Source organism: Pipistrellus kuhlii, unplaced genomic scaffold, assembly GCF_014108245.1.
Source record: "Pipistrellus kuhlii isolate mPipKuh1 unplaced genomic scaffold, mPipKuh1.p scaffold_m20_p_10, whole genome shotgun sequence".
Taxonomy (NCBI): domain Eukaryota; kingdom Metazoa; phylum Chordata; class Mammalia; order Chiroptera; family Vespertilionidae; genus Pipistrellus; species Pipistrellus kuhlii.
In genome coordinates this window covers 21,849,025-21,915,035 of record NW_023425405.1, presented here as the reverse complement: position 1 = coordinate 21,915,035, position 66,011 = coordinate 21,849,025, and the positions used below count along the sequence as shown (strand labels likewise).

The window sequence follows — 66,011 nt, the reverse complement described above, 5'->3', positions numbered from 1 at the left end:
AGACCCAAGGTCCCAGCCCATCCTTTTTTTCTTTTTTCTTTTTTTTTTTCAGCGCCTCCTTGAGTGGAGGCCAGGGCTGGCTGGAAGCAAGTATCTAGGATTTATTTATCTTCTATAATTAAAACTTTGTAGCCTTGAGCAGAGGCCACTGCTGGCCAGGGCATGCAGGAAGCTTAGCTTCCTCCATTGCCAGGGGCAACCCAAGTCTCCTGCTTGCTCTAGCTCGAAGGCCTGCTGTCATCTTTGTTGGGTTAATTTGCATACTCACTTCTGAGTGGCTGGGGGACATAGCAGAGCGATGGTTAATTTGCATGTTTCTCTTTTATTAGTGTAGATAATGTTTAACACTTTTTAATTTTTTGACTAATGTGAATATATTATTTACCCAGAAAGAAAGACAGGCATGAAGGTAGGATAGAGAGAGGGCGATAGGAAGAAAAACTAAGACAGGTAGGAAGTTGCCTTTAGGAACTTGTTCTGGCAGAACAGGGAGGGGGTTGCCAGGATACTTATTTATATGATTCATTTCTATTTGCATATTTTTCTTAGATTTAAGGAAAATGTCAGTGATGAAGGCCATGTAGGAACACATGTGATGCAGTTTTAAGATATAATATTTGCCAAGATGCAACTGAGTATTTATTATACATCACTGGGTTCTAAATGCTCGACATTTTCCTAGGGATTAACCAAGGCTTATGTGAAATTCTGTGTGCTAGCTTTCACATTTAAGAAACCAGACTAAAATGTGAGAGCATGCAATTGACATTATTATTGGATAAGCTATGCTTTATTAAAGGAGATAAGCCTGGACAAACCAGGGCATTCTAAATATAATAAATTTAGTTGGACCACCTCACAGTTCATCAGGACATGTCAATGCGACATCATTGCAGCTGGGAGCAGCTGATATAGTCTGTCACTATACCCTTGTATGTACAAAACATATTGGACATGTGGGAAAAAAAGAAAAAAAAAAAGGAAAAGGAAAATAGCTGTATGAGGGCCCATATACATGTTTTCTTAATTTCTCAGGCTCCCTTTCAGGCTTTGATAATTTGTTCCATTCTCTTTTTAATTTTTTTAAATACATTTTTATTGATTTCAGAGAGGAAGGGAGAAGGAAAGATAGAAACATCAATGTTCAGAGATAATCACTGACCGGCTGCCTCCTGTACACTGGGGTTGAACCTGCACCCCAGGTATGTGCTCTGACTGAGAATTGAACTCTGACCTCCTGGTTCATAGGTCGACGCTCAACTACGGAGCCATGCGGGCTGGGTCTATTTCTCTTTTATAAAATAGCTTCATTGATGTATAACTGTCATTCAATCAACTGCACATATTAGCATGTATTAGTAGTTTCTTCTTAGTAAGTTTTGACATATGTATACGCCCGTGAAACTATCACCCCCATCCAGACCGTGAACATATCCGTCGTCCCCCAAACTTTCCTCATGTTCTTTGACAATCTCTCCCTCCCAGTCCTCCATCCATTAACAACCAGTGATCTCTTTTCTATCACTAGAGGCTACTTTGCAGCCATCTTTTGTCACTATGGGATTAGATTTTTAATAGAATAAAAGTCCTCATGTCCCACAATGAATGTTAGAAGTCAGAGCCATTGTTTCCTGGTGTCACAGCTGGGAGACCCAAGTCTTGGAGGTCAGAGAGGCGGAGCTTTATTACGGATAATAAGCTAGGTGAGTTGGCTGGGCCTTTACACCTCTTCATGGGCCAGTCATAGGATGAGCTGTCTTGGCTGAGGTGACTTTTCAGTTGCAGGCGGGGCTGTCTGGGGGCAGCATCCCAAGAGTTGGTGGTTATGTCTGGAGGGGAATCTGTGCAGACATCACGGTGACCCCACTTTAACAATCCTTGTAGTTCTCCCAACCTGGGGAGTTCTTTGGAAATAATATCATTAGAGAAACAAGTTTCAAATGGTGGAAAGGAAAAAATATTTTGAGTTTTTATCTTTTTATTTTTAAGAAAAGACAAAAAAAAATCCTTAAATTCAGGTCCAAATTGATTCATTTATGCATTAATTCATACTTTCACCCACTATGCAGGATTTCTCAACCTCAGCACTGCTGCCATGTCGACCTGGATAATGCTTGGTTTGGGGGCTGTTCTGTGCATGGCAGAGTGTTTATTGGTGTCCCTGGCTTCCAACCTCGACCTGCCAGTATAGCTTTCAACCCAATGTGACAATAAATATACTAAGTGAAAGAAAACAAATGCAAGTAATGCTGTATTATATGATTGCATTCATGCAGGTTAAATTTTCAAAGGAGACAGCAGATCAGCTGTTCGTGAGGGTGAGAGTGGGAGCAGGGATTGACTGAGATGGCCTTAAGGAATCTTTTTGAAGTAATGGAATTGCCAGATGTGTCCTGAGAGGTCAGAATCACCCCTGGCTGAGAACCACCGCACTGGTGTTTATTCAGAGCCCCTTATGTCCCATGTTCTGTCCCGAGGGGATACAATCACTCAGTTTATCGTTGGATGTGGGAATCAAAAGGCAAGAGGTTAGTTGACAAATTCAACATAAAGTGTGTTGTGCGTGTGTATAGGGGTGAGTGGGATGGTGGGACAATGAGAAAGAATCAGAGAACGCTTTCTATTGAAAGTGACCCTGCCAAAACCGGTTTGGCTCAGTGGATAGAGCATCGGCCTGCAGACTGAAAGTGACCCTACATGAAGATTTGAAGGTCCGTGTGAGCTAGGTAGGCGTTTGACCATTGAGAGGCAGAGCAGGTGGATTTCCACCCAGACTTAGCGACACCTGTGAAAGTGCTGTTGCCTGGAGTCCAGAGAAACTGAGGAAGTTCACTTCTGCTGAAAGATTTGGAAGTGAGCAGGGGCAGGAGATAAAGCTCCAGAGGTGGCAGTGAGAAGCCAGGTCACATGACAGGTTTCAACATCTCTATTTGAACGGCCTCAAGCTGAGTATGATATTTTAAAATGCATTTTATAGAAGAGAAGTAATCGCATTGCTTAAGTATTCAGAAGTGCTTCCTGTGGTGTAGAAAAACATACAAGAACTGTTAGTAATTTACTCCTGTTGAATCAAGTAGCCACAAATATTTTTATTACTTAGTAAATACACAGAGAACATTTAGAGCTTACTACCTGTCAGACTCTAAGTGTTTCTAAAAAAAACTAACTCATTTAATCCTCATAACAATCCTGCAAGGTAGATACCCCCCCCCCCTTTTTTTTAGCAGCTTAATGAGGCTTAATTTATGTATCATAAAACTTAACTATTGTTCATGAACCACTCAATAATTTTTATTAAATTTTTAGAGTTGTACCATCAGCACCACAATGCAGTCTTAGAATATTTCCATCACCTCAAAAAATTCCCTGGTGCCAGTTTGCAATCAATTCTACTTTCACCGTAGTCACAGGATACCACTGATTTGCTGTCTGTCTCCATAGATTTGCCTTTTCTGGAAAATTCATAATATGACATATATATATATATAGGATGTCCCCAAAATATATACACACTTCAATAACTGATAATTTAATTTTTAAAATGAATTGTATTCTAATAAACACTCACTTTATAATCATTCAAAGTGCATATACATTTTTTGGGATACTATATATATATATATATATATATATATATATATTATTATATATATATATATATATATGGCCCGATGTCCAAAATTTGTACAAGAGTAGGCCTTCTTTTTCCCAGCTGCCAGCACTGGCTTCCTCCAGCACCTAGGACCCAGGCTCTGATTTCATCCAGAAGGTCTTCTGGTCTAATTAGCATATTACCCTTTTATTATTATAGATTGGCATCTGATTTCTTTCACTTGGCATGATGTTTTTGAGCTTCATTCATGTTGTAGCATGTATATTAGTAGTTTCTTTTTTATTGCTGAGTAGTATTCCATTGTATGGATGTACCATATTTTGTTTACCCACTAAACAGTTGATGGGTGTTTGGACTATTTCCAGTTCTTGGTCATTATGAGCAATGCTATGAATATTTGCATACAAGTCTTGGTGTGGATATACCAGTATATTTTCCCTTCTTTTATGTTAGATAAATGTGAGATATACCAGTATATTTTCCTTTCTTTTAGGTTAGATAAATGTGAGATATTGTTTTCCAAAGTGATTTTTCCAAAATCAGGGCCATGTGATAAGAGTATCTACTCTTATCACATGGCCCAGATTTTGTTGATGGGGAAAACAAGGTCCGGAGGGATGGGGAAAAGGAGGCCTGGAGAGATTTGGAAGCGTGCACACGGTCATAAAGCCTGTGAGTGGTGGAGGTGGGAATGGAACCTCTGCCGCCTGAAGCTGGCCTCTGACATTGACACTGAACTTCGGCAGCCACTTCCTGGGTTGGAAAGTGTCCTCATTTTCAAAGAAGAAACCTTGTCTACTTCTCCTTGCTTGATTTTGGTTTCAAACTGCTGGGGAACACGTTATCCAGCTCCATCCGTGGGAACAGGGCTTGAAAGAATTTCTGTGATGTTCCTTTCCTTCTTTACTCCTAAGGTCACTCCCTAAGCAAATTTCAACCCACTCAAGTATTTTTATTTTCGTGTTCCTTCCGTGAGAAAAATGAACAAACCTTGTGAGTGTTTGCAACTGGGATTTGTAAAGTCTCCTGTGACCAAATCGCCCTTCTTGGACCAGGAACCACCTTCTTAGGACAAAACAACATCCTAGCTGCTGATTCAATGTGTGTGCCCGTGGTTTCCTCTTAATGCAGCAGTGGTTAGTCCACAGTGCACATGCCAGCGATGGCGTGTGGGCTGACTTTCAGGTGTTCAGGGGGCCAGTTGCTTAAAAGACCCTTTTCTCTGCCGGGTAATTTCTTCCTCTGATTTTAAAGGCCAGCACAGTCATCACTCCCTCTTGCTCCTGATGTGACCACCAGCTCTGGCAGACCCTGACTTTCCTGAGGATTAGGAAAGAGCAAGTCTGCCTGCTTTCCAGTAGGCTCTAAATCAGTGAGGAGATGCCTTTTTAGTCTTTTGGGTTAGCCTATACATTAATATGCAATGTTGGTGATTGTTCTTAAGGAGCTATGAACTATTATACCTTGAGAGAAGCCTAATCATAGTTAAGGTCATGGAGAGGTTCTGCTGGGGTCTTTGAGTTCTAGTAATAAATTGTTTGGGAATGAGGCTTTCCTAGGTGCCATTACTCTGGGAATATAATGCCATATTGACCAGGAAGAGGCACAATTGTGATACTAACTCAGGCCCCAAGTATTAAGCCCCTAAATCTGTTCTGTTCCCTAGGACTGAACCCTTTGTGAACCTGCAGGGGGGCTAAGATTTCAGGAGTCTTGTGCTACCCCCATCTCTTATTATGGCCCTTACCACAGTACATTGACATCTTCAGTATCTCCCACTGAAATGTAAATTGCAGGGTGTGTGTGTGTGTGTGTGTGTGTGTGTGTGTGTGTGTTAATCTCAGGTACAGAGAGGGTTGGGTTATTTGTTCCCTTCAATTTATAACTCACTGTTACACATACAATTCCCTACTCTTGCTCTTTCAAATTTTGTTTTTCTCTTCCACTCTTGATTCCCCCACTCATGTTATTATGAACTAGAGACCTGGTGCATGAAAATTTGTGCACTCGGAGGGGCCCTCAGGCTGGCCTGTGCCCTCTTGCAGCCCAGGAGCCCTCAGGGGATGTCCAATTGATGGTTTAGGCCCACTCCCTGCAGCCTAAGCCACAGTTGGACATCCTTAGTGCTGTCACAGAGGTGGGAGCTCTACCATGGCTGCTGTACTTGCAGCGTCAGCCTGGTTTGTTGTTGAGTGGTGCTCCCTCTGTGGGAGCACTCAGACCACTGGGGGCAGCTCTGGCCCCGCTGCTGCCTGTGGCCTCCCTGTGTGGGAGGCTGTGCTGGAGGTGACTGGCAAACTGATGGGGGATGGCACTGGCTGGTGAGCAGCTGGCCCTGCCCCTATTACTCCTTCACTGCTACTGGTTGTCACTGCCCCCTGATCTCCATCCCCTCTCTCTGTCCGCTGGCACCTATCTTGACTGGCCTGGCATCACCTTGCTCCCCGCTGACCAGTCATTCCATTGTTCAGCCAACTTGCATATTATGCTTGTATTATAAAGGTTGGTCTTTGGTTGATTACCTCCCACCCACCATGTTTGGGGCTGGGAAGGGACATGGGAGTTTGGCCAGCCAGAGAGGGATTGCAGGAGAGCTCCAGGGCACGCCCTGCCCATCTTGCTCAGTCCCGATAAGCCAGACCCCAGCAGCAAGCTAGCCTACTAGTCAGAACATCTGCCTCCTGGTGGTCAGTGCACATCATAGCGAGCAGTTGAGTGGCCTTAGCATATCATTAGCATATTTCATTTTGATTGGTTGAATGGGTGACTAGAAGACTGGACACTTAGCATATTAGGATTTTATTATATAGGATAATAACAGTTCTTAGTGAGACTTACTGCCAGGCATTAAGTACTTTATATTAACTCAGCTAATCCTTACAATAACCCCATAGAGTAGTTACTACTATTATCTCCTGATTTTCAGATAAAGGAACTGATTAAACAGAAGGGTTAAGAGATTTTCTCAAGCTTAGCTACTGTGTTATCGCCTGTCCCAGACACATGTGCTGTTGTGGTTGATAACTATCATAGACATGAGTATGACCTCCTGAAATGTACAGTGCTGTTCTGTGTGGGAGGTGTTTTCACGTATGTAAGTTGAGTTTGCAATTCTAGTGCACAGATTCTGACTGTGCTGTGATATTTCTTCTGCACTGGGCACCCATCACAGTCGACTGACCCATTCTCCCTGTTTGTGGTGCCTTCAACTCCCTACCTCCTCAACAGTGCTGCAAGGAGCATCTTTCTCTGTGTCCCTCATGAGCCTGTTCTAGGGTTTCTCTTGGGGACATACCCAGGAGTGGATCTCTGAGTCAAAGCATATGTAAATATTTCATTTTTCCAAGAACTGGCAGATTGTTCTCCAGAATGAGGGAGTAATTTCACAATCATGCTAGCAGTACCAAAAATAGTATCTTATTGTTGTTCTAATGTGTTTGTTTCTATTTACCTCTTCTATTGTTGGCCATTTGAGTTTTCTTTCCTGTTTGTTTGAGCTTTTTGGGATCTTGTTTAATAAGCCACTCTCCACCTTTTAGTCACAAAATTATTCTATATTCTATTAGCTTCATAATTTTACCTTGTACATTTAGATCTCTTATCCATTTAGACTTACCTTTGTATGAAGTAAGAGCAAGAGATTGATCTTTATTTTTTTCCAGTGAGCCTCACTTTTAAATTGATTATCTATCCTTTGCTCACTTATACCTGGTTCACTTTTTATCATATATTAAGTTCCAATGGGTATTTTATGATTATTTTCTTGTTTTATTAGTCTACCTATAATTTAGTATTATGCCTTAATATCTGGCAGATATTAACTATTCAAGAACCTTTATTCTTCTATATAAGTTTTAGAGTAAGTTGTTGAGTTCATTAAAAATTAATATTTTATTTCTAGAAATATCTAGTAGACTTGTTAATAGATGCATTTTGCTCCTATATGATCATTATTTACCTTTATATATAGTCTTCCTACCTGCACAGTATTTCAGACACATAGTGTTTCAGTAAATATTGATAGAACTGAACTGATTTATGGTCTCCTTCCAGTGACAGGTAAGGGAAACAAATGATGTGACAATGGAGGCCACATTTTGAGCTATCTTATCTTCTTTTGAGCCAGAGGAGAGAAATGAAGGCAAAGATCGGGGAGATGACCCCTTCCATAACCAACTGTGGTTTTGGTTTTAATTCTTATAATTACTAAACAATTCTTTTTTAAAAATATATATTTTTTTGTTTTTTTTTTACAGAGAGGAAGAGAGAGGGATAGAGAGTTAGAAACATCGATGAGAGAGAATCATGGATCAGCTGCTTCTTGCACACCCCCTACTTGGGATGTGCCCGCAACCAAGGTACATACCCTTGAACTGAATCGAACCAGGGACCTTTCAGTCCGTAGCCGACGCTCTATACATTGAGCCAAACCGGTTTTGGCACTAAACAACTCTTGATTGAGAATAGCTTCAGCATAGAGTGTTTCTGTTCAGGAAGCATTTTATTGTTGTGCCAATAAACATCAACGCTTTCTGAGCACCTCCTGCCTGGCCTTGCTCAGCTTCTGGAACTTGGTTTTCGAAAACATATCAACATACTTCTCTCCATGGCGGACAATCATCCCACCCATAACTGACAGGTCAGCCAAACTTATAATTTAAATATTTGGTCCTTACCTATATTGTTCAGGACTGTTTTAATTCAGAAAGAATGGCTTCATCTAAAGCAGACACAGTGGTCATTACATGGTCAGTAGCTGGGTTCCTGGAATTTCAAAGGAAAATATGGAGCTTAAACCAAGAGATGAAAGAGGGGGCAAATGTTACAGTTAATATGATCAAATTAGCAATAAATTCAATGAGTTGGAAATAATCTCTGCCAAAAATGGTTTGTGCTACAGAAATGAATAGGCTGTCACCTAGTGGCCTTATGTTGAACAACACTGTTTGATCCTCACTCCTAAGAAATAATAGGAAACACAGTGCTTACAATATGTTAGGCACTATCCTAAGAATTTTGCCTGTTACAACAATAACCCCACTAAGAGCTAGTCCTGGCCTGCGTTGCTCAGTGATTAGAGTGTCAGCCATCGCATTGGAAGATCTCAGATTCAATTACTAGTCAAGGAAGGCAACCAATCTCTCTCTCTCCTCTCTCTCTTTTCTCTCTCTCTCTCTCTCTCTCTCTCTCTCTCTCTCAAATTTAAAATGTATTTATTATTATTATTATTGTTATTGTTGTTGTTAATCCTCACCCAAGGATATTTACCCATTGATTTTTGGGGAGAGTGAAAGAGAGAAACATCAGTGTTAGAGAAACACATCAATTGGTTGCCTCCTGCACAAGCCCTGACCAGGGCCTGGGCCAGAGAGGAGCCTGAAACCAATGTACATGTCCTTGACTGGAATTGGACCAGGACCCTTTGGTCCATAGGCGGATGCTCTATCCATTGAGCAAAACCGGCTAGGGCTTTGTGTCTCTTTCACATCGCTATTTCTCTTTCTCTTCAACTTTCTCTAAACATCAATGGAAAAAATATCCTCATGTGAGAGATTAAAAACACCACACCAAACAACAAAAAAGTCAGAACCACAGAGCTAATTCTGTGATGAATTTATGCTATTTTGCCTGGGAGGAAGAGGGGGCGGTGTGCTGGAGAGAGTGAGGATGTGTCCAACTCTTCCTAACTTCTCATCCAGTGACATCACCTTGGTAGTTTGAATTCCATTATGGTGAGGCTATTTACACATTGTAAACCAAAAAACTTTATACCTCAGGGCTTTTATTTCCCTTTCTTTCCTCTCCCTCGCCAGAAAGCTGGTTTGCCAACACACTGTGGGTAAGAAAGACCAAAAATTCAGAGATATAGCTTTAAGCTCCCTTTAGAATAGCTGGAAAATAGATTTGGAAAGTAATCAAAACCTAATTTTTGGTGAGGGTGGGTGGGTGGGGGGAAAGAGATCAACCAAAGAAGTTGTATGCATATATGCATAACCCATGGGCTCAGACAATAGGGTGGTGAAGGCTTGGGGTGGGGGGCAGTGGCAGGCTAGAAAGGGTCAGTAGGGGGGAAATGAACATATGTAATACTTCCAACAATAAAGATTAAAAAACAACAACACCTCCCTTGTTTTTGAAAAAACAAAACAAAACAAAATAATAATAAGAACTTAAGACTTTTCTTTATGATTTTTTGGATTACAACAGAAACAGGCAATTTATGACTAATGTAGACCCTCTTAAAGAAAGACTTGTTGAAGAGTAATGTGAAATTGCTCAACTTTTTTTTATGAGTAAAGAAAAGAAAACAGTTGCAGCATCTATTTTGCAAGGCACATGAGAAATAGTCAAAGAGACAGATGAGTCAGGAGAAACAAGCAGAACTATTTTTAGAGGAACTTACGCTAAATACAGCAAGACCTACTTAAACATTGTGGAAATGGGCAAAGTATACATGGGAGAACTAAAGTTTAGTATTATGCTAAGCGAAATAAGCCAGTCAGAGAAAGGCAAACATCACATGATCTCATTTACTATATGTGGAATATAATGACTAAAATAAACTGATGAACAAAATATACTCAGATGATGAATTTCAGAAGGAATGGGGAGAGGGGGACAGATTAACTAAAGAATTTATAGATACACTAGAGGCTTAATGCAGGAAAATTCATGCAAGAGTAGGTCTTCCTTCCCCCAAGTCTCTATAGACAGTAAAATTTCAGATCTATGTTGTAGCAATATCTTTACAGGCACAGACCCTAGAGCAAGAGAGACTAAGGAGAAAATAAACAAATGGGACTACATCAAAATGAAAACTACATCTTCACAGCAAAAGAAACCATCAACAAAACAATAAGAAAACCCACTGCATAGGAGAACATACTTGCTAATGTTATATCTGATTAGGGTTTTGTCTCCAACATTTACAGGGAACTTATACAAATTAAGAAAGGAAGATAAACAATCCAATCAAAAAATGGGCAAAGGACCTAAATAGACACTTCTCAAAAGAGGATATTCAGAAAGCCAAGAGACATATGAAAACATGCTCAGAGTCACTAATCATCTGAGAGATGCAAATCAAAATAACAATGAGGTACCACCTCACACCTGTCAGAATGGCTATCAACAAATAAACAAATGACAAGTGCTGGAGAGGATGTGGAAAAAGGAAGCCTTCTTCACTGCTGGTGAGAAAGCGGACTGGTTCAGCCATTGTGGAAAATAGTATGACATTTCCTCAAAAATTTAAAAATAGAGCTGCTATTTGACCCATTAATATCACTTCTAGGACTATATTTCAAGAAAACAGAAACACCAATCAGAAAGGGTATGTGCACCCCTATGTTCATAGGAGCACAATTTACAATAACTAAGATTTGGAAACAGCCTAAATGCCCATCAGCAGATGAATGGATTATAAAACTATGGTACATCTACACAATGGAATACTACACTGCTATAAAAAGAAGGAATTATTACCATTTGCAACAGCATGGATAGAACTGGAGAGCATTATGCTAAGTGAAATAAGCCAGTCAGTGAAAGAAAAATACCAAATGATTCATTCATTTGTGGATAATAAAGCACATTATAACGTGATGAACAAAAAGATAGGGGCAGAGAAGCATTGAACAGACTGTCAAATTACAGTGGGAAGGCTGGGGAGGGTTGTGGGGGGAGATAAAAGATCAACTGAAGGACTTATATGCATGCATATAAGCATAACCAATGGACGCAAGACACTGAGAGAGGAGGGAAAGGGCATGAGCTGGGGGGTAGAGGAGGTGGGGAAGATCAGTGGGGGGAAAAGGAGACATATGTACAACTATTTGTAATACTTTTAAACAATAAAATAAAAATATAAATATAAGGCATCAACATAGCTAACTTTATATATTCCCAAATGTGTAATTTTACTCTATTTGCTCATCTTGTTGATCTTAATCGATTTATTGAGTCTGCTTGGCATTTGCTATGCTGTGCTGTGAATAATGTTCTGGGCTAAGGGTTTCTGGGAATAGAAAGATGAGTTAGAGTCTTCCCATGAATAGGCAATGTTTTTCTTTTGTCAGAAAGCTTCCTCAAGCACCGTAGAGAGCAAACCCTAGGCAGTGTATTCTCTCCATGTGAAGCTTGGACTTCAGGGTTTACTCACTGAGGTTGTCAGGGTGCTGCTTCACTGGATATTGGTGAACTCAACAGCCCAGCAACCCAAAGAATCTAATAGTCACTTATAAAACATTCTATCCAATAACAGAAAAATACACATTTTTTTTCAAGTGCCGGCTAAACATCAACCAAGATAGACCTATTCTAAGCCATAAAAAAAATTTCAAAAAATTTAAAAGGAATAAGAGTTATACAAAATGTGTTCTCTAAGTACAATGGAATCAAATTGCCATTGCTTGGAAATTAAAAAGAAATACATTTAAAAATAATTTATACATCAAAGAAGTTTCAAGGGAAATAAAAAAATACATTGAACTGACTAAAAACGAAAATACAACATGTCAAAGTTCTGAGAGAGAAACATCAATAAAAGCACAGGCTAGAAAAGAAGTCTCAAATGAATAATAGCTGCTCCTAACTCAAGAACCTAGAAAAATAACAAAATAAATTCAAAGCAAGCAGAAGGGAGGAAATAAAGAATAACAGAAAACACTGAAATTTGAAAGAGAAAAAAATATTAGGTAAATCAATAAAACAAAGAGTTTAGTCACCAATAAAGAGAAAGGTGCACACCACCCTAAGCGCAGGAAGAGAGAGGTCAAAGGGCAAGGGGCGGGGCCTCAACGGCTGGTCAACAGCTCTGGGCTACCTGCACCTCCCGGTGGGTGGCAGGTGTTTAACACTTGACGGCCCTCGGCCCTCGGTGCGGTGCGGAGTCCCCACACCCAGAGCTTCACCCGGCCTGGGCACCGGTTCTGTGGCCCGTCGGCACCTCCCCGGGATCCCAGAGGCCAGAGCCCGCTCAGAGCCCTGCTGGAGCCGCCAGATCCCATGAGACGTGGACACCTCCTGCGGGCACCTCCCCAGCGTCCCTGGGTGGTCTGGAATCCGGTGCTCTTTCTCCGTGGCCGACAGCCGCCCCGCCAGGGGCAAAGGTGTCAGAGGAGTGGACACAGAGCCTGACCTGACTGGATATTGCATCCTAGCACCCCTTCCCGGCTGGTAAGTCTTTTCTTCTCTTCTCAGAAACGTGGTCCTGCAATTTCAAACTTTGTAAGGGGGGATGTTTCTTCCCAGGAAAAGGAGTCCTCATACCTATTGTCCAAGATACCCCAGTTCTCTTTAAAAAAAAATGTGAGAAATGTGTGAAAAATAAGAATGTGGCTCAAGGAAAGAGAATCAGAGAAAAATGGAATTAAACAATACGGAAGGGTATTAAAAAAAAAAGTATATATCTTGATTTCAGAGAGGAAGGAAGGAGAGAGAGAAACATCAATTATGCGAGAGAATCATTGATTGGCTGCCTCCTGCATGCCACCTACTGGGGATCGAATCTGAAACCCAGGCATGTGCCCTTGGCCAGAATGGAACCTGGAACCCTTCAGTCTGCAGGCTAATATACTCTATCCACTGAGCCAAGCCTGCTAGGCTGGAAGGGTATTTTTTAAAAACTGTAGGAAAAACTCCAGTAAATCACAGTTCTCATGATGAGAACCGAGGTTTCTGCCAACTGAAGTGTCTATGTCTTGGGCTGCACTCAAAAATTTTGAACAAATTCAACTTATTTCCTAATTTTTCAAGATTCCAATGAAAACATTGAACTTTTGACCTTTTAACACATAGTTACTCCAGAAATGCAATTAATGACAATTTACAATTATTTTCAATTAATTAGGTGATTGCCATGACTTTCTGAATATCTGTTCAACCTTGAGTTGGATAGTTATACCATCAATTTAAAATCAATATTTTGCAAAGCAATTTTCAGATGGTTTAGTTTGGGAGTTGTTTAAATTATCAATGTGTTAATTTTTACTTATTCTACTTTTAAATAGAAAGCATATTCAAATTTTAGTGGCCCTTGCTATAACCATAAGAGTTATAAGTGCAGGTTTAAATAAGATCTGTGATTTCAGAAAATGCCCAGTGCTGACAGGTAATGTAAATATCTGAGAACATATTTATTGTAATTAAGAGCTGACTGTGTTGTATATGTCATTTTCCTTTGTATATATTTGTGTTTGTGTACACTTTGGTATTTTTATTTCTTTTTAAATATATTTTTATTGGTTTCAGAGAGGAAGGGAGAGGGAGAGAGAGATAGAAACATCAATGATGAGTGAGAATCATTGATTGGCTCAGGTTTTGTAACGAGTGATGTTTCAGAGGTGTGCTCTGTGCCTGTCTGTGTTTCTAACTGTGCGTCCTGCCAGAGATGAGAGCAGAAATAGGAAAAGAGAGCAGCTTGTCTCCTTCTCAGTGGAGGTGGGCACGCACTGTATCTCACAGCCCAACTGCAGTGAGCCCTGAAGAGCTGACCGCTCGGATGAGCCCATCAGAGAATAAACCCCCTTTTCTGAGGATTCTGCCCCATTTTCAGTCAGGACTCTGCCCCATTTTCACTCTTTCGAAAGAGAGGGTTCTGCATCTCCCACAGAACTTCCAGAAAGCAGGACCCTGCCAGACCTTCAGGTGCTTTCCTCTTCAGTGGTCCTTGAGTCCAAATGTGGGTGTCTTGTTTTATTTTACCACCAATTCATCCTAGATGAGTTGTAGCCTCTAGGTTTTGTTGACTATCACTCTGTTACTACCAATTTTCATTTGCATATTGGAAAATATTTTCCATTAATGTTAAACATACACTGAGTGGCCAGATTATTAAGACCACTTGATGTTTGTAGGCAAATTAGCCGTACATTGCATCACATGGGATATGGAAGCTGAAGGCCTGTTCGAACACCTTTGCTGTCTGCAGTTACCAAGATAAAATGTCTCAAGTTAGCTCAGGAACACAAGGATTGGACAGTCCAGCATTAGAAAAAGTCATATGGTCCGATGAATCACGTTTCCAGTTGCATCATGCAGGAGGCAGCTGATCAATGATTCTCTCTCATCATTGATGTTTCTTTATTAAAAAAATAAATAAATTATTTTTTACAGAGAGAAAGGAGAGCAATAGAGAATTAGAAATCTCTTTAGGAGAGAAACATTGATCAGCTGCCTTCTGCACACCTCCTACTGGGGATGTGCCTGCAACCAAGGTACATACCTTTGACCGGAATCGAACTTGGGACCTATTAGCCCACAGGCTGATGCTCTGTCCACTGAGCCAAACTGGTTAGGGCTCATCATTGATGTTTCTATCCCTCTCTCCCTCTTCTTTCCTCTCTCTGAAATCAATAAAAACATCCTATATAATAAAAGGGTAATATGCAAATCGAAGTAACAGTGGAACGACTGGGTGCTATGATGTGCACTGACCACCAGGGGGCAGACGCTCAATGCAGGGGCTGCCCTTGGTGGCCAGTGCACTACCTCAGGGGGAGTACTGCTCAGCCAGAAGCCTTGAGCTGGGCAAGTGCAGCAGCAGTGGAGGGAGCAAGCCCTGTGAGAGGGCACAAGCTGTGTTGAGGGACATCCCCCACCTCTAGTATTTAATAACAAAGAACAGATATAGATAAAATAAAGGAAAAATTTAAATCACAAAGGCACCACCAAATTGTCTCCATTGCATTTCCTAGAATTGTAAAAGGAGGTCAATTTTCATTGCAAGATGAGGAGAAAATAGTAGTAGCTACAGTCCTAGAGGAAACGTGATATTTCTTTCCCCCTTGACTCAGAATCTCTGGAAATTATAGAATAGCTGGTGTAAAGGTGGTGAGAAATTTCCTTCCCTTTTGGCACTGCAGTTAAATTCTACCAAACAGGATTTAACAAGTCCCCTTGGGATAGTTTATCCTATTTCTGGCTCCTTCACATGTTCCCCATTACTTTCCATAGCTCCTGCTATCTGGTCTTACTTTATGAGTTGTATTTCTTGTGGTTACTTGATGGAAAAAATTATATAGGTTACATGTTCTGGTCAGGTGTAACTTAGAACTCAGGCAACACTAGAGAGGATGGAAAGAATAGATGAGTTCCATATGTTCTATTTGAAGGTTTAATAGGTGGGGAAATGTTTTTGAAAACATAATAAATCCAAGTGTGTGGTAATTGTAATGTATGAATAAGACCCAGAAATCATTCTAGTACTTCTAAATTGATATTCATGGAGCTCCAGATTGAAGGAATCATCAACATCTTCTTGTCATAAATGTTCCTCTGGAGAAAACCAGAGACAAGTCCTTGGAGAGTCCCTTTTCCCTGGAAGGAAGCAGATGGCAGTGTGCCTGGTGGGTCTTTCTCCCTCTCCTGCACCAAACACTCAGTCTATTGAGAGGTGGTGAAGTTAAGCAGAGAATGAGTCTTCTCTTCTGAGCGGAATCCGTTGCCTCTGTTGGGGCACCTTTTCTCCTAAGAGACAGGATTTGTGAGACAGGATTTCAGTACTAACACACATATGCTGTTCACTTTATTGATGTATTTTTTCTTACTCCAACTAACATTCACCTCATCTTCTCGTTTTTTAGCTGTAAGTCTATGGTAAGTTTTTTAAATATTATCCAGACTTTGTTCACTGTACAGTTTCAGATAGGGTCTAATGAAAAACCACGAATGGAATTGTTATTGTCTGTCAATGCCAGATGTCTGCTATTTATAGACTTACTTATAAATAGGATAATTTAAAAGTTACTGTCTCTTTTAGATACACCTAATATGGATCATTTACTTTCATGCATTCAGTATTGAATTTCATGTTTAAATTATAAAATAAGATAGCTATTTGAGAGATTTGCTTGAAAATCTTTCCATTGTTTCATGAAATTAAGTCATGTTTTTATAAAATAATAGACCTAATTGACCACAAAATGAGTTTGTCACACAAGAGTGCCCTGAAGGTTTATTTTTGAAAGTGAGCTGCTATTTGGTGAGTTATTTAAATATGAGCATTATCATCTTTTGAGTCCTTTTAACAGTCTGGTCATTTTAAGCAAGTTATATACACCAGTAGATAGCAATTGTCTTGTATGTCCTCAACCAACAGCTGTGGTAGGACATTCAATATGTTTATTAAATATCTTTATGTGGATTTTATATTTGTGTTTTAGCTGCTGGCAGATACAAGGAAGATGAGATGATACTCATTGGTCCTTCTAATTTAGTTTATTGTGTGCTTTCATCGATGACATTTTAGAAATAGTGTTGCTGTTTTCATTGGCCTCAAATGTTGTTAGAAAGTTGAAATGAAAATGGTGAACACTTTTTTATACATTTAGGACCAGAGAATCCTATAGTTGGAAGAGACCTCAGCATTCTTCTTGTTCAATTTCTCACATAACATGGAAATTCCATCTTAAATAGATGGTTAATCAGTGTCTGATTTAAAACATTCACTGACATGAAGGTCAGTCCTAATAAAACAGTTTTCTTCAAAGAGGGTATTGCAATTGTTATTAAGTTATTTCTTGGTCTAAGATGAAATCATCTCCCGAAATTTCTACTGTGAATTTTGATTCTTCTTTTGAAGCAGGATAAAACCTTCACTCTTATAAAACATAGCAAATATTAACTTATCAGAAAATTTGAATGGGGAACTGATAGATAAGAACTCAGTTATGAATTTTTCTGGGATTTTTGTTTTAGTGCAATTCAGATGGATTCTGGATTGTAGAAGGATATAGAGTTAGACAAGAAAACAGAAGCCATGGTTTAATAGTTACAAGTCAAACTTCAGAATACCCACTCCTTTAAAAGTGGTAGAAATACTTTAAAAAAATTGATAAGCCATAAAAAAGTTAAGATTCATGATAAATATTTTTCTGTTAGATTTAAGCTATACAATATGTTGAAGGTTCTATGAATATGAGTATATAGTTAGAGCTTTAGCTTTATTCTAGGACAGTGGTCGGCAAACCGTGGCTCGCGAGCCACATGTCTCAATCAGATTGAGGATGTTTTTAGCAAAGGCCAGCTTAGGAGTACCCTAATTAAGTTAATAACAATGTACCTACCTATATAGTTTAAGTTTAAAAAATTTGGCTCTCAAGAGAAATTTCAATCATTGTACTGTTGATATTTGGCTCTGTTGACTAATGAGTTTGCCGACCACTGGTCTATGATATTGATCAGGATTTTTAAAAATCCTGGGCTAGGGCTGGCTTTAGCTCAGCGGTTCCTTCGACTACATAAAAATCCTGGGCTATGACCTATCAAGGTATTCAACCAGCATTTACACTGGTGAAATAGAGTAGGAAATAATGTAGAAAATACCATGTACCTTGCACACTTGCCCATAATAAGGATTCAAGTGCATGAATGCATATATACTGTATATATATAACTCTATATCTAACATATACATCATACACACACATACAGACATAGAATACAAATATCCATATGGAGGATAAGAAGGTGACAGGCAACATCTGATCATGAAACAACATGATCAGAATAGACCATTTGGGCACAAAAGTCAAAAGACAAAGTTCTCTCTTTTACTAGTAAATCCAGATCAAGATGTGACAGTTTGCTTGCCATTTTCTCAACTTAACTCAAGATTATGCTGTCGGTAAAAATTATAAGGCTAACAAGAAATACATATAATGAAGGCACAGATTTATGAGATCACTTGATAGGACTGTCTGGGACATGCTTCTGGTTCGTCTTCCCATCCTCATGTGCAGATAGAGATACCAGTAAAAGACCACAGACCAGATTTTCAGTGTGTCTCTGTGTGCACTGTGTTGTGGGAACACACACAGGCAAACCTCTGATGGGATCACACTGACCCGGAAAGTATCCTCGGCTATGAAGGCAGTTGCAGTGTTACCATATTATGAACAGTGGTGAAAGTTTGAAAATACAGGTAAGATTTACTGAACACTGTATGTAGTAAGAGAATATTAGCATTTAGTTTATCACAGTGAATAAAAATTTCCTTCTGGGTCATTTGCAATGCATACTATTCACGTAGTAAGTGACTAACAGGACAAAGATATCCTTGGAGATATTTTCTGAGGAAAGAAACAATGCACATATCCACCATGTTAGTCACGATAACCCTCCTCTCCCCCGAGCATTCAGCTGTCAGCACTCTTGTCTTTTCCCCAGGGAAATGGGGGGAAACCAGTCTTCAGTCACAGAGTTCCTCCTGCTGGGATTTCCCCTCAGCCCAAGGACTCAGATGCTCCTCTTTGGGCTCTTCTCCCTATTCTACGCCTTCACCCTGCTGGGCAATGGGGTGATTCTGGGCCTCATCTGGCTGGACTCACGACTGCGAACACCCATGTACTTCTTCCTCTCACACCTGGCCATCGTTGACATGTCCTATGCCTGCAACACAGTGCCCCAAATGCTGGTAAACCTCCTGACTCCAGCCAAGTCCATCTCCTTTGTTGGCTGCATGATGCAGACCTTCCTCTTCTTGACCTTTGCTCACACTGAATGTCTTCTCCTGGTGGCAATGTCCTATGATCGGTATGTGGCCATTTGCCACCCACTCCGATATTCTGTCCTCGTGAGCTGGAGAGTCTGCTCCATCCTGGCAGTGACTTCCTGGACTTTAGGAGCCCTCCTGGCCCTAGTACATATAGTGCTACTCTTACCATTGCCCTTCTGTGGACCCCAGAAAGTGAATCACTTTTTCTGTGAAATTCTAGCGGTTCTCAAACTTGCCTGTGCAGACACCCACATGAATGAGATTATGGTTTTGGCTGGGGCAGTGTTTGTGCTGGTGGGACCACTCTCCTCCATTATGATATCCTACATTGAGATTCTACGTGCCATCCTGAAGATTCAGTCAGGGGAGGGTCGCTGGAAAGCCTTCTCCACCTGCTCCTCCCACCTGTGTGTGGTTGGACTCTTTTATGGCACAGCCATTATCATGTATGTCGGGCCCTCACATGGCGACCCCACGGAGCAGAAGAAATATCTCCTCCTCTTTCACAGCCTTTTCAATCCCATGCTTAATCCCCTGATCTACAGTCTGAGGAACAGAGATGTCAAAGCTGCTCTGAAGAGGGTGCTTGAAAAGGAGAGAACTTCATGAAAGCATTATGGAATCAGGATACAAGTGAGCTTAAAGGGACCTGAGGACTCATGTCACCCAGTATCCACACAAGATACACAGGCATGCTGTAGGGCATCCTTTTCATCTTTAAATTTCCCTGTGACTCCCTCCCAAGAAAGCCATTCTGCTTTCCTCCCTCCTCAGTGCTGCACAGAAAGTAAAAACGTCTCCCAACTATCTGCATGCTGCACACACTTTTAATATGGTATGTTAAATATTCTCAGATGAGGGAGTACATTTATATAGTCCATAATCAGGACTTGTAGACAAAAATGTAGAGTAAAACAAGATTTCAGCAGAATATTTAAAATATAGGCATTGAGAGAGATCGATTACCTAGTAGTTATTTAAATATTTTAAACTTGGCAACTGTCATCTTAAAAAGTTAATCTACATTTAAAATATTTGGTTATGTTCCTGCATATTTCCATGATAGTTGGTGATGTTTTCTAAGGCATTACCAACTTAAATTAGGAAGAACATGAGCCATGACTTTAAGGAAAAAGAAGATTAAGGATGTGACTGGAATGGAACTTGAACAAAACCCAGAGGATGTCATGCTAAAAATACATAGGCATATTGGAATTTTCTCAGTGGCTTTCTTTCTCTGCTTCTGGAGTGTACTTGGAGATCCATAGATCATGGAGATGAGAAGTAGAGAAAAGAATGGAAGTAGCTGAGAGTCCTTGGAAAAATTATACATCTCCTCTCATTGCTTTGGTCAATTGTCTTTATGGGAAATGACCAACACTTAGACTAAACATTCTGGCAAATAAGAACAGACTATAATTGTTGGGATGATTAGTTGACCAAATGCTATTAAAGCTATAAATGAACAGAAATGATTTGCTTTTTAAACTAAGAGATTTGAGGTAAGTTAAATAACCATTTTAATCACACATGAAACTCCAACACTTAATTTTGAAGTGATAGAACACAGTAAAGAAATAGTGGGAAAGGATATATAAAGAGACTCAGCCTTCGAATTTTTAAACTGTATCAAAGGGGAATATTTAACTTTCAAAATAATGATGTTTTGTGAAAAGCATTTTTAAAGAGGGAAATGTATTTCTTTCATATAAAGCACCCCTTTTATAAGGAAGTCTGTTGTGTAGACATTACTCTATGATCAAGCAATGATTAAAACCCATGATTTTGAATTCAGATAAAGCTGTGTGTGTGTGTTTGTTTGTTTGTTTGTTTTACAGAGTTCTGCTATTTGCTAGACATACAAACATTTATAATATACTTAAATTCTTTGTAATTTAGATTTATTATGTGTAAAATAAATTCACTAATACTAAGCTCACAGTTTGTTGTGAAGAGGAAATATTCTGCAAAATGCAGAATATTTCCCTAACCCTAACCCTAACCCTAACCCGAATCCATGAGTTATAATAGTAGCTCAATAAATGGTATTTATTCATATTATCCTCTACATACATTCCTCATTTTTAAAGAACAAGTACTGTGACATAAATGAGACAATGTAAAATGAGATTTGCTATCGATACTATACTAGACAAAAGCAGAACTATCACAAAAAATAGCCTTTTATGTTATGCAAATTGCCAATATTTCAAGTAATTTATCAAGTAAATGACTCAAAGAGCCTTTCATTTGTAATATTAATTCTCTAAAGAATAATATTTAAAAGTACATGGATAAATACAATCAAAATTGCAATATATATGTATATTACACACACAAAATATGCATTCTTTTTAATTTTCCTTTTTTTCATTCATTACTATATAAGATTCATTCAGGTTGTTTGAATGAATTCATTAATTTTAATTGTTTTATAGCATTACATTGTATAAACCTATCACAATTTATCGCATTTCTGGTAGTGTATTTCTAGTTCTCTGAGATTTTGACTGTAGTAAATAGTTAGTCCATGAATATTATTGCACATAGGTTTTGGGGAACAGATGAAATCATTTCTGTTGGACATGTTCTCAGGAAAGTTCTGGGTTATGAATGCTCTAGACTTGGATCTGCTTTGGCTTGAACATTTGACAGGCTGCCTATGTCATTATTGTTATCATTTACTTATCACTTACTATGTTCCTCACACTGAGATAATGATGGTAGGACAATGGTGAGCCAAATACAGTCGGCCCTTGATCAACAAGGGTTTGAGCTACATGAGTCCACTGTTATGTAGATTTTTTCAATAAGTACTGTAAAGTGGTTTCTCTTCATGATTTTCTTAATAACATTCTTCTTCTTCTTTTTTTTTAAAATTGATTTTTCACAGAGAGGAAGGAAGAGGGAGAGAGCTAGAAACATCGATGAGAGAGAAACATCGACCAGCTGCCTCCTGCACACCCCCACTGGGGATGTGCCAGCAACCGATATACATGCCCTTGACCGGAATCGAACCTGGGACCTTTCAGACCGCAGACCGACGCTCTACCACTGAGCCAAACCGGTTACATTCTTCTTTAAAAAAAAAAAAAAAAAAAAAAAAAAAAAAATATATATATATATATATATATATATATATATATATATATATTATTGATTTTTTACAGAAAGGCAGAGAGAGGGACAGAGAGTTAGAAACATCGATGAGAGAGAATCATCGATCAGCTTCCTCTTGCACACCCCTCCACTGGGGATGTGCCCGCAACCAAGGTACATGCCCATGACTGGAATCGAACCCGGAACCTTTCAGTCCTCAGGCCAATGCTCTATCCACTGAGCCAAATCAGTTTTGGCTAACATTCTTCTTTTGCTTATTTTATTGTAAGAGTATAGTATATAATACATATAACATAAAAATACGTTAATTGATAAAATTTTTACTTTTCCATCTTAAGCTAAGTTCTCTCTACCACTTGCTTTTGGCAACTTCAGTAGTTTCAGTAGCCTGGGTTCTTCCAATAAAACCTGATGTAAAAGCCTGTATACCAACATTTAATTATAAATGAGAAAAAGAGGAGTGAGACAAAAGCATAGGGAAAGTGAGTTCCATAGTAGCCAACCCCTCCTATTCACATCTTTGTGTGATCACCTCCTCTTGACTTTCTGTGTTTTTGCAACTGATTTGAAAAATGAACATCAATTTCTCTAAAAAGTTCTAAAGTTGACAAATTAATTAATATAGCTTATAATGAGTCATTTTAATATCATAGTTAAATAGCCAAGTATATTTTATTAAACAAAAAACTGAGCAGCTAGAGGCAAATTTATTTAATCATTCCAAATTCTGCTTTTGACCGCCTCCGCTATAGGTGGGTGGTAAGGAGTGAGGGTCCCAGGCCTCTAGTACAATAATAATAAAAATAACTGACTTCTCAGTTGGAATTATGGAGGTCAGAGGATAATGACTAATATCTGTAAAGTGTTGAAAAGAATAACTCAATCAAGAATTTTATATACAGAAAAATATGCTTCTAAAATTAAGATTAAATGTACATCTTCCCAGACAGAAACAAAAATAAAAAATAAAACAAGTAAGCAAACAAACGAACCAAACCAAACCTGAATCTTTCTTGACAGCAGGTCTATTCTGCAAGACACTAAAGGATGTTTCTTTTTCTAGCTAAAGGAATGACTCTTGTTGGTAATGGGTAATAAATTTTCTCCCCTGAGTTTGAAAAATATTTATCTTTGGTTTTCAGAAATGTCACTATAATATGATTAAGTATTGTTTTATACCAACTTATTCTACTTGTGATATGCTAAGATTTCTGTATTTATGGGAGCGTATCCTTTACTATATTTGGGAAATTTTCAGAAATAATTTCTTCAAAATTTGCTTTGTCTCTATTTTATTTTTCTTCTCAAGTATATGCTAGAATACTTCTTAGCACTTCCTAAGATATCTTTCTGACTCAACTGCATGTTTCATTTTATGCCTTTTTTGATAGGTTTCTATTAAACTTCATTCAAGTTCATTGGTCTTGCTCTTTGTTGGAGGTCATCTGTTATATTTATCTGATCTTTTCTTAATATAAAATATTATATCTTGCTATTTCAGAATGAATAATTTGATGTTTTGTAATACTTCACTGAAATATTACATTTTTTTCATTCTTTATATCTTTGTTTCCCTTTATTAACATAAATCATACTTATTTGAAGCCCTTATTTGTAACTTCCATTACTTGTGTTATATCTGGGAATTCTGCTGTTGACTCCTATGTTATATTTAGATAAAGATTATGAAGGTTTTGTGCACTTTAAACAGAACCTCATCAGCCCCAAAGATTTAAAAACATTTTATATGCTGATAGCACATGAATTAATATCTCATGCCAGGCCTCTTCCCAAAATGCAGTATTCCAGGTAAATGTTTATTACTGCACATCAATGTGAAACAGCAGTGCCCATTGACTTCAGATCTCAATACAGCAAACTCAGTGTCCTTGAAATCACTTAAAAGGCTCCAATTATAAGAGAACTAGAGGTCCAGTGCACGACACTTGTGCATTGTGGGGGAGTTCCTAAGCCCGGCCTGTGCTCTCTTGCAGTCTAGGAGCCCTCGGGGGATGTCCAGCTGATGGCTTAGGCCTGGCCATCAGGCGTATGCCTGGCTCAGGATTTCTGGCTGAGCAGTGCTCCCTCTATGGGAGCACACTGACCACCAGGGGGCAGCTCCTGCATTGAGCATCTGCCCCCTGGTGGTCAGTGCACGTCATAGAGTCTGGTCATTCTGCCGTTTGGTCAATTTGCATATTAGCCCTTTATTATCTTATTTAATAAAAGAGTAACATGCAAATTAACCATCACCCCACCACACCCACAAGCCATGCCCACCAGCCAATCAGGAGCGAATATGCAAATAAACTCAACCAAAATGGCTACGGCCACAGGAAGGAGGCTTGGGTTTCCTTGCCCTTGCCAGCCTAGGCCTCCGCTCATTGCTACAACATTTCAATGATAGAAAATACATAAATCCAAACAGAAATGGTGGCAGCCACAGAGCTGTAAAGAGCAGAAGGCTAGGGTTGCCCCCGGCAATGGAAGAAGCCAAGCTTTCCTCACACCCTGGCTGGCCCAGGCCTCCGCTTAAGGCTACAAAGTCTCAATTATAGAAGATAAATAAATCCCAGATACCAGGGCTTCTGCTTGGGTCACCAGGGGGCATGGCCAGCCTGCAAACCACCACAGGCCCCTCGCCCAGGCTATCCCATGTTCCAAGGGAACCCCCACCCTGATCCTGGACATCCTTCAGGGCAAAGTAGCCGACCCCCACTCATGCATCAGACCTCTATCCTATCTAATAAAAGAGTAATATACAGATTGACCATCCCTCCAACACACAAAATGGCTGCCCCCATGTGGACATAAGAGGGCTGCCACAGATGGCCAGCAGGGGAGGGCAGTTGGGAGGGACCAGGCCTGCAAGGGAGGGCAGTTGGAGGCAATCAAACCTTCAGGGGAGGGTAGTTAGGTGTGACTAAGTCGGCATAGGAGGGAAGTTAGGGGTGACCAAGCCTGCAGGGGAGGGCAGTTAGGGGCAAACAGGCTGGCAGGGGAGTGGTTAGGGGGTGATCAGGCTGGCAGGCAGAAGTGGTTAGGGGCAATCAGGAAGGCAGGCAGGTGAGCAGTTGGGAGCCAGCAGTCCTGGATTGTGAGAGGGATGTCCGACTGCCGTTTAGGCCCAATCCTGGTCAGACATCCCTCAAGGGGTCCCAGATTTAAGAGGGTGCAGGCTGTGCTGAGGAACACCTCCCTACCCTGGTGCACAAATTTCGTGCACCAGGCCTGTGGTATAAGATAAGCTTCAATATCTATAAGTTTCCAAGTAAAAGTGAATATTTGTAATGGAAAATTTTGAGAATTTATTTCACAACACTTTTCAGCAGGCAAAGACTGTTTACTGCATAGGGAGAAAACAGTCCTTTGAGGCACTTGCCTTAACAAGCTCCAGGGGGGCCACACACATCATATCATGAAACTTTTAAACCATTCTCAAGGGGGTATGGAGGCAGGCACAGCCTCAAGATAACCATTCAGAAGTCCAAATATGAGGTAATTGTACTGTGGTATAACCTATAACATATTACTTAAACCTGTTAAATTTTCATGACAAGGTCCTTCTGAGTCGGGTAACTTGCCATTTTTCCTGAGTTCTCGCTTTTCTGCATAAACACCACACACACACACACACACACACACACACACACACATTCACATTCACACACACACTCATTCACACACACACACTCATTCACACTCAGATACAGAGCTGTAAGTCAAGAGCAGCGGGGCAAGTTTGTCCTACTCTGGGAAGACCTAGAATGGTGGGAAGAAGCGTTGTAATTTGTTCCCTGGACTCCACAGGTATATGTGTGGGAATGGGTTGGCTTTGGGTGATGCACCCTTGCAACCTGTTCTCGAGGTCAGGACAGAAAAGTAGTCACTGGACCGACTTCAGGCAGTAGGCACTTCAGCTCCAGCCTTTCCTCTCTCTCAGTTTTCCTGTACTCTCAAACCCAATTCGAGGGAAATACGATCAAGACTATCCTCCTTTGTACAAATTATTGTTTGTAAGCTGCTTAATGATTTACAGAAGAGCAGGACATAAGGCTGGCAGAAATCCTTAGGTTTAGGAAGAAGAAAAAGCTATCTTTCAGAAGACCCTTTCCTTGCACTGTGCTGGGTGCTCAGAGTAACATCTGATACCCAGGCTGTCAAACAGACTTCTCACTCCTCTTAGATCCCTCTCTGGTCATACTTATAGGGAGGGGCTGCTTCCACTAGACGTCCCTGTCTCATGGTATCAGCCTGAAAGGGGCACAAAAGCCACCTAATACTGTTGCCCCCTTTTACAATGAAAGGTGAAGCTAGAGGTGTTACACAGTTTTCTTTCTTTTCTTCCTATGCTAGGAACCATTTTCTCCCACTTCCTAGAAATATCCTACAGCCAGGAAAGGGAGAACATGGGGGCTTCTTTTCTTTGCTGCCCCCTATGGAGGAGTTAGGGCAGGGCAGGAGAAATCCTATAGGGATGTGATAAAAATTCCATTTTTTTTTTCTTGTTTCAGTGAAGGTGGTAGAGGAGTCAGATTAGCTTTTTCTGATTCAGTATTCCAGGTACACTGCCCAGGGATGGTCGGCCCGATTCCAGGGAGAACCTGTGTCAGATCCCAGGATGGGATCATGTGGCTACCATTGTCACTCACATATTTGGTTTTTAAAATTTCACCTTTAACCTGTGTGTGTGTGTGTGTGTGTGTGTGTGTGTGTGTGTGTGTGTGTGTGAGAGAGAGAGAGAGAGAGAGAGAGAGAGAGAGAGAGAGAGAGAGAGAGAAAGAGAGAGATTCATGGTCAGAGCACATGCTGAGATTGCAAGTTTGATTCCTCGTGGTTGGGGTGAATGCGGTAAGCAATGATGTTTCTTTCTCTCTTCCTTTCTCACTCTCTAAAATAATAAAAACATCTTAAAAATACTTACAAATATTATAATTTTTACTGCTCAAACATACCTTCCTCTATTTACTTATTATTTTCAAAAGGTTTAATTTTATCCTTTTAAAATACCATAATAATTATTTTATAGCCCATATGTATAAGATTTGCCAAATATTTTCTAAATTATGTTTTTATATTGTTTTCATATATTGACTTACTGTGGGCTCATTTTTATTCTTATTGAAGAATATACTTTATTATTATACTAGGGATCTCTAGGTCCTCAATACCTTCTTATTTGCATACTTAATAATGCTGTACTTTGCCCTAATCATTCAGGATTATTCTCGACAACATAAAAATTTAGAATAGCATTCTACTCCTCAGAAAATTAAAGATAGTAGCTTATTGTTTTCAGTCCCTTTCTTGCTGTTGAGAAGTCACTTTCAGTTGAATTGTTGTTCCTATAAATATAATTGTATTTTACCTTTGATAACTTTTACTATTTCCTCTTTTTTTGCAAAATTAAAAAAATATATTTTCATTGATTTCAGAGAGGAAGGGAGAGGGAGAGAGAGATGGAACCATCAAGGATGAAAGAGTATCATTGATTGGCTCCCTCCTGCACACCCCACATTAGTGATCGAGCTTGAAACCCTGGGTAGGAATTGAACCGTGACCTCTTGGTTCATAAGTTGGTGCTCAACCACTGAGCCATGCAGGCTGGGCTACTATTTCCTCTTAATCCTGGAAAAAGTAAATTATATAAAATAGTTGAACAAAGACTGTTTAAGAGTCAAATGAAATTATAGCTCCTATCAAATATCATAAACCTGATGAAATAATAAAGGAACTACAAAGAAGAAAACAAAACAATAGATGTAAAAAGAATTCACTTAAAAATCTTGAAAAGCAAAAAATAGTCATTAATATTTTTTTTAAAAAATGAGGCAGATAGGATAAATTTCAACTTGTTGTCAGTCATAGAAGAACTGTATAATTAGAATATAGTTATGAAATGTCTAGAACAGTGTGAAGACAGCAAAAGAGAAAAATATCCAAAAGGATAATTAATTAAGAGACATCAGATAGGTTGACTAACTGCATCATTGATTGAATAGGCATTCCAGAAAGTGTAGACACAGTGAAATTTAGAAAATGGAAGAAAGACAGTAGTTAAAGAGATAGGGGGGATAAATGGTGATGGAGGGGAATTGAGGTGGTGAACACACAGTACAATATACAGATAATGTATATGGAATTGTATACCTGACACCTGTATAACCTTATTAATCAATGTTACCCCATAAACATGTCAATAAAAACATATAAAAGAATTTACAATCATTGAGAATTTATTTTTTATTTATCCTACTAGAGGCTGGATGCATAGGATAGAATTCGTGTAAGAATAGGCCTTCCTTTTCCCGGTTGCTGGCATCAGCTCCCTCTGGCACCCAGGACCTGGGCTTCCCTAGCAGCCCTGGCTTCCTCCGGTAAGTCGTCTGGTCTAATTACCATATATGCTTTTATTATTCTGGATTCTTTTCTCATAGTATATATTTTTATTTAAAAATTTATGTCCTCTTTAGTTATGAAAAATTCTTCATTTTGCTTGAGGGTACTTTTATATTTTTTATTGCACTCATTAAATGGAATTGCTTTTTTTGCAAGTTAAGGACTTAGGTCTATTTTTAATTTTGGAATATTTTTGGCTAAATCTCTTTAAATAATGTTTCTTTACTATTATTATTTTGCTTTAGAAATTTTATAATATCTAAGTTTAGCCCCTCAGTCTATTATCTGTGTCTCTAAACTTTACTTTCAAAAGTGTATTCCTTTGTCTGCCTGCATTAAAATCTGGGTGAACTTAAATGTGACTTTCCAGTATATTACCTCTCTCTTTAATGTTAGATGTAGAAATTATTCCCTTTATTGATTTAAAAAAAATTTGTGGCTATATTTTCAACGGTTGGTAGTTAATCTGTTTTTATATACTGTTTATGTTTTCATGGCTACATTGTTTATTTTTCTTAATGTAATAAGCATTTTAGTCACTCTACCTTTTAAAATCTATTGAACCATCCTATATTTTATGCATTTAATTGCATCTTGAATAAATTAAAGTTTCTAATTGTTTACTTTGTTTTTCCTCTTTAACATAAAATTTCTGTGTTTTCAAATTTTCTTTTACTTGATTTTAATTTGCTTTTTCAGCCTTTTCTCTTTCCTTGTCTTGTGATTTGAGTTTTTGTTGTTCCTCACTTGGGTCCGCAATTCCTAGTGTAGAATCAGGTCCTATGAAAGTGTCTCAGGCTTTGGTGATTTAATGAGAGAGCAGTAAGCATATAGACTTTTTTATAGTCATCTTACCCAGAAGCCCAGTAGCTGTTCTATACCCCTTCTATGGCCCCAGCCCAAGGGCTTAGTTTCAAGGAACCATATTTGTACCCCGCCTCCCAAAACTTGCTTTGATTCCATCCAAACTGAGTTCCAGGTAGGACTCTATGTTTTCATCCTGGGAACATGTTATCATATTCCTGATTTATTTCTGGTATGTGAAATAATTGTCTCATTTCAAATTCTGGCTTTCTATTAGAGTTTGCAGTTTATATTTTGATCTGTAATTTTCATGTCTTTCAAGTAGAAGAGAACTAAAGAACTCATCTTGAGCATAGCTCTTTAAACTAAATATACAACCCAATAGTGTAAGTGCAATGATAAAATTAAGTGCCACTAAGCTTCAATTTCTGGGAGAAAACAGATATTAGTGTTAAATGATTTGCCTCTTCATAAAATTCAGGTGATTATTGCTTATAATACTTCGCATGGAGTATCAAAGTTTTTATTTTTTTAAAGGAAATCCGAAACCCTACTTTTCATGTGAAATCTCCCAATTTTTAATATTCGTCAATATCAAAAGTTTTCAAATATCTCTAAATGCCACATTTACAGATGAGCATCACAGGACTGTGGGCTGGATTGAAATACTGATTTATGGCTTCTGGCATAGATTCTCTCTGTATGAGCATACCATGTTTTTTCTTTTCCACTTCTCAGCTCTGAAGTTTCTGTCCTAAGTGCAGCGTTGTATTTGCCTGTCAGAAGAACATGGGGAGCAACCAGACATGGGTCACAGAAGTTATCCTGCTGGGCTTCCAGGTGGACCCAGAACTTGAAGTTCTCCTCTTTGGGTTCTTTTTGCTCTTCTACAGCCTCACCCTGATGGGAAATGGGGTGATCCTGGGGCTCATCTGCCTGGACTCCAGACTGCACACCCCCATGTACTTCTTCCTCTCAAATCTGGCCATCATTGACATGTCCTATGCCTCCAGCACTGTTCCCAAGATGCTGGCAAATCTTGTGATGCAGAAGAAAACCATCTCTTTTGCTCCATGCATTCTCCAGACCTTCCTGTACTTGGCATTTGCTGTCACAGAGTGTATGAGTTTGGTGGTGATGTCCTATGATCGGTACGTGGCCATCTGCCACCCCCTCCATTACTCTGTCATCATGAGCTGGAGAGCATGCATAGGGCTGGCTGCCGCTTCCTGGACATTCAGCTTCCTCTTGGCTCTGGTCCACATTACTCTCATTCTGAGGCTGCCCTTTTGTGGGCCACAAAAGATCAACCACTTTTTCTGTCAAATCATGTCAGTACTCAAATTGGCTTGTGCCGACACTAGGCTCAATCAGATTGTCCTGTTTGTGGGCTCTGTGTTTGTCTTAGTGGGGCCCCTCAGCTTGGTGCTGGTGTCCTACACACGCATCCTCTTCGCTATCCTCAGGATCCAGTCTGGGGAGGGCCGCCGAAAGGCCTTCTCCACCTGCTCCTCCCACCTCTGCGTGGTTGGGCTCTTCTTTGGCAGTGCCATCATCATGTACCTGGCCCCCAAATCCAGCCACTCTCAAGAACAAAGGAAGATTCTATCATTGTTTTACAGCCTTTTCAACCCTTTGCTGAATCCCCTGATCTACAGCCTGAGGAACACAGAGGTGAAGGCAGCCCTGAGGAGACTGGGGAAGAGGAGATAACTGTGAGGGATGGCTTGGCGTATTCTGAGGGTGTAAGCTCATCCTTCTGATTCTGGGACCTTGAATGCCCTTTTGAGCCTTTTAATTTACTAATCAACCTGGAACTCTTTGTTTTTGGGCTTCTTATAAAATGAGAAAATAGCCCAAACCGGTTTGGCTCACTGGATAGAGCATCGGCCTGCAGACTGAAGGGTCCCGGGTTCGATTCTGGTCAAGGGCATGTACTTTGTTTGCGGGCACATCCCCAGTGGGGGGTGTGCAGGAGGCAGCTAATCGATGTTTCTCTCTCATCGATGTTTCTAACTTTCTATCCCTCTCCCTTACTCTCTGTAAAAAATCAATAAAAATATATTAAAAAAAATAAAATGAGAAAATAAATGCTCTTTCTATTTAAGCCATTGACACCAAACCTGATATAAAGTGTGAAACAGAAAATCACAGTCTAATCCTATTCATGAAATAGATGCAAATATTTTAAAGTCTTAGTAAAATAAAATAACTCTGCATTTTGATACAGTTTTTATGCCCCCAAAAGCAAGAATTATATATAAAAACAAACAATAGGAAAATAACTTGTCACATTAACAAATTAAAGGATACATGTCAGTAGATCTAAGAAAATATTTGACAAAAATTAACTTTAATTATGTTAAGACTCTTTTTTGTTGTTGTATTTCCTCACCTGAGGATATTTTTCCATTGATATTTAGAGAGAGTGGAAGGGAGGAGGAGAGATAGAGATAGAGAGACATTGATGTGAGAGACACACACCCAACTGGTGGTGGAGAACCTGCAGCTTAACTGGAATTGAACCTGGGACTCTTCTGTTGGCTGGCCAGTGCTCTAGCCACTGAGCGAAACCAGCTAGGTCTGATAACACTTTTACATGCGAATATAACAGTAAGCATTTTTAAAGATGACCTATCAAGAAAGAAAAAAATAAAGAAAACCGACACAGCAGACATCATATTTAATGATGAAATTCTAATATCCTTTCCTTTAAGATAAAGAATGAGATAAGCACTAGCTGGTTTGGATCAGTGGATAGAGCGTGGGTGGATTGAAGGGTCCTGGGTTCACACCTCCCTTGCAGGCTCCATCCCCTGCCCTGGCCCTGGTCAGGACTGGTGCAGGAGGCAACCAATTGATGTGTCTATCTTACATCGATATTTCTCTTTCTTTGTCTCTTCTCTGCCTTTCCTCTCTTTCTCTAAAAATCAACAGAAAAATATTCTTGGGTGAGGATAAACAACAACAACAAAAAAAAAACCAAAAAAAAAGAGAGATAAAGATGTACAACATTGCTTTGTTTTCAATGTTTACTAGAGATCTTAACTAATACAGTTAGACAAAAAGAAGAAATTCAGGCACGCGTTTGTGCACACACAGGCACATTTGGGAAAGAATAAAAGCACATCGTGGTTATATGCAAATGACATGATTATATATGTTAGAAACCAAAGAAAACTTTTGATATATTATTATAATTGTAAGGAAGTTTAACAACGTAGTTTATTACAAAATCAATATGAACATCAATTATACTTTTATATAACAATAACAAATAATTAAAAATGAAAATTTATAAAATGCAGCCATAAACAGCAGGACTTAATTTTTCAATGCTTATGAATAAATGTAACAAAGGATGTATAAAATACTGTAAAGAGACAATTAGAAAAATGTATTGAGTCACCATAGTAACTAAGAACAAAGATATTCAATGTGAGATATGCCAATTTTTTAATTGGGAAACATAATATTACAAACAGTCTCCTTAAATTGATTGACATGTTTAATGTAATTTTAATAAATTTTCAACAATATCCCAGCAGCATGTGTGGGTTTGAGCAGAACTTGAAAGGGCCAAGGCTAGCCCAAACACTTAAAAAAGGTAAAATATAAGGTGGAAGGATTTGATTCCCAGATAACAAGATGTACTATAAGGTGCCAATCAAGGGAAGTAGGGTAATCACCTAGGTATTGACCAACAAACAAACTGAACAGAATACAAAGCATAGCAGTAAATTCATGTTTTCATGTCACTTGCTAGACGGGTGTGGCAGGGCAAGGAAGGGCTTTGCTGGAAATGGTGCTGGCACAGTTGAGTAGCCACATATATACGCCCACATGGGAAAAACAAGTCCTAGTGTATTAAAAACCCAAGTATCAGAGGCAAAACTATAAAGGTTTTAGAACAGTGGTTCTCAACCTTTCTAATGCCGCGACCCCTTAATACAGTTCCTCATGTTGTGGTGACCCCCCAACTATAAAATTATTTTTGTTGCTACTTCATAACTGTAATTTTGCTACTATTAATGAATTGTAATGTAAATATCTATGTTTTCTGATGGTCTTAGGTTCACAGGTTGAGAACCGCTAGCAGGGTCACCTAAGAGAAATTATTTAAGCACTGCCTTGAAGGGTGTTTAAATAAATGCATTTAATCTGCCAGAGAAGGGAGTCCCATTTTGGTAGAAGGGCTGAAGAGGGCTCTGTGAGTGCTTTGAGAATAGGCATTATGTCTGAAGTCAAATGGGTGACACAAGGATAAAACTGACTTGAAACAAAGATTGAGAATTTCAGGAGTGGGAGAAGGAGTGGAATGAAGTGGAGAGAGTGTGCTGGAGAATAATAAGAAAGTAAGAAGAGTAAGATTATTTTAAGAAAAGAACCCCAATTTGTCTCCTCTTAAATATATTTTTTCTGTTCTCCACTAGATAAAATGATTGCCCCAAACTGTGTTCTTTCTATCACAGTTTTAGAAGTAAGATTTTTTTAGAGAATTCAACTAAGAAATTAGAAAACACTTAGGAAATTAGAAAGGACAGGACTTTATAATTATCAAACACACACACACACACACACACATATTCATTTTTCATTTTAACTGTGGGTTTTTAACCCTGGATAAATAAAAATGTGGCTCAGAAATCTGGAGATATTTGAAATGGAGGGCAAACTGAATAAAATAGGGAGAGGTATATCTCAACTGCCAAGTCAAAAATATATGTGAGGAATGTGCAGTGATTATTTGGCAACCACGCTTTCTCCATTGGGAGATAACAATTTCTTTGAGATGAAGTCTTAATGGAAAAACAAAACAAACAAAACAAAAAAAAAAACAATTGAAACCTGTAAAGAATTTTAGTGAGTTTATTTGAGCCAAACTGTCAACATATGCCGGGAAGCAGAACCTCAACGGATTGAGATAATGTTCCGAAGAATGGCAGGTTACATTTCTATATTTATACATTGCCATCAAAGGATAGGGACGTAGGGGAGTTACATGAAATTCATTGGTGATAGGTTAGGGAGGTGGGACAGAGCGAAGCAGGGAAACCTCTGGGATAGGGTAAAAGGTGAAATGATGGACATGAGCTTCTTTTACAGAGATGGGTACAGGACACTTTAACATAATTAACAGTTGAAAATTAGCTGGATAACAATAACAATGAGGGAATGTCTCGAGGCCATTTGTTGTGCCCTGAGGGGTCCGGAGTAAAAAGGAAGTTACAAGTTGCCCAGACATCTCACAGATAAGTTATCTTAGAGGCAGGAAGGAAGGTGGGCTCAGTAAAGATCGAAGTTGATCTTTGTCAGGTGAAATATCTGGGACATGACTACCCACTATAACCTGTTTGTAGTTAGATATTAAATTTTCAAACCATCTTTTGTGGTTATTTTAGGTCTCTGAGTTTGCAAGACTGCCACGCAGGCCTTCCCTGAGCTTGTCAGGTTAGCATGTGGCTCTTTTCTTTCTCAATAAGTTCTGTGAGGCTCCTACCTTGAGAGATCAAGAAATCATAGCCCTTCTGCCCAGCCCCACTCCTAGAAGAGAGACAATTCCTTGGGCACAAAACCACTCTAATGTGGTGGTTTCACACCAGAAAGGCTAGTCAAGGAGATCCAGGCTAGGCCTTGGCACCCCACTCCTTGCTGAGAGCCCAGTTCCTACAATGGAGATACCATTCAGGGAGCAGTTTGCCATGGTCCCCACAGGGAGCTAAACACAGTGGCCCAGAGAATTTGACTGGAGGTAAAGTAGCCATCCTTCAAATAGATGGTAATCTCTCCTACTGGAGCTGACTTCATTTGCAACAGATTGGAGAAATTCAAGCCTAAAGGGCTCTCTCAAAAACAGCCAGAAGTTCTGGTGAAAGACATCTGGGAAGAGATTGATAGATCCATTGGAGATACTGTACAGGCTAAACTGTTGGCTGGCTAATTTTCAGGCAAGAGCTGGAGAAAGAAGTAGCTGAGAGGCACCCTTGGGGGGTCAGAAGGAATCTCAAATACTAACTAACCAGCGGATCCCAAATTTGATTTGATCTTTTTCTTTTGCAGTATATGTCCTGGATCATTACTGAAAACAATAGGCTGATCAGCCCTAAGTTAGTGTGGAGTTTAACAGCTGGGCATGGTCAGTGACTAGGCAAAGAGAACCTGTCAAAACCACCCTCATCCCAGTATGAATGTAGGTGTACCCAAGATTGCACTTCACGAGAAGCAGCACCCTCGGATGTGATCACTGAAGTACAGTGCAGGGGAGAATACACTCCACTAAAATAACGCAGACTATTAATAAACAAATAAATAAGTAACCAAGAAGTTAACAATAGAAAGCTCCAGAAGAGATGTGAGGAAGGTACGGACCCAGGGTTTTATCTAAAACTTTCCAGTGTTTGGTTCAACAGAGGACACCTGGCTTTTATTCTTCTGCATTCTGTCTGTTGCAACATTTCATGTCATGTTGCTCTGAGCTCCACTGTGCTTTCAGGAGAGAGTGAGGATGAAAAAGGCAAAAAGTGTCTAAATGTTATTGTGAAAGTAGCTTTGACCTCATAGACCCTTAGAAAGGTTCTCAAAGATTCCCAGTGGTCCCTGGAGCACATTCAGAGAATTCATAACAGGGTGCTTAAGCTTCAATCTCCACATCTGTAAAGTGAAAATTATAATCAGATGGAACTATGCTGTCAATATGTGGTATTTAGCAACTTTTCTGAAACATAAGAAGTACTCAATCATTGTTGCTGATGGATATTATAATCCTTCCTCCTTTGTACCTGTCAACCCTGACTACAGTGAGAGAGAGCCCTGCTTGGGGGAATTGTTCTCTCTTAGGGTTGCCCTAACTAGTTTCATGGGAACCCACATCTCAACCACCTAAAAGTCCTGGCCTCTTGTGTACCTTCATGGGGATTGTAGAGAAGCATGCATTCATAAAGCTAATGATCATGAGTTTGGGTACTATAATTTGTGGTACCTGTCTCAGGTTTAAAACCCTTGAGATATCTGAAAGTTTATGTAGCAACAGAACGCTGCTAGTATTTTTCCTAGTCTTTTTGTTCCCTAGTATTTTTCCTCTGAGGACAATCAGACCCAATCTCTGCTCTCCTCCAGAGAGAAAATTCAGATATTTTCTATTTTCCCTCCGAGAGAAGATAACTAGGTAGGACAACTTATGATCCTTCTGGGAATTCGAACTCTCAAAAGAAACTAAAGAATGTTTTTAATTCATCTGATTCTAAAGTTAAAGCTGTGCACTTGAGCTTCTCTGAGAAACCTTCACCAAGACGCCTGGATCCTCCTGTACTTGAATTCAAACTCCCACAAGCTTCTGAGGCAGCAGGACACTACACCCAGTTTAGAGGTACATCTCTTAGCTCTGGGGGTTTATTCCAGATCAGAGAGATGCTCGTGAGAAAACCCAGTGCTAGGATCTCCCTGTGCAGAAGTGGAGAATTCATGCTGGGATGTAGGTTTCAGTGCAGGTAGCTGGTGTAGGCAAGGACAGCCACAAAAACCACTTGGCTGTGTGGACAGGAATGACATTGCTGGGTGATCTTTCCTCCTGACTTGTATTGTGCCTTGCAGGTATATATAGATAATGTATAATAGGTACCTGGATTTCTTCTTTGTTCATCTTAAGGAACTTCTGCCTACTGTGCTGTGGATAGGGGCCTTGACCTCCTGATGTGCCTGTGTGATGTTGATCACAACCAGCACAGCGTGTCTGGGAGAGGCTGTGTATCCAGGCATTGTCTCTGAGTGATGGTCTGACATAGCCAGATTTAATGAGGTTGTGTATTACCTCGCCTAATAATGTCCAGGGAAAGTTCTCTCAGTGGAAAAGAATATCCTATAAGAGTTTCAGTAAGTCACTTCTTTACTGAAACAGTGTAAGGTATACCGTATTTTTCGGACCATAAGACGCTCCGGACCATAAGACGTACCAGTTTTTAGAGAAGGGAAATGAAGAAAAAAAGATTCTGAAACAAATAGTGTCCTAAAATATTTTATGTGCATTAAAACCCAACATCACAGTCATAAACACATGTAATCCACCCTGTAAAGTAAACAGCAGCATTTAGAACCATTTTAGAGCTGGGCAAGCACACAGAGACCACACAGAGCCGGGCAAGTAAAAAAACTTTTTTTTAAAAAAGTATATGTGTAGGCTATATTTGGACCATAAGACGCAGGGACTTTTTCCCCCCACTTATGGTCCGAAAAATACGGTAAGTTTGCAACCTATTATTTCCTTTCCTGACCTTCCCATGTTATCAGCATATCAGGATGTTTATCAGATTGGAAGCCACAGTATTTTATGTAAATACTAGAGGCCTGATGCACAAATTTGTGCATTGGTGGGGTCCCTCAGCCTGGCCTGTGGGGACTGGGCCAAAACTGGCTCTCAAAGTTCTGGCTTGCAAGGGATCCCACTGGTGCACAATTGGGGATAGGGAAGGATAGTGGGAGGAACCAAAAGAGGACTCCAGGGAGTGTCTGGCCCCTCTTGCCCAGTCTCAATCATCTGAATCCCAGCAGCAAGCTAACCTACTGTTTGGCGTGCCTGTCCCTGGTGGTCAGTGTGTGTCATAGTGACTGGTCGAATGGTTGAGTAGATGGTCAGACACTTAGCATATTGGGCTTTTATATATATATAGATCTTTCCTATCATAAAAGAGAATAGGTTGAGTGCCCAGACTCCTGACGAGAGTTGGAGCAATAGAATAAAGCTCCACAGATCAAGAAAACACTTGGAGTTACAGGACTGCCCAGATGAGGAACTGCTCATACTGATCACACAAACCTTTTGTTATTTGAGCTTCAAGTGTTTTATTCACTCTACTGGGAAGGTGGAGTTTTATGCCTCCCATGGCTTTTTCTTCTCTATTTATGCAACATGTTTAAGTGATATGGTATTCTTTCTATAAAAATTTTGTTTAACTTGTAATTCCTGCATAGGCAGAAACCTGCCCCTCTTATTAATATATAGTAAAGAGTCATATAATTACCATTCACCTAGAAAACAGGAGTTCCTCTCAAGCCAGAAATTGGAATCAAAGAGTAAATACTAGATTAGACACTACATGAGAAATCCGTATCTCTGTTTATAATAATGTGGATGTAAACTTGACTACTGAAATTAGGATAATTTCTTTCACATGGACCCATATGGAACCTGGGGAATAAGAGACACAAACTAATGTCACATACTAACTAGTAAAATTGTGCCATTTTCTTCAAATTAGAGGGTAGATATCTTAGGTAGCAGGAAGAATAAGAATAAGAATAAGAATAAGAATAAGAGTAAGAATAAGAATAAGAATAAGAATAAGAATAAGAATAAGAATAAGAGAGATTTTTCAGCCTGGTAACCAAATAGCTACATACATTATAAGGCAGGTTGTACTTAAGCTTTGTGAAGTATTAATTTCCATTTATCATTTTTTCTATTTTTTCAGTTTTTGGCATCAATCTGAGATAAGAATGAAGCTTAGGAAGTTGATAATGAGCAGGCTTTCACCTAGCATTAAAAGAGGATCAACGTTCCTTTAGCAGCCAGCATGGTAGGAACAGCCATAAAAGTGGGACAACCACATAGGAAGGTGAGTTTAGGATTTAGGAAAAAATAACTGTTAAGTTAGACACCCTTCCACTGGATGCTTTCTGACAGAGCTATCTTTAGACATCTGGGATTTTGTTAGATACTGAAGATAGAGAAATATATACATTATATGACTGATTTGACTGAGCATTTTCAAATCTCAGAATTTACTATAAGGATTCATGAAAAAAACAAAAAACAAAAATAAAATAGTGTGCAGCTATTCAAAGCATGCTTCATAGAAATACTTTGACATGAGGAAATAGTTCCTGGTGTGTTTCTAAATGAAAGAAGTAGATAAATACTTTTTGATATGTATATATTTAAATTCATGATATATATGAAAATAAATGCACAGTAAAAAGGTAAAACTGTATATATAAATTATTAACAATGATTATTTTTGGCTATTTTCAGGGTATTATCTTCTTAGTCTTCAACAGGATTTCATAATGTTTTTCTAAGAAGCTTTTGAAAGTTGATGTCAAACTCTCAGACCAGGTAAGAACCCTTTATTCAATACAATGAACCATATTTTTAAAACATTAATCTCTAAAGTTAAAATGTTCAAGAGGCTAATTTTCTAAATATGAATTAAACAAAAGAATAATGCAACCTTGATAATTAATGTGTTAGTTACAACTATATATTTTGCCTAAAAATAAACGACTAAATAAAATGAAGATTATTTTCTTTAATGTTAATAATGTTAATTTAGAGAAATAGATTGGACTTCATTAAAGGGAAGTCAGTTAAGCTGCTTTGAATTTTTATAAATATAAGAATCTGTTATCCCAGTAGCAACTTGTATTCCTTATCAAATTATATGATTGTTTTTTAAAAGAGGACACCAGAAATATGGCAGAAATCATAATAAAAGTATAAATGATTAAAATCTAGATATTGTTTTATAAATATGACTCTTCAGTGAAGTAATCAGATTTTTTACTGAAGATCTCTCTTTGGAGAAATGGCTGTGTCTGAGGCTGAGGAGGGCAATGTATAAGAAAAGTGTAAACCATCATATCAGAAGTAAGGGAGTACTTAAAATTATGGAAACATGTTAACAGGACAAAAGGGCAAGCTTGGAGGGTTTATATCTAGAATAATTAAGCATGAATAAATAATAATAATAATAATAATAATAATAACAATCCCTTGATACAAATTCATGAGTCCATTCTGATAGAAAGATAACAGATACAGATGCAGAAGGATAAATAGATAATTGATAGATAGGTAAATAGATGACGGAGCCTTTCCTTAAAGGGAAATTGACAACCAATAAATATAACAACAATAATGGAGTAAGAACACCATGTTTGCAATAATTATTACTAATAACTGAGCCAGGCAAGATAATCAACAGGCACTGAAATTAGTGATTAGAAAGCTTTATGAAGAACAGAATATTTTATAGTAATTTTAATGGATGCTCCAGAAATTACATCAGTGAAAAAAAATAATGGTTTTGTAATGGAGATATTTGGGAGGCACCATCTTCACCAACTGATGCAAGTTAGCATCACCAATAATAGAACAAATGAACATTAAGCACTTACTCATGGAATACAATGGAGAATGCTTATTTTTCCTGAAGAAAGTGAATAATCTGAATAAAAATGAGAAGCTTCATACAATTTCAATTTGGGGAACATCCTACTAAAGAACTTCTCTATATTCATCCAAAATTCAGTGGTCATGAAGGGCAAAGACAGACTATTATTTCAGATGAAAGGAAATTAAAGATAAATGACATTAAGTTTAATATGTAATTTTGGATTGGGTCTTGAATGGGGGAGTAGAGAGAGAATATTATAGTTTAATGATTTGCATCAACATTATATTGCCTGATTTTTATAATTATATTGTAATTATATTTGTGAATGTCTGTTCTTGGTGAAAAAAATGGGCATTATGTCTACACTTTAATCTCAACTGGTTCAGACCAAGTAATAACCCTATGTAATAATATAGAGAAAAAGAGAATGATAAAGCAAATATTAAAGAAATATTAAAATTTGTTGAATCTGGGTATCTGGGTATAGTGGAGTTCTTTGTTCAATCTGGGTATCTGCATATATTGGATTTTTTTTTTTGCGTAATTCTTGACCTTTTTCTGTAAGTTTAAATTTATTTCATATTAAAAGTTAAAAATAGTTAACCAATTTTGAGGGTAGGAGAAGCTTTTTAATAGGGACAAGTATATAACTATTCTATGAGCTCATTTTGAGATAAATAACTCCAATTTTTGTTGATTATCCAGCTTTGACCTTTTATCACATTTAAATCCCTGAACAGCTGTCTTTATGGAATGGGGGACAACCAGTCCTGGGTCACAGAGTTCATCCTGGTGGGATTCCAGCTCAGTGCAGAGGTGGAAATATTCCTCTTCTGGATCTTCTCCCTGTTCTATACCTTCAGTCTGTTAGCAAATGGCATGATCTTTGTACTCATCTGTCTGGACCAGAGACTACACACCCCCATGTACTTCTTTCTCTCACACTTGGCCATCATTGACATATCCTATGCTTCCAACAATGTCCCCAAGATGCTGGCAAACTTAGTGAACCAGAAGAGAACCATCTCCTTTGTCCCATGCATTGTGCAGACATTTTTGTATTTGGGTCTTGCTGCTACAGAATGCCTGATTTTGGTGGCGATGTCCTATGATCGGTTTGTGGCCATTTGCCACCCCCTCCAGTACACTGTCATTATGAGTTGGAGAGCTTGCACAGCCCTGGTCATCACTTCCTGGTCATGTGGATTTGTCCTGGCTTTGATCCATGCGATTCTCCTTGTAAGGTTGCTCTTCTGTGGGCCCCTGGAAATAAACCACCTCTTCTGTGAGATCCTGTCTGTCCTCAAGCTGGCTTGTGCTGATACATGGATCAACAAAGTGGTCATCTTCTCTGCTTCTGTCTTTGTCTTAGTCGGGCCGCTCTGCTTGATGCTAGTTTCCTATATACGCATCATCTGGGCCATCCTAAATATCCAGTCAAAGGAGGGACGCAAAAAAGCCTTCTCCACCTGCTCCTCCCACCTCTGTGTGGTTGGACTCTTCTTTGGCATAGCCATGGTGGTTTATATGGTCCCGGAATCCAGTCAACGAGAAGAGAAGGAGAAAATACTGTCCTTGTTTCACAGTCTCTTTAACCCAATGCTAAACCCCCTCATCTACAGCCTGAGGAACACTCAGGTGAAGGATGCCTTGTATAGAGCACTGCAGATGAGGTCCATGTGAAGGGTAGATAGATGTTCAGATGTCTTATGAAATATGTGGTTTGGTGAAGGAAACACTCGGAAAAATTTCCCAATTAGAAGTTTGATATTAAAATAGTAATTATTCAAATTCTAGCTCTGAAAGTAGGATAAAACTCCACAGAAGAGCATATCTCCTAAGGTTGAAATGGGACAACTAAATTATCAGAATATCTGGTCTTTCTTTAAAAAAAAATAACAAATTCTATTCATTTTTTAAGGCCAGAAATATTATATGGAGAATAAATTAACTATGAGAAAGTTATTTCAATACATTTCTCTGGCTTATGTGTTTAGATATATGTGACCTCTTGTCATTTCATTAGAACAAAGGGGTCGGGAAATGTGCCCACTAGTATTTTTGAATGTTTCGTTAGTATTTCTTAGTATATACCAGTCTGAGAATTTGCATTAACCTAAGCCTTATAGTCTTTAAAGGGAATAGACAGTAATTCCCAGCAGTTTTAAAATTATTGAATTCATTAAATACTTATAAGCATTAAAAATGTATGAATTAAAATAAAATCAATTATCTTGGGAGATTTAATTCACAATTATCTGGGAATGTATTATCTGTTCAGTTGAAACCTTATTGTTAGGTATGTGTGATACAATGGCATTATATTTATGCAACATGTTTAAGTGATATGGTATTTTTTTGTATAAAAATATTGTTTAGCTTGTATTTCCTGCATAGTTAGAAACCTTTCCCTATTATTATATAACTAGAGGCCTGTTGCACAAAATTCATGCACAGGGTGGGAGGGGGAGTGTGTATCCCTTATCCCAGCTTGCACCCTCTCCAATCTGGGACACCTCAAGGGATGTCCAACTGCCTGGTGGGATTGGGCCTAAACAGGCAGTAGGACATCTCACAATCCAGGACTGCTGGCTCCCAACCACTCACTTGCCTGACTGCTTGATTGCCCCTAACCACTTCTGCCTTCTAGCCTTATCACCCCTAACCACTCCACTGCCAGCCTGATTGACACCTAACTTCTCCCCTGCCTGCCCAATTGCCCCTAACTGCCTTCCTCTGCCAGCCTGGTTGTCCCCAACTGCCCTCTCCTGCAGGCCTGGTCATCCCTAACTGTCCTTTCATGCAGGGCTGATCACCACCAACTGCCCTTCCCTGCTGGCCTGGTCACCTCTAACTGCTCTCCCTTGCCAGTCTGGTTGCCCCTAATTGCCCTCCCCTGCAGGCCTGGTCCTCCCCAAATGCCCTCCCTTGCAGGTCTGGTCATCCACAACTGCCTTCCTCTGCTGGCCTGGTAACCCCTATCTGCCCTCCAATGCAGACCTTATCACCTCCAACTGCCCTTCCTTGCAGGCCTGGTCTCCCCCAACTTCCCTCCCCTGCTGGCCTGATCGCCTACAACTGCCCTTCTCTGCCAGCCATCTTGTGGTGGCCATCTTTGACCACATGGGGACAGCAATCTTGTGTGTTGCAGTGATGGTCAATTTGCATTTTACCTCTTTATTATAAAGGAGGATTATACATGCCATTCACCTAGAAAACAGAAATTTCTCTCAATCCAGAAAATAGAATTGAGAAGAAAACACTAGATTAGATACTACATGAGAAGTCTGTATCTCTGTTCTTAATAATGTGGATGTAAACTGTCTAGGAAAGAATTCTGACAGTTTACATCCACATTATTAAGGAAGGAATTCTGATGGTTTCTTTCACATGAAACCATGTAGAACCTGCCGAGTAAGAAACACAAACTAATGTCACATGAAGTTGTGTTAATTCCTTCAAATTAGAGAGTAGATAGCTTGGGTAGCAGGTAGAATAAGAATAAGATTGACAGGGTTTTTCAGCCTGGTAACCAAATAGTCTACCCTCTTGAATTTTTCAGAAAGTTTGAGGAGGATAAGTGTTAATTCTTCTTAATTACTGTATATGTAGGCAGCAAAACTTACTGAATATCCTAACTAATAAAGAGGGAATGTACTAATAAACCCTCATGCTGTCACAAAGATGGCAGTGCCCACAGCCAATAAGGAGGGAATATGCTAATTGACTCCACACTTTCAAAGATGGTGGTGCCAACAGCCACAAGATGGCAGTGACAGTCCCCTCAGTCCCCAGCTGCCCAGAGTCAGCCTGAGACACAGGCAAGCCTGGGATGGTGGCTGCCCAGCCGCCAAGGGCTGCCCAAGGCTCAGGTAACCAGGGCCAGCCAAGGCTTGCACTTCTGGCAGTGGCAGCAGCAGAGATGTAATGAGGGTGTCCCCTTCCCCTGATCACTGGGTTGGCTCCTGCCCCTGAGGGCTCCAGGACTGTGAGAGGGGGCAGGCTGGCTGTGTTGAGGGATCCCCTGCTCCAGTGCATGAATTTTCATGCACCAGGCCTCTAGTAATCATATAATGAGCTTGTATAATAGCTAACATTTTGATTAATCACCCAGTGCTATGCACTATATATTGATAGTACTTTACATGGAACAGCTCAGTCATAATAACAAAGACATAAAGGAAGTCCCATTGTCAATCTATTTTATATATGTACACACCGGACAGTCAGACTCTTACCTCATCAGCCTGGCTCCAGAGCCTTTTGTGCTTTACCCCCACAACATAATACTTCGGTCTGTGTGCTATCAGAAAAAGAACAAAGCTAAGTTATCTCAAGGAAGAAAGCGCTAAGTGAAGGAGGGTTTCCTCAGAGCATTAGGTGTGGCAAAGAGACCTGATCTGTTTTCTGTAAGGCCTGGCAAATCAGATGTTATTGAGAGACTGGTTGCCCTTGACAGAGTTGCACAGTTATGGAAGCCCTTTTAAATGCAATCAGATTTGTAGAAATCCAGGAATTCAGGACTGTCTCTCAGTTCTGTCTGCGCCATTGTTCCCACAGGGTCACTGCCTTCATCACTGATGCTTCCCTGAGATCCATATTTGCAGAAGTTTAAAGTGCTCTCACCTGTGTCTTCACATTTCCATCTCAGGTTACTTTATTTTCTTGTATACTAGCTTTTCAACAATGCAGTCTTTCTGAAAATTTCTTACACAAATCACTGCAATGCAGGTTTAAGATCTTAATTTAGTTAAGGTGATGATATTCTCTCTACAGTTATAATATGGTTCATAGCTTCAATCTTATCCAAGCATAGCCTATAGAAACACTGTATTAAATTATATGAATTATTCATGGATTTTGAATTCATGGCAATTTTCAAGTGATTAAATTCTAACTGTGAACTTTTTTTTTCTAGTACAGTAGAATTCATTGAGTAGAAACTGATTATAGAAGATGCTTTATATATAGAGAAGCATGAATTCATAAAACTTGAATCATCTTAAGAATTTTTATATCTCTTTCAGGTTTATGACCCTTTAAAAACTTTCATGGATACAGTGTAATGCAGTATGTGACCTGTGAGAAGGAGGGGGAGAGAGGGAGAGAGAATGAATTACAAATCACTTTCTTCCATTTAACAAACACTTGTTGGGTGCCTGTTTCATAAAATACATGGCATGTATATAACATATTGCCCACTCACGGGACTATTTTAGTCAGTTAGAATAAGTGACAATTGGTATCAAACCCCACCTCATCTTTGAGTGTATCTTGTGGATTACATAGATCTTTTAAAAATATATATATATATTTTATTGATATTTTACAGAGAGGAAGAGAGAGGGATAGAGAGAAACATCGATGAGAGAGAATCATTGATCAGCTTCCTCTTGCACACTCCCTATTGGGGATGCGCCCGCAACCAAGGTACATGCCCTTGACTGGAATCGAACTCAGGACCTTTCAGTCCTCAGGCTGACGCTCTATCCACTGATCCGAACCAGTTTTGGCAGATCTTGATAGTCTTTTATTATTCAAGTCTAGACAATTAATTCTTCTTAATTACTATGTATGTAGTACATTGACTAAAAGACCTCCTCATGTTAAACCTCTCTAATTGCCTACACTGGAAAAAGACCTTTTCCAAAAGAACTTTTGAGGTGATGGAGATTATGGTGATATTTTTATGAGTGGATATTTATCTCCAAATTCCTCATGTGGTATACCTTAAATATGTACAGTTTTTTTTTTATACATCTCATACCTCAATAAAGCTATTTTTTTTTAAAAAGAAAAATACCAGATACAAAATTCTGCCCCAATGGAATCCTTCATTGTTCCTCGGGGAGCCAGGTTGGGCGAGGAGGAGATGTTGGAGGGAGGCTGCAGGGTCCTGTAGAGACACGACCTCCAAGTGGCTAGTCTGAGTTTTTTCCGAGGCATTTTCTTGGGCTTTGGAATCAAAGGCAAGCAAATTTTTCTCACTGCATTTATGAGTAGAATTGTAAAAGTTATATTTACTAAGCAGTGAGATGAGACAAAAACCATGCTGGGGTCACATGGGATGGTCAGTCTTCTCAGAGTTGAATTGCCACCCTTCCCTACTAAACGTTTCTGTCACTCATGGCTCCAGCTGCATTCAGGGCCACCAGAAATAATTTATTATCCGGCATCTGATTTGAATAAACCACAGATTTATTTTTAGTCTCTGAAGGCTCTAGTCAGGAGATGCAAACAGCAGCTTTCCCTAGGTAGGACTGGCTGTAATGGGACCCCTTCTCTTTTGCATCCTCAGGTTCTGATGGGGATCTCTAAGGATGGCCAGTGGAACAAATCTTCTTTCAGTCTCCTCACTGGTCCAGTGATAGTGGAGAGAAAGGATTGTGTCCTGAATTCCCCTCTTCTTACTAGGAGATAAAGCAAGAACATCAGGATTAAAAATATATATATATTTTTAAATTTTATCTTACTGATTTTAGACAGAGAGGAGAGGAGAGAAGGGAAAGAGAAAGAGAAAAACATCAATATGAGAATCATCAATTGGCTTCATGCCTTGGCTGGGATTCCAACCCACAATCCAAGAATGTGTCCTGAATGGGAATCGAACTGGTGACCTTTTGGTGCATGGTACAACACTCAACCAATTGATCCACATAGGCCAGGTCAGGATTTTTTTGGAGAGGAGTTTTATAATAATTGTGAACATTTGAGGAACATCCCTGACCCCACAATACATTGACTTCCACAATATATTTCCCACATTGAGTTGCTCCTCCTCAGGCTCTGCGCTCTTGGAGGGTGACATTTTTTATGTGTTAACCTCTGAGTCCTAAGCATCATATGCTCACCACACCTTTGTTGAATGAATCAACAACACACTCATCTTTGTGCACACACACATGCTTTCCTTTGGCTCTCAAACAACCCCATATTATAATCATCTCTTTTCCAGATGGGGAAACTGAGGCTGAGAGAGGGTTAGCAATTTTCCAGAGTGGGGACTCAACTCTAGATCTTTGACACCAAAGCCTGGTTCTTGCCACGCAGCACACTGACTCTAGGCGTTTCCCATCACCACATAACATACCAGCCAGTTAGCCACCTGAAAGAGCCAGAAGTCATAAACATCGCCCCACTGGACCCACCCAGGAAGAGAAGCTGCCTGGTGTTCAGTCCCACAGCAGGGGTTTGGAGGAGCGTGAGCATTTCAGGCCCGGAGACCTCACCTTCAGAACATTCCCAAGGACCTCGTTCACCAATTTTTACTCCTTATCAACTAGTTTCAGGGTGGTAGCTTTTAAAGCTTCATATAAAAACACATTTAGTGCCCCATGTCTGCCCTTAATAGTTCGCACTGGGGCAGAGGGAAATAGGGCACTAGTTGTTTTGTTTGTTTTGTTACAAAGAACTAAAGGGTCCTGTTCCAGGGATTGCAAAGGGATAAATGAAAGCTGGAGAAACTGAGAGTGGCAAAAATATTTGGAAAGTTGCAATGTTCAAAACATGGCAAAGTTGTCCTGAAGTGTCTCTGGTTCACAGTTAAGGTAACGCAGGTTTGGTTGTGGGTCTTAGGGCCTCCTTAGGCTGGAGAGTGTGCTGAGTGCAGGGTCAGCAAATGCCTATTTTTATAGAGCGCATAGCTAAAAATGCTTTATGCATGTTTAAATGGCTGAAAAAGTCAAAAGACTATTTCATGACAAGTAAAATTATATGAAGTTCACGTTTCAGTGTCTGTAAATAAAAGTTAACCACTTCTCTCAATGTTAGCTTTGCAGACACAGGGCACTCTGCCACATGGCACCCTGCACAGTGAAGGGTCCCCCAGAACTGATCCTCAGAAAGCTTGGGGAGACTGTTTAGCTGCTTGCAGGGACGATCCCAAGGCCTGGCATGAGCTTCTGTGCAGCCCTTCTCCCACCTGAAATTGGCCAAGTTTGTCTTCAGCCCTCAGCACCTTTCCACTTTCCATCCCAGACCCTCTTGGTGTGGTCCGGCACCCACAGCTTCTGTGTGGAATGCTGCTGTTTCCTACCTGGACCTGTGGGCCACATTCTAGGCTCCAAAATGCTCCCAACAGTAACTTTAAAAAATATTTTTAAATTAATTTCTTTATTGATTAAGGAATTGCATATTTGTTCTCAACCCCCCATTCCAATCCCCCTCCACCACACTCATGCCCCCACCACCCTATTGCCCTTGACCACTGGTTAGGCTCATATGTGTGCACATAAGTCCTTTGGTTGATTTCTCCCTTTTATCCTCACCCTCCCTTTGAGGTCCAACAGTCTGACCCATGGCTCTTCATCTCTGGGTCTGTTCTTATTCATCACCATTTCCCCTAGATGAGTGAGATCATGTCCTACTGGAAATATACTTATAAGAATAAAAAATGAGACAAGCAGTAATGATTATGCTGAAAGGCATATGAATCAGTCTGTAGTGAGCTTCTTTCTGGGCCACCAGTTCTTTTGAGACCCAATTTCAATGTCAAACAGTTCCTTATGTGTACATGTCAGCAATGATATTTCAGTTCTGGATGATGCACCAACAGTAACTTCTAACCGTGTAACATGTTACCTCACCCCTACACCAAGACCCTGGAGATGAACATTTTCTTCCATTTTCTACCTCTTATACAAAGGCCCAGTCTTGAGAAGGAGTCCAGAGGACTCCCCGATCCTTCAAACAGCGAGGTTGGCTCCCCAGCTGTTTAATCCTTCCTGCTTCTCCCACAAACCAGCCTTTCTGATGTCAGAAATTTCCACTTCTTCCCCCACTCCTCTCAGGATTCCCCTTCTCTCCAGAGGGAGGAGGGAAACGGGAGTGGGATGGGAGGCTTCCTCTCCAGCATCTCTCTCTCCCTTCCCTTCCTGCCATGATTGCTTCTGCTTTCTGCAGTTCCCCCCTTCCCCCCAACTCAAGTCTTGATTGATTGAACTTATAGTTTCTTTTCCTTTCTTCAGTAGATATTTTTTTGTTATAGGACCTCAAAACAAAGAATTTCTGAGACTAAAAAAAGAGAATTCCTGCATAAAAGCAGGAGCCAGGGCGGAATTTAGCAGGCACTGAATTATTAGAAGGGGAAGATTGTGTTGGGCTGTAGGACAACCTGGTGGCTCTCCAATCCCTCTCCTTAGCTCTGCCTTGGCCACTGGACTTGTCTTCATTGTCGAGGATGCCACCAGGTTTGAGGCTCCAGCCTTGTACTGGGCCTTCCTGGTTGGGATCCCCTGGCAAGCAAATCCCCTTAGCTGTTCACATGTCCAGTGTTACTTTGTGGGTAAAGGAATCCTTCACACCATAACTTTCAACCTTTCTCAGGATGGGGTGTCACATACAGTTTGCAAAACAGATCCTTTAGGATTCATATTTCTGTCTAAAGCCAGCCAATTTGAAGGCATGGTATACCGGCTTGCTCCTGAAGTTTAGGTGGATTTTACAGGGGGAAAAAGGAAGAAAAAACAGAGGGAAAGAAGGGGAGGGGGGAGGGAAGGAGAAAGCAGGCACATAAGGAAGGAAGGAAGAAAGGAAAGATGAAAGAAAGGAAAGAAGGAATGAACGAAGGAAAGAAGAAAGGATTTGGAGAGAACTTCATTTTATTGATGATACTGCAACATAAAGCATTGATAAGATGTCACATCCTTGAAGCTCTCATTAGATCTCTGCTGTCCCTGGCTCTTGCAATTAATGAGGGAATATTTTTTCACAATAAGCATGTAGAGGGATTATGCAGTATTTATCTTGGCATGCTTCATATTAAAGATGTGGTGACTTTTAAATCAATCTTCTGTTTTTCTCTGTAATTCATTAGAGCACACTTGGTGAGCATGTATGCATATATTATTTGGAAAAAAACCCTATTTTTAGGAATGGGAATGAAACCTCAAAATCTAATTTGTCTTATTATAACAACTCTACCAACTTCAGTAGCATAAATAAGTATCACTCAGGAAAGCTATCAAAATAGTGTGTTTTCATAAATATTTTTCTTTCCAGTTAAATAAGTCCTAAGACTCTCTGAAATATGTATTTAAGAGTAGGAGTTTGGGTGTTAGTCTATGCCAAGGACCTTACATTTTCATTTAGGAGCTACTTAAGCTTGGCACAATCAATAGCATTCTTTTTACATTTTCCTCAGTAGTTCTGATTTTAAAAACAGCCAAGTACAAGAAAATCCCAAATCCTACCCTTATTGCAAGGTACCTGGTGGTAGGTGTCTTATTTTGTGAACAGCCCTTGGAGGCCATGCTGAAGGCTGACAGTGAAGAGTCCTGTTCCCAGACAGCCCCTCCCAGGGAACCTGGCCTTGCCCCACCAGCTACTTAAGATGACCCAGAACCAGTAAAGCCAGAGGCATGGGTGTTGCCTGTGTGTCACAGAGTCAGGAGCAAAGCAAAATAGACTTTCCTTAACTCTGGCTTCTTTCTATGTTCTTTCTGCTTCCCGTACAATTCACCTTTTTTTCTTCATTCTTCCTTTCCTCTCTTCTCACATTGTCCTCTATTATCTGGAAAAATAAAGTATTGGTTTGACCACCCACATATCTACCTGCCACCCTGTATATCACCTTTATCTCTAAACAACCGCTTGAGATTATTTTCATCACCTTTATTGGAAACTCCTATAACCTGAATGTCAGTTATCTCTCTCCTAATAGTACCCATGCCCTCTTTTTAGTCAAGTCCCAAGTCTTTTACTTCACTCTTCATTGTCCTTGAAACTTCTACAGCACTTGATACTTTTGGCTGGCCTTTCTTCCCTGGAACCCCATTCTCTGGAGGTGTTCTGATTTCCTCTTCCATGGAGTACTTACTATGCTTGTCATTTGCCCTCCTCTTTCTTAACTGTGCGTTAGTAAAGTGCCTCAAGCAGGGTGACCAGACAAATATAACCTTGAGAATGAAAGGGTGCTCAGTGATAATAGGCACCAACAAAGATCATCCCAAGCAGTCACCCTCTTCTTAAGGCTCAAGGGAGGAGGAAGCTGAGAGGAACTCAGGGCAGGATCCGAATGAGCTCAGATCAAGGAGCTTTCACAAGTTTGTCTTAGAATTGTGTAGCCACTTCTGAGGCTTCAGAGTTAAAAATTGAGCTTCACACATATGAGAGCATTCATTTACCTAGGAGGAGTGTCAGAGCAGGATTAGGGAAGAAAAAGGGTGAGGAAGAGTGGTGTAGGTGAGGAAAGGGCAGAGCTGGTTGGAGCAGGTCCTGTGGGTTCCAGTCACAGTGTCTGTCCTTACAGGTGAAGGTGAACTCGGTGCTGAAGCTGCTTCCAAGCTCTTCTCAGCCCAGGATTGCACAAGGTCAGCAGCAGCGAGTGGCCAGCAGGGTAGGCGGCCATGATGAGTTTGCATAAAACATCCCCAAAACTGTAGGCATCAAAGACATTGGACATGGAAAGAAATAGAGCAATTGCATTGAAAATGTAGAGAATGAGAAAGTAGCTGATAGCCCTGATGGCCCCCAAGTGGGCCTCCATGCTGGGGTCCCTGGAGCCAGTGGCATTGCTTTCCATTTGCAGGGTGTGCCTCTTGAGAGAGGTGATCAGCAGGGTGGCCGCCAGGATGAACATGATGAGAGGAATGAAGATCCCCAGGTTATAGAGAAGAACCAGGTTGATCATGTTGGTCTCAGCAAAGTACATCTTCTCCGTGGTGTTGCTGGACGGGATAGGAATGGAACTGTTCACATACACATTGAAGACGTCTTTAGATAAGAGGAAGCTGAAGCACAAGGAGATGAGAAGTGACAATCTCAGAAGCCAGGGCATCAGCACTGTGATTTTCCTCTTCATCTTGAAGAACAAAGGGTGCGTAAAGTTTGCAATTTTTAGACAGTAGAGGATGGTGAGCCATGCAGCGAGCCAGAGGTTGGAATAGTTCAGAAACAGGACGATGACTTTGAAAGGTGTGTACATCCTGTTTTGGTTGTAAGTGGCCCAGAATAGTAGGCTGAGCACATTCTCCAGCATCATCCAAACCTGAAGCAAGAGCCTGGAGAAGTTCAGCATCAGCACAATGTAGTCCCCCATGGGGAGTCTTTTGTGTCTGGCCCACTCAGCCCCGCGGACGGCCGTGATGAAGCCGTTCCCAACGATGCCGGCGAGGCACTCGATTCCGGAGACCACCAAGATGAAGACCACTTTGAACCTGGATATGTCATTATCCGTGTAATCCATGTTCACCGTCATCATTCCCTTTGGCCCTGACTTTCAGGTTTTCTTGACCAGAACTGGTACCTGCTCCACGATCTTCTGACCCTCACTCAATGTGATTGTAATTTTTTTTCTCAGTTAATAGTTCTTTCTAATTTTTCTTCATTTGCTTGTCACATGACTGCAGGTTAGAGGCATGACATGCAAATGATGAGAGGCTCTGGTTACTGGCTGTGTCCATTTTTCATAACAATCCATTTGTCTTGGGCTTTCAAGCCTCACTGGAAAGACTGAGACAGGCTTCTGGCCCCACTACCTTCGAACCTTATTTACTTTAAGCTCATGTTCACCTGACAGGGCAAAGAGTCCCAGGTGAGGAGCCTTAGTGCTCCCTTGGCCTTTTTACTTGTCTCATAAGACATGTTTATTACCTGCCAAAACTGGATGGCATTTGGGCTCATTAGAGCCAAGAAAGACTCCTGACACATTTTCATTGTTGGTGTGTATGTCACCAACTATAATTTACTAGTATCCACATCACATCACATCACATCACATCACATCACACCACATCACATCACATCACATCACATCACATCACTATTTGAACTCAGAATCAGGTGGAGGCAGCCTGGGCAGGCTTCAGAGTGTTCTGAACATGGTATTGAAGTTGGGAAATGTGATAAAATACTGTAACATGAAATTTGATTCCCTGAATTACCCTGGCTATGAAACAGGGTGAACTCGACGCTTAAAAAATATATAGGTACCCAAGACTCATTCCTGAGGTAGTAAATCAGAATCTGAGCCAGAGCCCAGGCATGCTGCATTTTTACGTAGCCAGGATTGAGAGCAAGTCTCAGCTAGGGTTCAATGAGTCCTGGCCACACCTATTCTGCAGTGAAGTTTTACCTTCTACTGTCAAATGTTGGGTAGCATTAGTCCACTAGTGCTTATTATATTTTTTATTTGGGCAGCATTTAATTTAGAAGATTACATATATACAGGAAAAAAAAATATGTCTTCTTTTGGAAATGAGAAGATTTGGCCACATGGGGTCTACTGGGTGAAGCGGTTGCAGTGGGATGGTGACTGCCCATCTAAACCCAGACGTGTATGCAAGCACTTTCTGGTTTGTCACGGTGTCTGCACATTCCTGTGTCTTCTTGTCCCTGTGCCTTGTGCCAGTGTGAGTGCCCTATTATAGTTTTTGTTTTTATAACATAAATAGAAAGATGATAAAAATAGATTTTCCCACCCCACATTCATTTTCTTTCAAACAAGGAAGTCAGATTTATTTTAAATTTATTGTCTAAAGTTTTACATATGCGGATTTATTTTTATTATAAAGTTGTCTTCTATTATTTAATAATACTAATATAAAAATAGCACCAGACAAAGCAAAATCAAGAAAACATTGTATAGAGAAAGGAAAGTTCATGTGGACTCGAAGACTTGACATTTGATGACAGTTCTCATCTTCAGTAACTTCTCTTATTTCTGACGCTATAAAATTATTTATTTATTTATTGTTAATCTTCACCCAAGGGTATTTCCCCATTGACTTTTTAAAATTCTTTATTGTTTAAAGTATTACATAAGTCTCCTTTTTTACCCATTGACCTCTCCCCAGCCGCCCCACCCGTCAGCACATGCCCTCATCCCCCTACTGTCTGTGTCCATTGGTTATGCTCATATGCATGCATGCAAGTCCTTTGGATCGTCTCTTGAGAGTGGAAGGGAGGGTGAGAGACAGTGAGAGAAACATCGCTATGAGAGACACACCGATTTGTTGCCTCTTAAACACATCCCTACCAGGGCTGGGGATTGAGCCAGCAACCATGGTATGTGCCTTTGACCAGAATCGAACCTGAGACCCTTCGGGTTCGTGGGCTGACACTCTATGAGCAAAGCTGGCTAGGGCTAAACTGTTTCGTATTTAAGTGAGAAAAATTTCTGCCTGGGATGTCCAATTCATCACAAGTCATAAAAGAGTGTCTATTGAATGTAGGGGAAATTGTGTCCTGGAGAGATATACGGTAAACACGTTCAAATAGAAGTGTGATCAGAAATACTGTCGCTCGGTGTCCTGGAAATATGGGTAGAAAATGAAAGATACATTGTGTGAAAAGTTTTCAACACTGAGACATTTGCTACTGCAGCTGATGAGGGTACGATTTAGTAATATTTAGATGTAAGCCCTATAGTCACTGTGACTTTGAGAATCTTTATATGGCTGAAAATATTTTAGGCAGTGTGCCCACCACAGGCACACACCAGGAAGCAATTGCGAAATTAATGTTTGTAATAGAGGAAAGGTTTGGACCATCTAATAGAGAATGATGCTCCTGAGAGAATGCTAATATTGGACTTGCGATAAAACAAGTTCCACGAGTTATCTAAGGACACAGACCGCACATCCACTCATCTGCACCACTCAGCAGGAATTGCTTTCCTGCTAGACGTTAAAAATGGAACGCATCTTGGACACAGAGTCACCACCTGTAAGCTGGCTCTCCCCCTTAAACCAGATACAATACAGCATTCACTTACTGCACACAGGTCGGGGCTTAGTCACAGCTGAAAGCTAAGGAGAGCTGCCGAACTGTTGAAGGGAACTCATTTTCATCACCCCAGGAAAAACTCTCTGCTTATGCAAAAGCGGCAAAGATTGGTACCACGCAGTTGGCCTTTTGAGTGGACACTGGATAGTTCCCTGAAAAGGTGCCCACAAGTAGTTATAAAACGTTATAGAGAAAGTTATCTATTTGGTTCTCCTTTCTGTTTAGAATTGGTTTCTAGAAATCGAACATGTTGGAAATTTCATGGTAATGAAAACTGACTTCCCAGACAGCTTATTGATTTCCACCTCTGTGAAGACAACCTCCCACTGCTCAGGGCTGCATTATCAATTCTACCTACAGCGAGACATGTGGTCCACGGTGTGATTCAGGACAGAGCACTTAGTACAGGGACATTGGGATGCCAGAGAGTTGTGCAAGGACTTTTGAAAATCTTTAAAAATCATGTTGAAAATGCCTGTGCTTTTGAACAGCTACTTTCCATGATTAAACTAAGGAAAACTAAATATCATTCCTAGTCAAAGGCTCCCTGTCAAGGCTGAATTCTGAGTTCAAGCAAACTTGCCACAAGATTAAATTTTTCTCTCTCCTTATGTTACTTTATTTCCCTCCGCCCCCCCATCATCATTTATACCCTCTATGCCCTTTCCCAACCCTACTCCCCTCTCCCTGCAGTCATCACACTGTTGTCCATGAGTTCTCTCTGTTTTTCTTTTTCCTCTTTCCCTCCCTCTATCTCCTCCAACACCCCCATCAACCAAAAGAGCTGTCTGCCTGCTTTCTATGAGTCTGTCTCTATCCTTTTTTTTTTTTTTTTTAAATATATTTTATTGATTTTGTACAGAGAGGAAGGGAGAGAGACAGAGAGCCAGAAACATCGGTGAGAGAGAGTCATCAATCAGCTGCCTCTTGCACACCCCTACTGGGGATATGCCCGCAACCAAGGTACATGCCCTTGACCGGAATCGAACCCGGGTCCCTTCAGTCCCCAAGCTGACGCTCTATCCATTGAGCCAAACCGGTTTTGGTGAGTCTGTCTCTATTCTGCTTATTAGTTCCGTTTGTTCATTATATTCCTCATATAAGTGAGATCCCATAGTACTTGTCTTTCTCCAACTGGCTTATTTTGCTTAGCATAATGTTCTCAGGACCATCTATGCTACAGCAAAGGGTAAATTTTCTTCCTTTTTATAGCTGAGTACCATTTCATTGTTGACACAATATTTAACAATGATATTTGTTTTTAACAATGTTGTTACCAAAGAAAAAGGTGCAGATTTCTGGTTACAAGAAAAAAAAAATTTAAAAATTGTAAAAGAAAATGTTAAAAGTAAAATATTTTAATTTTTATCTTTTCCCCCCCAATTTTGAAGTCAAGATACAATCTACAAGCACCAATATCATACACACTATGCATTATATAGTGCGATGGCAAACAAGTTCAGAAAAATAAAGTTTGATTATTTTCCTGCCACATTAATCCACAGACATTTGTGTCCCTGGCTTCTGTAGACTCTGGAGTTTTTATTTTTCAATGACTCTTTAATCTCTTTAATGCGTGTTATATGTCTTGTGTGGACAATGTGATGGACCCAAAGCTTAGCTGTCTGTTTCACCACCAGATGGCGCCTGAGTCCTTCTTGAAAAAATCGAGCAATTATTCAATGTCCACCAGTGGGTGGGCATGCCTGTTCTTTCTAAGTATGAGCTTGGGGAAAACCTTTGAAAACCTCTATTTTAGGCAGTTGGCTAGGAGTTTCACCTGCCCACTTTTATTTATTTATTTATTTATTTATTTATTTATTTATTTATTTATTTTAAATATATTTTTATTGATTTTTTACAGAGAGGAAGAGAGAGGGACAGAGAGCTAGAAACATCAATGAGAGAGAATCATCGATCAGCCATCTCTTGCACACCCCCTACTGAGGATGTGCCTGCAACCAAGGTACATGCCTTTGACCGGAATCGAACCCAGGACCTTTCAGTCTGCAGGCCGCTCTATCCACTGAGCCAAACCGGTTTCGGGCCACCTGTCCACTTTTAGGGAGAGGTCTGAATCTTCATACTCATGGTCAGAGTCATTCCAGACAGTTTTCATGAGAATTTTTTCTTGTTTTGGTAGAGTATTATTAACAGTTAGGTTAATATTTATTTTTGAAAGATAAATTGCAAATAAAAACTATATTACTTAAATAGAATAATTTGAGTTCACTACAGAGCCTTTTCTAAAGAATCTGAAACATCAGAATAATAGGATCCTAATACCGAGGTGACTTGAGAGCTCACCATCAGCAAATAAGGCCTTGGAATCTGCAGAGAGCTAGCTGCCTAAGGCCACACACCTGTGAGGCCATTATGGGAACATCAATAATCCATCTTGGATAGTCCTTTTAACTTGCTTGGGATTTCTATTCAAGTTCTCTGCCGGCTCTCTTTACTTCCATCACCACGTCTCCTCTGCTTCCAACCCTCCCGCCTCCTTCAGACCCTTGTGATTGCATTGAATCCACTTGGATAATCCAGGCTCATCTTCCCATTGAAAAGCCTAAACTGCATCACATGTGCAAAGTCCCTTTTACCTAGGAAGGTGATGTGTTCACAGGTTCCCCACATTGGGATGAGGAGAACATCCTTCCGCCCACCACAATCAGTATCTGGGCACGTGCCGTGCTGAGGGCACTGAGCAGCCAGATGCACCAGCACTGGTCAAGTCATAGCCTGTGCTTTCTACTTCCTTCTCCCCCTGCCTCCTCCCAGTACCTGGAAGCAGCTGAGGAAGAGGGAAAGGAGGCTGAGAAAAACAGAGCTCACCCACCCAACCTTCCCCATCGCTGGAAGCGGGTGGAGCTGAAGGGCTCAGTTCCAGCTGGAGAGAGGACAGACCTTGAAATTAGATGGTAGGTAATGGTTTTGATCACAACAGGACTGAACTTTTCCTTTTTACTAGTAACTGAAAAGTATGCTGTGTTAACTCCTAACACATTTGAAAAGTCACGCTCTATCTGGAGGGTTGCTTATGGCTGGTGAAAGGAACTCCTCAGTAGGGAGACTGAAGGCAATGTTGGGGAGAAAGCCATCCACGTGGTTCCTCATAGGATCAAACTCATTGAATGAACCTGGTACAAGTAAATCCTATTCACTGCATGAACTGGAAATACCCTTTCCCTAGATGGGTTAGGTGGCTGAGTGTTGAGCCTACTGTACCAGGAGGCCATGAGCTGGGGGGCCTTGGATGCCCATGGCTTTCCAATGAACACTGGATGATTCTTCTCTCATTTAGAAATTTTTTGGGAAAAAGTAGAGAAAGGAGAGAAGAGAGTGGGGAGAATGTGGAAAGGCCTGGACTGATAACTATGGATACGCCCCTTGGGACCAACTGGTGGACAACATTTCAAATCTGTGCTGGCAGGAAGAGTGGGGCGCGGGGCCAACACAGGAGGGAGGCTCAGCGGTGTCTAAGAAGCTCTGAATCACACTTCCAGTACTTCCCATCATGTGAATGTCTGGCCTGCCTGAACCCTCAAACCAGGAAACTTCCATGGGCTTCCTGAGGACACCAATTAGACGTCTAAACCCAAGTTTCTCCCCGATGGCTGGGCGAGCCTGCTTCCTTCACTCCTGGGACCAGGAACACCGAGAGCAGGCCCCGCACAAGCCAGAAAATGGTGAGTGGCAATCATTAGGCCAAAACCAAAATTACTACCTACCATTTTTATTACATGTGATGTGTAATTATAATGTCCATGTAACAATAATGACAAACATGTTCTATTAACAGTTCTCCAAAGTCAGACCTAATGGTTTGGGCGAGGAAAAACTTTTGGAGGGAGAATTTGGAGCACTGAAAATGGATGTGTGTTTTGTGCAGGTAGTGAGACGTTGGTATGTGTGTTTGAACAGAGAGGGAGAGTCAAGATAAGGTGCAGCAGATACTGAGCATAATGCAAAGAAACAAGATGGATGTTTTGTGCCTCCCTCTTCAATATAGGGCCTGGGAAAAATAGAGCAGAAGAGGGCCCAGTTTTCAACAGAGCCCCAGGTTGTGAGAAAGGAACCCGACTCCAGCGTGACATGGGAAGGGGCAGGGAGCAGGGAGGGCCATTAAACAGAGTTCACCTTTCCCTAGGTTCTAAATAGGAATGAACTTGACAAGCCAAGTGGAAGTGGGATATTGTTGATGTAGTCCCGATTTCCAGAGCTTTGTCCTTTCCCTCCCTTTCCTCCACTGGAGCTTCCAGCCTGTGCCCAGGGACTGGTTTGAATGAGCCACTGCCTTATTTGCAGCCATCCGGGATCTGGGGTGTAGACGCAAATGTTAGTTTTCTCTGGTAAGTGTCAGTGGCAATTGGATTGGTTTCTGATTTGCATTCCCAAGGCCTCAGGGCTCTCAGGAAACCACATCTCACAGGCAGTCTGGTGGGGATTATTTTTAATCTTGGCTATAAATGCCAGTCCATCATATTTCTTAAAACTGGAAGAGCTTCCATTCACAAGGCAGAAGATAGCAAAATTCTGGAACCAAAAAGGAGATAAGGAGAAGGGACTCTGGGGATCAAGTGTGAGATGTGGGGCAGAGACAGGTTTGGCAGCTGCTGGCCCTTTGGGGCACTTGAGAAACTTGAATGGAGGAATTTGTTCTGAAAGAGCATGCAGTGTGGGAGACCTATCTTGGACATTTTAAGCATTCTGCAGTTTTCTTTCCAAGTCCGTCTCTTTATAAATTGTCCTTATTTCCGATGTAAGTGGTGACTTCTCAACTATTCTCATTACTTCTGAGCCTCTTGTCTCTCACTGGTCTGGGCCTTGCCTGCAGAGGATGTACTCCAAGTTCTAGGCCAGGTTTAGAATTGGTTTGTGTGCAGATAGATGCACACTCCGTAAGGATATTTTGAAATCTCAGATGAACTCCCACATAAAGTGGAATGAATTTTTAAATTTGCACACTGAGTTAGTGAAAAATCAACTTATATTTAAAAAGTAATTTATTAATTTTTGCCCCCAAGTTTTAATTTTAAAAAATTAAAAAATGATTGCTTTAATATAAGCATAGGGTCCCCTCAATTCCCCTGATAGGTGAAAACATAATTCTGGGTAAACTCACTCATTTCATGTTACACTCACCCCACTCAAGATATTCTCTCCTGCTTTGAGCCTGGCTGCTAGTTAAAGGCGGAAGGAAGGTGGTTTGGGCTGGTCTCCAGGCCAGGTGTCCAGTCACCAGCCACATCTTTCCCATCTGCAGAATCATTGTGTGCAACCTCACTCCCTCTCGCTTTGACACCTACCTTCACGTGGCTCCCTGTCTCCTCCCTGGTCTGCCCTGCTCTGGCTCACTCCCCTGGTGTTGGCTGCTCCATCTTTGTGCTACAGAATCTCATTCATTACGTGGTGGTTGGAGTAATGTCCGTACTGTGGCACAGGTGCACGTCTTCCTTGGGAGTTGACCACCATGTCTTCTTAGCTACTTGGCAGACAAGTTAGAGTGGGCGAGGGTGGCCTAAAATTGGCTTTCATATGTACTTCTTCAGGTTACACTGGTTAATTAAAGAGGTTTCAGGTGTACAATTCTATAATATATCATCTGTATATTGTAGTATGTGTTCACTACCCAGTCAAGTCTCCTTTTGTCACCATTTATCCCCCCTTTACCCTCTTCTACCTGCTCCTACTCCCCTTTCCCTCTGGTAATCACCATGCTGTTGTCTGTGTCTATGTAGTTTTGTTGTTGTGTTTTTTATTTTATTTTATTATTATTTTTTTCTTAATCCCTCCACCTATTTCACTAATCCTCATCCCTCCCACAGCTATTAGTCTGTTCTCTATATCTATGAGTTTGTTTCTGTTTTGCTTGTTTATTTTTTCATTAGATTCCACATAAAAGTGAAATCATATAGTATTTGTCTTTTTCCAACTAACTTATATCACTTAGCATAATGCTCTCCAAGTCGATCCATGCTGTTGTAAAGAATAAGATTTCCTTTTTTTTATGGCTGAATAGTATTGCATTGTATAAATGTACCATAGTTTTTTTATTCTCTCATCTACTGATGGACACTTGGGCTGCTTCCAAATCTTGGCAATTGTAAATAGCGCTGTGATGAACATAGGGTTCATTCTATAGAATCAGTGTTTAAGGTTTATTTGGATATATCCCCAGTTCAAAAATTTCCTTAGTTATTTCCTGTAGAAAATTGGTTTGGGGCAGTTTTTATGACCCCAATTAAGACTGATTGAAACATACTTAGAGGTCCTTGGATAATAATAAAAAATTATGTTTAGCTGAAACCGGTTTGGCTCAGTGGATATAATGGCATTGGATAATATTTAGGGACAACATTAATTAATAGGATGAAAGTTAACATCTTTTTCTTTTTCCTGAATTTCTATTTCCTCTATAAACAATAGTGTTTCCTCCTATTAGGTTGAGATAGATGTATTTTATTACACAAGAAATTATTCATCTATGTTTATTTTATAAATAATTTTTAAATAGGTAGTAATAGATGTTAAATTTTCCTCATTTTAAAAAAAGCATTTCTGAAAATTATTATCATTTTTCTCCTTTGTATTGTCAATATGGTAAATTACATTGACATATATTTTAATATTAAGCTGTTTTCTAGAGACAGCTATCTTATCTAGGTTTTCAAACACCTACATAGATTTGAACAAAATAAGTTCTTATGAGTACTGCTATATGGTAGTTTATGGTAATTTTTTAATTATTTTTTTATTTTGTGTATTTTGGTGCCTTTTTTATTTCTCAATAATATAAGCAAAGAATACTAATTTTATTTATTTATTAGACTCATTTTAATTCTCCCTTTTCTGATCTTTAATTTATGACATAAATATATATAATGAATTGTGTTTTTCTTATTTTATTAGATTTATTTCATAATTATTCTTCTAATTTCTTGGTTTAGGCTTATACGTTTTTAAAGTATTTTTCTTTAAATCTTAACTTACACAGCCTCTTCTTGGCTAGATTGATTTAATACAACAACCACATGTCTGTTTATTTTCTGTGTTTTCCCACTAGAGTAATAGATCTGTGATGACAGCAGCCCAATTTATTTTGCTGCATCCTGGATATCTAGCCTATAGACTAGTGCCTGTCATATAGTTGGTATTCAGCCAATAATGGTGAAATTAATATATAAATCATCCTCTAATTATATACATCACATAATGAAAATAAATGATTGATTAATTGAATAGAGGAAGGGAAGGGAGAAAAAACAGACCTATAAATGGTTCCCAGAATTCTAGCTTCATCAATAGAAAATATTGCAGTGCTACTTAATATTATTAGGTCTAGTAATAATTAATGTCGTTTTCTAATACTTTTTTAAATCGAATTTATTTAAACAATACAACAAAATTTAATCAACAATATAGTTGCCGTTGTTTTCTACTACTTGTGCCCAATGCTCAGGAAGCATTTTCATCCCTCTGTTGTAAAATTCTTGTGATTTTGATGCAAAAAATTTGGTCAATGCATTTTTGAGGCATTCTTCATTATTAAATTTTTTTCCAAGAAGAAAGTTTTGCAAAGAACGAAATAAATGGTAATCGGAAGGGGCAATATCAGGAGAATATGCAGGTTGAGGGAGAACTTCCCATTCCAACTGGCGCAGTTTTTCAGCAGTGATTCTTGCAGTATGCGGTCGTGCGTTATCGTGGTGAAGAAATACGCCCTTCCGATTAATCAGCGCGGGTTCTTTTTCTCTTAAAGCTTGGGCTAACCTTTCCAATTGGGCACTATACACTGCACTTGTAATGGTTTGGTTCGATGGTAAAAGTTCATAATGAAGAATTCCACCAAACACACAGCATCACTTTTTTCGCATGCAAGTCAGGTTTTGGCGTGGGATGTGGAGCCTCATTTTTGTCCAACCATTGAGGCCGCCTTTTCAAATTAACATACAGCACCCATTTTTCATCTCCGGTAACAATTTGCTCTAAAAACGGCAAACGGTTTTGACGAGAGAGGAGCGAACTGCAAATTGTGACTCTTTGATTATGGTTGTTGTCGGTCAACTCATGAGGAACCCATTTTCCAAACTTTTGGACTTTGCCAAGTGCACGCAATTGATTGGAAATTGTTTTTTGTGAACAATTTAAAGTTGTCGCAAGCTCTTGTTGGGTAATTTGAGGATTTTGCACCAAAAGAGCTTGAAGAGCTTCTTGATCAAAATTGGACACACGGCCTCGACCACTCTTGTCATCTAATGAAAAATTTCCCTCGCGAAATTTCTCAAACCAACGCTGGCATTTTCTGGCGCTAACTGCATCTTGACCAAGAGCACTACAGATGTTTTTTGCAGCCTCACTTGCTTTTCTTCCTAACTGGAACTCGTAAAGCATGCAGTGCTGAATATGCTCTTCATCCGCCATCTTCTTAGCCCTAGTTTTGCAACAAAAACCAAACCAAACACAAACTTTTTCAAGCAAAACTTGTTAATTGCACTTCACACGTTCTGTAGATACCACATGTTTGAAGGTTATGTCAATACAAGTCAACGCCAAACAAGATTTTAAATGAATGTTTAAAAACGACATTAATTATTACTAGATAGTAAGTTGGAGAAAACTGAAGAAGTGTGTTTGGGGAGAAAAAGTAAGAATCCAGTTTTGTGAATGTGATAGTTTTTGTTGTTGTTAAATATATTTTTATTGATTTCAGAGAGGAAAGGTGAGGGAGAGAAAGATAGAAACATAAATGATGAGGGAGAATCATTTATTGGCTGCCTCCTGTATACATTCCTCGGGATTGAGCCTGAATCCCTGGGGCATTTTCCCTGACTGGGAATTGAACAGTGACCTCCTAGTTCATAGGCTGATGCTCAACCACTGGAGCAATGCCAGCTGGGCTGAATATGATAATTTTGAGATACTTCTCCACTAAGGGTTTCTATAAAACTATATTGTTTGTATATTCTAAAATTTTTTAAAAATTAATTTCAAAATTCTGCAATCAGCTTCTAGTGCTCACATTCAAGGACCATCAGATATTTGAGAAAAGACATAATCATGAAAGAAAGAAAATGAAAACACATACAAAAATGGAACTTGTAGGAAGGAGAAATAATAGAGGGAGGATTGTCATAGTATTTCTATGAAATTTAGGAATGTAGGAGAAAATTGATGGTTTAATAGATTTGCTAATGGGAAGGTGAGGGAATGTCCTAATTTTTATCAAAGAATGTAAGGGCAACTTCATCGGTGAAAAATGAAGCAGGGAGAAGAGGGATTGGAGGTTTCAAGACTGAGGAAAAGATAAGAGATAGTAATTTTGGGTATTTAAGTGAATGATTTACCAGAGAAATATGGGCTAAAAATGTTCAATGATGTTACTTATTTAAGGATGAAGAGCATGAATCTAGGAACACAAGTTCATCCGGTTATAAAATATTCTCAAGTAACACTAGGCTGTTTAGAGGGAAATGTGGAGTATTAAAAATGTTGAGTTCATCTTGCCGAAACCGGTGTGGCTCAGTGCATAGAGCGTTGGCCTGAGGACTGAAAGGTCCCAGGTTTGATTCTGGTCAAGGGCATGTACCTTGGTTGAGGGCACATCCCCAGTGGGGGTTGTGCAGGAGGCAGCTGGATCGATGATTCTCTCTCATCGATGTTTCTAACTCTCTATCCCTCTCTCTTCCTCTCTGTAAAAAATCAATAAAATATATATTTTTAAAAAATGTTGAGTTCATCTAGATATGGGCATGAAGAGAGAGGGCCAGGAAATTGGAGTATTTTCTAACTCATTTGTATATAATTTTGTTAGGGAAATTTCAAACATACCCTGAAATAGTGAGACTAGTACAAAGAACCCCATGCACCTGAGATTTTGTTTGACATGATTTCAGTCACAATCAACATTTGACTATTCTTAACCTCTCTCCTCTTCATTCCTTTGCCCTGTGCCAAATTATCTTAGAGTAAATCTCAGACATAATCTCACTCCACCTGTAATTACCCAAAGTATTTTTAAGGATCTGGGCACAATACTTAACTTGTAATACAACCTGGGTATGAAGGGAAGCAAAGAGAATAACAGAATATAAATGTCTATGGATCAAAAGCCCATGACCTTTCCATAGCAGCCCTGGAGGAAAGGGATAAAATGGAAGAAAGGAGATAGAATTTTAACCCATGAGTTGGGAGATTTGCATTTTTTATTAAAACACACATAATGGGAGAATCAGTCAGCTAATTATGCTACATAGCCTGTACCTCAAACTTTGCTACTTACCTAGTTCTCTGTCTTGTAAAAACATCAATATAAACCACATCGAAAGGTATAAACATGTCAAATGGCTATATTGTACACCCGAAACTAATATAACCAATAAAAGATTGCATACCAACTACACTTTAAAATATAAAAATTAATGCATACATGTAAATTAATGCATACATGTTCTGGATAGTTCAAACAATGCAGAAAGGTAGAAAATGTGGTGTAAATGTTTCATTTATCTCCAAATACCCATTTTTGGTACATCCTTCCAGAACTTTATAGACACACATATATACACAAGAAATATATGTATATTCCATAAAAGGACATAAATGGAATTATAAAATATCTCCTTACTTTTTGTACTCAACAATATTTTGAAAATATTTTCATTTCAGTATACATGCATCTGTCTCTGAA

General features: G+C 39.8%; 4 protein-coding genes across 4 annotated transcripts; 3 read left to right on the top strand and 1 right to left on the bottom strand.

The window, feature by feature from the left end:
* The first annotated feature begins 18,785 nt into the window (after positions 1 to 18,785).
* LOC118711170 (olfactory receptor 13-like) lies at positions 18,786 to 19,718 on the top strand. The gene has a single exon (XM_036424175.1). The coding sequence runs from the start codon at positions 18,786 to 18,788 to the stop codon at positions 19,716 to 19,718; it is 933 nt and encodes a 310-aa protein (XP_036280068.1).
* A 10,503-nt stretch (positions 19,719 to 30,221) lies between these two features.
* On the top strand, positions 30,222 to 31,184 carry LOC118711178 (olfactory receptor 2A12). The gene has a single exon (XM_036424187.2). The coding sequence runs from the start codon at positions 30,222 to 30,224 to the stop codon at positions 31,143 to 31,145; it is 924 nt and encodes a 307-aa protein (XP_036280080.1). The 3' UTR covers positions 31,146 to 31,184.
* A 10,169-nt stretch (positions 31,185 to 41,353) lies between these two features.
* On the top strand, positions 41,354 to 42,283 carry LOC118711164 (olfactory receptor 2A2-like). Its single transcript, XM_036424162.1, has one exon. The coding sequence runs from the start codon at positions 41,354 to 41,356 to the stop codon at positions 42,281 to 42,283; it is 930 nt and encodes a 309-aa protein (XP_036280055.1).
* Positions 42,284 to 51,842: 9,559 nt separating this feature from the next.
* LOC118711158 (taste receptor type 2 member 40) lies at positions 51,843 to 52,799 on the bottom strand. Its single transcript, XM_036424138.1, has one exon. The coding sequence runs from the start codon at positions 52,797 to 52,799 to the stop codon at positions 51,843 to 51,845; it is 957 nt and encodes a 318-aa protein (XP_036280031.1).
* Positions 52,800 to 66,011: the final 13,212 nt, after the last annotated feature.

Excerpts from the sequence above, each read along its gene's own strand:
- LOC118711170 (XM_036424175.1), top strand. The coding sequence starts at position 18,786 with ATGGGGGGAAACCAGTCTTCAGTCACAGAGTTCCTCCTGCTGGGATTT.
- LOC118711178 (XM_036424187.2), top strand. The coding sequence starts at position 30,222 with ATGGGGAGCAACCAGACATGGGTCACAGAAGTTATCCTGCTGGGCTTC.
- LOC118711164 (XM_036424162.1), top strand. The coding sequence starts at position 41,354 with ATGGGGGACAACCAGTCCTGGGTCACAGAGTTCATCCTGGTGGGATTC.
- LOC118711158 (XM_036424138.1), bottom strand. The coding sequence starts at position 52,799 with ATGATGACGGTGAACATGGATTACACGGATAATGACATATCCAGGTTC.